This window comes from Acipenser ruthenus, chromosome 6, assembly GCF_902713425.1.
Source record: "Acipenser ruthenus chromosome 6, fAciRut3.2 maternal haplotype, whole genome shotgun sequence".
Lineage (NCBI taxonomy): Eukaryota > Metazoa > Chordata > Actinopteri > Acipenseriformes > Acipenseridae > Acipenser > Acipenser ruthenus.
This window is the reverse complement of record NC_081194.1, coordinates 76156393-76207339: the sequence shown is the minus strand read 5'-3', so window position 1 is coordinate 76207339 and position 50947 is coordinate 76156393. Positions and strand designations below refer to the sequence as shown.

Below are 50947 nucleotides of genomic sequence, written 5' to 3'. Positions count from 1 at the left end.
CATCAACAATTGCTGCTGCTGCAGAGTCACTTGCAATAGGACCTCGGTTTTACGTCTCATCCACAGGACTGACCACAAGGAGGTTAAGTGACTTACTCAGGGTCACACACAGTGAAACACAGAAGCCCTAGGTATATTTAATTAGGTATTTTTAAGATAAGAAAACCTTAACTGGGGAAAATCTACCACCTGAAACTGAATTACAAGAAAATCGAAATCAATATACAGTACATGTCAGTTTCAAAGCAGAATTCTGGAGCCCTTCTTGCATCACTGGATTCATGCCATGTACTTGTATAACTAAATGAACATTGTAATTATATACTTTAAATTACTTAGCTCTTTATGTGACCCTACAGCCAATTCTATATTGCAGCATTACTTTTAAGATGGCCCTGGTAATGGAACATCTGTTTCACATGGAACAGGCACTCTAATGTATCAGAGACTGTGAGTACTGTCTCTGTTTTATTTGCAGATTTAGAATTGGTATTTGGAGTGTACTGGCCTTCCTGTAACACAAACTCAAACCATGAACACATTTGCATGCAGCATGGATATTGTATTGTTTTGTTTTTTCAAGATTCAGTCAAAACCTATTACCAGTAAGGGTGCGGGCTCTTCAATTCCTTTACATACACTACTAGTTTCAGTGAAGATCATCTTGTTTATTATTGGTGACTGCAAAGTTCATGATGCATACCTCAGTTCCATGTGTTTTTATTGTTATGATCCAGTGGTCCAAGGGTTATTGCAATGTATTGTTTCTTTGCATAGCTTTTTCTGTAAAGTCTTACCCCCCCCCCCCACCACCCCAAAGTAGGGCAAGAGAACCTCACTAAATTATCTCTTAATGGAAGATCTGCAATAGCATGGTTTGTAAAAACACAGTCCTCGTTTAGTAATACTAGTTTGTGGTTCCTGAGAAGAGAGAGACAAGAGGGCTACTCTGAACAAGATTGCTGGCCTGTACAGTATGTCTCCATTCATGTAACTGTCATACAGAAACCATCATGGGCATGTGCGCCCCTTGATTCAGTTGAGGAAAATTAACGCTGTCCCATCCTGGGACAGAGACACTGACCCCCAATTTCAGGACAGTCCCATCCAAAGCGGGACAGATGGTCACCCTAAATGTACTTGAGAATATTGACAATGTGAATACCAAACAAGTAGGCTATAAATTATTAACATATATGCTCTTTCCGGGTGATTTGAGCTCAGCTGTGTCTTCTGGGTCAAGCTTCTTACTGGCTGCAAAGCATGACAGTCATTGGGGGAATCAGCTGATTGGTTACTGACAGGAGAAATGGTGAAATGACCATGAAAGTACAAGGCTATCACAAAACAAGACCTGACCTAGTGTACTACCAGATAGCATGTTTTAAAATGAAAGTACATGCATGTTAAAACATCTGTTTCAAAACTACACATTTGTCATGGGAAATGTATGGAATTACAATCCATTGGGTTCAGGCTAACTCCTATCTATTAGCATTATTTGAATATAAACCTGTTTCTGTGAGATTATCACAGCTTTGAACTCAGGGTGATAAAAGCAACTCTTGTAGAAAATCTTGCTCAGTTTGCAGAGCAGGTAAAAGGATTATGGAACTAGAGTGTAATCCAGCCTCTGCATGTCGTTTATTCAGTGCTGTATGTTAAACAAACCAGACCTGTGTAGTAAGCAACAGCCTGCATTGACAGTCAGAGACAGGGAGTCTATTACAATGAGGAGATGTGTGCTTGTATCGAATCTGTCTGTCCGACAGACTGTCACACTTTTAATATCCAGAGAACCTGTTATTCACGTGTGATGATGCAGCTTCCAAAGGACATTGTTTTGCGATAGGTTTTTCATTGTATCAGATAAACTAGTATTCCATAGATGGGACTGTCCTCTAAATGCAGTGTGTTTGGGTGATTATAGCATTTCTTTATAAGAAACTTGCAAACTTGCTAGGAAGTGTTTAAACTTGGTTTGGACATTCTTAGCACAAGTTATTGAGTGCATGAGAATATATACAGTATATGGAGGCATCTGTATCTCAAACTCCATCCTGTATGTCATTCTTACATGGTCATACAGTGGTCATAGTCATGTACTTTTTCATGTTACTGATATTGTTGATCTAATTTTGTATTTATTTCATTTGATGTTGTCATCTTTTGTAATGTATCTCTGTGTTTGCAACTTTTTTTATATATATATATATATATATGCGCCTAACCCATGGGGAAGAAGGAGCACGTATATAGTTTGCCCCTCCACTCCCTTATTTGACTATGTTTGGCTTTGGGTTTGTCTTTTAAAAGATTTAAAATAAAATACAAAAATGGAAACGTACTTAGAGGATGGGATGGACCACATATAAATTCTCCATACATTAACATATTGGTTTGACCCAAGGTCTGCACCGTGGCTAACGTTAAAACTTTGTTAAGTGAATGTGAATTTGGCAGGTGATCAGGAGAGACGACTCTACACAGTATTAATTCTAACTACGGGCACATATTTGTTATTACTCCCAAAAATATCTTAAGGAAGAGACAGTATCAGACCTTTATTAAACATGAAATAAGAAGTTAGCAGGTTTAGGGGTTCTGAACAAGCTCAAGCTCAATTCCCACCTATATCTTTTATTTTTAACTTAGATTAAGTAGTAGTAAATACTTGCCAATGATTGAAAAGGTGATCCAACAAGCGGAGCAGTTAGACATTGCAGCTTTGAAATTGAAGAGACCAGCACTAAACATTGCTGCTGAGGATAAGATGCTTCTGAAAGAAGTGAGTGAGATGCTGAAGCCATTTCAGGAAGCAACCACAACTCTTTCTGGGGCAAAGTATCCTACAGCATCTCTCATTGTGCCCACAGTCTGAACCTGGATCGGAGACGAATGACTACCTTTTGAGTAAGAGCTCAACAAGGTTATCAAGCTTCGAGAATGACCATCATTTTCAGATGTCAACATTCCTGGATTCGGGGTTTAAAAGCCGTCTCTTCAACAGTCAGCAAAAAGAAGCTATTTATTCAAAAAGGTTTGTTTGTTGCATGTGAACCTCCTGAAAGGGATCCAGTTCCAGCCCAGAGAGCTCATCCATGTGGTAGTAAGAGCATCTACCAGCTAGTAGCACACAAGATGAGGATGACTTTGCAGGATCTGCATTAGACAATGAGTTGAAGGTGTGTGCAGCTGAAAAGAGACGGCCTTTGGACTCAAGCCCTTTGGATTACTGGAGGAATCGCAAAGATTCCTTGCCTTTGTTAGCACAACTGTCTGCTAAGAAATAAAATAACTGTTGCATCGTTTCTTTAGTCTGCCTGCAACATCAGTGGGAAGTGAAAGACTGTTCTCCAAAGGAGGGGGTTTACTTACTGACCGAAGAACATGGCTAAGTTCCACAAATGTTGAACAAATAATATTTCTGAATCGAAATTTATCTTTGAGACAGGACTCAAAATAAATTAGATGTTGCAGGAATTTCCTTGGCATAATGCAAAATAAAAAAGGGCAAAACTCAACAAAACCTGTTAAAAAAAAAAAAAAGAAAATGTATGGTCCAGTGGATAAAAAAAAGGGCTTGTAACCAGGAGGTCCCCGGCTCAAATCCCACCTCAGCCACTGATTCATTGTGTGTGAGCAAGTCACTTAAGCTCCTTGTGCTTCATCTTTCGGGTGAGACGTAATTGTAAGTGACTCTGCAGCTGATGCATAGTTCACACACCCTAGTCTCTGTAAGTCGCCTTGGATAAAGGCGTCTGCTAAATAAACAAATAATAATAATATAGGGCACGGGTTTTCAAATGGTCCTGAAGTACCCATGTGTGTTTTTTTTTACTTTATTGAACCCTGAATTGAACTAATTTATCTAACAAATTGCTAATCAAGGCTTTTATATTGTTTTCGGCTCTTAAACATGACAAGTTAGAACAAAAGTTACAAAAATATAGTAAAACAAAATACAGCTGCAACTTCAGTCCTCACCATGTCATATGCGACTTACACCTAACCCTAAAATTAACCCCATACATCTAAACCTTACCCATACCCCTAAACCTAACCTCTACCCCTACCCCTACCCCTAAACCTAACTGTCACTATCAAGCTCTGTTACTATTATTTGAACACCGTTTCTTTTGCACCCTCTAGCGGCCTCTAGTGGCTACTAAATCATATGAAGGGTAATACGCAGTAACGTTTTAACCTATATTTCATTAATAAATTCATAATTTCTGTATTTTCCTCACTTTATTTGTCTTACATTGACCTATTAAGCTTAAGGAGCAAAAATACGGCAGAATGTTCTATTTTTGACTGTGTGGGTTAGTATACCGTAACCCTTTTTTTAAAAAAAATCACACCATGTCCCTCTAGCGGTTCCGTACTAGGTGTGTGTGTGTTTTTTGCAATCTAATGTTCTTGGACGCTGCTGCAGCCAAAGTTCCGCTGCTCTCATCGACGTGTTCCGTTCTGACTCACGCAAGGCGTCTTCTTTCTACTCTGCTGTACTGTCTCGAGTGAAGTTCACAAGTGCAGAATTAGTCACCATGGCGACAACCAGCACAAGCCGAGTTTATGAACTGGTGATCTTCGGAGCTTCTGGTTTCACTGGTCAGTTTGTGGTTGAAGAGGTGGCTCGGAACTCAGCCGAGGGGCCAAAAGGAACTCTAAAATGGGCCGTAGCAGGGAGAAGCCGTCAGAAGCTCCAACAAGTTCTGGATCAGGCCGCAGGAAACCTCGGTAATATCCTAGGTCAAGGGATTCACGCTTTGGGAGTGAGGTGCCGAATCGTGCAAAAAACAGTATTGTTGTGAAATGCAGCATTGTTTAAGCTATTGGGATAGTTAATATGCTGGCGTTTTATTTTTTCTTATTATTAGTAAGCGAGAAACGTATGAAATGTTCTAAATATGCAAACCTACGTTGCAATGTTATTTGCCTTTAACTAATAAGCGAGTCCAATTTCTCAGGTGTGTTGTGCGGGTTGGGTTGTGCAGAACTGTACTGCGTACGCTGTGCGGTCATCTTGGCTCTACTCGCCTCTCTTGCAATGATCCCTACCTCACAAATGATGAACTCAATATTATTACCAACACAGGTCATGCAAGCTAGTGAAAATTATAACGACATATTGGCGGTTACAATACTATATTTTGTTAAATATGTGTGTGTTTATTTATTTATTTGTTTTTATTTATTTATCTATTTTTAAATTAACTATACAGTTACGACAAACGTTGACATCACCAGGGTCAAGATGATTGTGTGATAGATAACTGCGCACAGCACATTAGGGTTGGAAGATATGTGGGTCAAAGTTTAGTGAGATACCAGCTTCTTTTTTTAGCTGAATTAATGTAATACGTTTTGTATATTCTTGTATATTTTGTTTTTAATCAACAATTATTGTGCTGTTATTCCTTGCCAAGTAGCAAAAAAATTGGCGACTCAACCCTCCCTAACCCATATTTCCTAACCCATGAAGTCTGAAGTGGTCTAGCAATAGATGCCATTTATTTTGGTTAAAACCCAGTATACTACATTTGTGTTTTTGTTTTGTTTCCAGGTAAGCCAGAGTTAAAGTCAGAAGTAGATATTATAATTGCTGATGTTGAGGATCCTGACTCCTTGGCCTCCATGAGCAAACAGGCAGCTATTGTTCTCAACTGCGTTGGGCCAGTAAGTACACAATAAGGGATTCTTTGTAGTGAATGTCACTGAAAGAATACATTCCTGCTAATGAATATATGTTTTGCATTTTGAATGGGTGTGAGAGTGTTACGTTTGCCATACTGTACAGTAGTGTGTGTATGAAGCTATTGCAAATGTAAAATATCTCTGCAGGCTATGAATGGCATCGTCATCCCTGATGGAGTCACTTCATGCAGAGTTTAACAGTACAGCAAACAGTAGCGTGTCATCCAGCTATCGCGTGCAGTCATTATTTGTCTTCTCAGATTATAGAGAGTAGTAATGTACTGGGTTATGAAGTGTATAGTAGGTTTGTTTGGGCGTTGTAGAAAGGTTAGATATGTATTTCTTTATTTGTCTTCTCAGATTATAGAGAGTAGTAATGTACTGGGTTATGAAGTGTATAGTAGGTTTGTTTGGGCGCTGTAGAAAGGTTAGATATGTATTTCTTTTGGAGGCTGACAGGTTTACTCTTTGCTGAAACAAAAATGATCATCCTCTATTAAACGCTCATTAATGCTACATTTAGAAATAGTAAAAAACGCAATAAATTAAGTTTCCAGATAAAACTGTATCATTAGAAGATCATTTATTTTGGAATAAACCCAGTTAAGAAATGGAATGCAAACTTGCTTCCCTTGTGTAAAACAGCAACAGATGAACAGACCTGCATGCAACACATTTTCCATTTTCAGTTACAGGCTGTAGTTCAAAATGTGTGAAACAATATATTTTGTTGTGTTGATTATTAGTACAGGTTTTTTGGAGAGCCTGTGGTTAAGGCCTGTGTTGAAAATGGAGCCCACTGCATCGACATAAGTGGTGAGCCCCAGGTACGTATAAGAACATTTTCCTTTTTCTTTTTGGGTTCATGTATATTGGATGACAGTCTTTTTTTTCTTTTTTTATAAATTTAGTCGTTGCCAATTATTTTTTTATTATTTTCTCCCAATTTGGAATGGCCAATTATTTTATTATGCTCAGCTCACCGCTACCACCCCTGCGCTGACTCGGGAGGGCGAAGACGAACACACACTGTCCTCCGGACTCACCATGCAGCCACCCAAGAGCAACAACGTCGGAGGACAACGCAGCTCTCGGGCAGCTTACAGGCAAGCCCGCAGGCGCCCGGCCCGACTACAGGGGTCGCTGGTGCGCGGTGAGCCGAGGACACCCTGGCCGACCTAACCGTCCACCCCCCCGGGCGATGCTCGGCCAATTGAGCGCCGCCCTCTGGGAGCTCCCATCCTCGGTTGGCAAAGGAATAGCCTCGACTCGGACTCGCAACGTCCAGACTATAGGGCGCATCCTGCACTCTACGCAAGTGCTTTTACTGGATGCGCCACTCGGGAGCCCCAGATGACAGTCTTGTCACGAGTGCCAACTGCTTTATCAGTGTTTCTTTCAGGCTTCATTGTGAACAAAGGTTTTAAATTACGAAGCAGGGGAAACATGTTCAAGCTACAATGACGTCATCAGAATAATGTTTCGTGAAAGCACACATGAACATCATTTCAGTGTTAGTGAAAGATATGTACAGTACAGTGTACGTTCACAGCGCATGGGCAGCTGCAGTGAGAACTGTAATCTGTTTGTTTTCCAGAGTGCCTTATGCCTGCTCTGGAGAGACCACAGTACAGTTTCTGTTCTATTTTTTGTGACGGTGACGATGATTCACTGTGATTTGATTACAATGGTTCTGTTTTCAATAATGAACATGTCATGTTGCAACAGCAAAGAACATACAGTTTTTGTCTTCACTTGCAAAAGTGATCTGTCATTATAAACAACACTCTTGTTATGAGTTCCACTTTCTCTTGGTATACACATAAATATATAGTATTGCACTGTTTCTGTTCAGTTTCTAGAGGGAATGCAGCTGAACTACAACAGCCAGGCTGCCACAAGTGGGGTTTATGTGATTGGAAGCTGTGGCTTTGACTCCATTCCAGCAGACATGGGTGTGCTTTACACCAAAGACCAATTCAAAGGTAATTTATTTCTCTAAAAAAATAATTGATCCCATAGCAAAACTTGATCAAATTGACCGCCACACAAATATATATAAAAGCTAGTGTTCCACAATCCCTTTCACGTTTGTGCTACAATACATTGTATTTTGTTGTCAGTTTGTTCCATCATTTTGCTTTCTGTGGAGTCAATTTCAATTTCTTGATAGACAAGTTTATTATCTTAAATAACAAATGGCTAATCCGCAGTAATCCTGAATAAAGAAAATGCAGTGGAGCACAGATCTGCCAAGGTGCTGAACTAATCATTTAAACTGCATGCTTGTATTAGTGTGTGGGTTTTTGTGTTTTTTGTGTGATTTCATAAATTATTTTTCACATTTGTGATTTCTTAACTTTTGGCCTGATTTATGCTGTGAATACAAGTTTAGATCATTAAAAAGACCCAACTTTAATTCTCTGCTGCCTTTATAGAAAACTCTTTTACCCTTTACTGAAAATAAGAATACAGGTTGTATTCTTTTGAAGCTGTCAAATGCGTTTTAAGCTTTAATTTCACTTGGAAGCTTGATACAAAACCCACAAAGCCTAAATTCAGTGTATTGTCTGTTTTTCAGGGACATTGACTGCAATTGAAAGTTTCTTGTCAGTAAATACTGGACCTGAGGTAGGTTCTTCGTTTGATGATACTGTATGTAATTGAAATTCACCACCATCTGTATGTTCTTAATTTGAATGTTTCTGTATGCAACAAGTAGGAATTGTAAGTTTCTGCATTTACTTTTTATGTGAGTTTAATCTAGTCGTTTTTATTTGTGATCCTATAAATGTGTATAGCACATGTGTATTCAGGATTGCATTCTGTTATTGAAAGGGTGGCTCCATTCATGATGGAACCTGGCAGTCGGCTGTCTATGGTTTTGCAGACCAAGATAAACTAAGGAGTTTGAGAAAGAAATTAGGTCACAAACCCCTTCCAGTTGTTGGAGCAAAACTGAAACGAAGGTACACAGTGATCTTTCTTACAATTAATATAATATACATTTTTAATAAAAGTACACTTTGCTAGCTGGTAACAAGAAGTCAATTGCAAATGTATGTTTACTGACCGACCAAAACATTTGTGGTGCTGGGGATATTCCCACCTCTAAGTAGGTTGGTATCCCTGAATAGAAATATCTGCTCTTCAAATATGTGCAATTTACTGTCTTCAATAGTTTCTGATATATACACACCATGTGCTGATGTGGTAAACTTATTTTTTAATCATCATTTGAAACTGAAATGAATCATTGTAACAATTCTAATCTGCAGGAATAAATATCTGATGTATGTGATGGCTTTTGTTTTGTCTACAGAGGTGCTGTATTCTACAGTGATGAGGTTAAACAATATGCAGTTCCTTTCATGGGATCTGATCCCTCAGTAGTGAAAAGGACACAGCGTTACCTGTGTGAGGAGCTCAAGGAATCTCCTGTAAGTAAGAATGCAGTGCTCTACGGACCTTGGATGAAAATATATAGCACATTATTATTATTTATTATTATTATTTATTTCTTAGCAGACGCCCTTATCCAGGGCGACTTACAATCGCAAGCAAATACAAATACATTCAAGTGTTACAATATAAGTCATTAAATATATCAAATAAATTGGCCTTGTTTGGTGAATGTCACGTGAGCAGAGGATATAACAAAACCCAAAAAAAAGAATTGCTATGATTTTATCAGAATGCTATCTTTCCCCTACAATGCCAGAAAGCCTCACTGTTTGGTTATTGATGCAGTAATTGACACGTACCAAATCAAAGCAGCCCTGGAAACAGTCATACTTCAGGTTGGATTGCGCTACTGTTGTAATACAGTGTGAACTGCAGCTTGTTATAATGATTATTTGAAGATATGCATGCTGTATAGATCAATTGAAATGCAACAGCTTGTTTCTGCCCCTGTTTTACGGGGCTAGGGAAATTGAAGTCCTGTTTGACAATTAGCCTGAAAATAGTTTAGTTTAGTTTAGTTCTGTCTGAATTTTTGCCTATACTGGAAATTAGCAAAGATGCCAAGATTAATTCCCTTTCATTTCAGGGTACTTAATGTCCACAGAGAACTTGTGTAAGGAAGAGTCCTATGTGTAATAGCATTTACACAATTAAACATGTATTCCTGTTCTGTGTATGATGTGTTGCATACAGGTCAGGAATAAGAGGTTCAAGGAGAGTTTAACCAATACATGCATGAAAACTTTTATTTGTGTCCCACAGGTCCAGTACAGTGCTTTTGCAGCTGTTGGTGGAGTCTGCTCTGTTATTAAGTTAATGTTTGCTGGCATGCTGTTTTGGCTTTTTGTTATGACTAGCTTTGGAAGAAATCTTCTAATTAAGGTAAGTTCCGAACTACATTTTTATGAACAAGATTGAAATAGTTTCTACTAGCCAAGATACAAACGACAATGAATCTAAATTAAATTTATTATTTTGTAATTAATTTTACAATTAAGTTAAACAAAAAAAAATCAAAGATTGTCACTTTTTCTTTCTTAAAGTATCCTGAGTGGTTCTCATTTGGATATTTCACTAAAGACGGTCCCACTAGAAAGCAGGTAGGATTGTCTTTTTATACTTTTAAAGAAAGAAGGTCTTTACCAACAGTAAATACTTCAGGGGGGTTTAAACATGAATGGTTGAATTTGTTGGTCTCTGTTTTAAATAATTTAAAAATGCAAGGGTATGATGGTCTTGTAACAAATGGAACCCTTTGTTGTATGCTATTACTATTAAAATCTGTTGTAAAAAAGTTGTTTTTTGTTGTTACTCTGCTACATTTTTTACCTTAGTTCTGTCATTTTCCTCTTTTATCTGAAGCAGTCACCAAATCAAGTTTCAAATTGAAAAGTTAAGCAAATAAACATTTTCTTAGTACTGGCAAATGTTACATATATAGTTTAGCAGATGGTTTATACTGTAGTTTTGTGACCAGCATATTGTGAGGCTCATCGTATACACGCCTTAGTGTATGGTTAACAACCTAAATAACATGCCACAAAACACACTCAAAATTGTAAACCTGTTTGCTTTAGATGTACAGTATGTGTGTGTGTACAAAAACTTGAATCGGTCAGAAGCACTGTTAACTACCCAGATCTTTGGTTCCTACATGCAAATTTAATTTGAAACTGAGAAAAACATGTTTGATGTTAAGAAGTTCACACTGTTTAGAGAGGGTTGATACCTTGATGCAGTTCAGTTCTACACCTAGCATTTATTATGCCGCCTAGTGGCATGTCTCATACCTAGATGGCATGTACTTTTACTGAAGCCTTCAAATGTGTCCAAGTAGTGTTACACCCCAAATAACTCCATTAAAAACATGTTTGAGATGAGCTGAACGTTGTTTCTGAACTGGCACTTAGTACTGACATGAGAGAGTGAGAGTTAGTGTTAAGGTTAGACTGGCCTGATTATTAGTCAAATACACATTGATGAATGGCTTAGATGAGTGACATTTTACAAAAGTTTGATTTAAAGAAAAACAGAAATGGTCAATTGTGTATGCTTCTAATTTACAGATGGAAGGCTGTTCATTTAGCATGACCTTTTTTGGTCAAGGGTATAGCCAGGGCCAAGACCCACAGGAAGGTAAACCCAACCTCAAGATATGCACTCAAGTCAAAGGACCAGGTACGAATTCTGTTCTTTTTTTGAATCTGTGTCACGCAAGTGTCTCAGGTTATTATGGGATGTCATGATGGCAGCTTGCTTTGGGAAGGTCCATTTTGATTAAAAAAACAAAAACAAAAACAAAAAAAACATTCAAGTATAATTCAAATGAAAACATTGGTTTCCTATTACTGTGGCATAAGGATTGTTAATTTCTTTCAATAATTTATGGTCTGTATTTGTGCTCACAATTTATGTTCTGGAGTCTATATTTTTAAATTCTGGGCTGCATGCGGGCCACTTATTTGAATCCCCTGTCATTATTAATACACAATTAAACATATTTTTATACATTTCGATTTTATTCGATATAAACATGGAATACTGTACATAAAAAAAATAAATAAAAAAAACTCACATTTTATTAATCTGTCAGACTTTTACAACTCAATTAAAGATGGGTTATCTACCAAAGACCTAAATAAAGAATCGAGTTGAAATACGTATGACATGGCTTTACCCCTTAAACCATTCTTCAGCCCAGTATCCATTTACTGTGGAAAGCACTGAAGGGTATACCCAATTTTATTGTAGACGATAATTAAGACACCTACGTTATATCCATGTTAAAGTACAAACACAAAAGACATTTTACTAATTATTACTTGACTGTTATTTATTTACCATTGCAGAGGCTGGTTATGTTGCTACGCCAATTGTTATGGTACAGGCAGCCATAACACTATTGAATGAATCCAAGTCTCTACCCAAAGAGTAAGTGGTTTTACTTGTATTGAACTGAAACCAGGGACTACAGTGTGACTGCTTTAAATGTATCCTCAGTTAATAATAAACATAGGGTTCAGTTCAATAAATGTGAAGAATGTGTAAATCAGATAACTATAATATATATATATATATATATATATATGTATATGTGTGTGTATATATATATGTATATGTAAACCTGTACTGCCTTGGTGTTGGCAATCTTGACTGGGGATCCCACAGGGAGTGTTGGGTTGGCCCTGGCACCCCTGTGGGTTGGGGAGGTAAAATCATCATGGAATGCTTCACCTCGCCATGCTACAGCAATCCCTGCTGGTCAGGCACCCCGTGTGCTCAAGCAGACACCTGCAGGGCTGGCACTTGCTTTCCAGGGGCTGGTACCCTGCTGTCGAGTTCCTTGGTTTAAAGAGGTGATTTGCTAGACTGTAGGATCAGAGGACACCCACAGACCTTGGGATTCCCTAAGCTGTTATGGTTAAAGAAACCTTATTGAAGCATCTAAATATGGGGAGAAAAAGCAGGGGCACAGTAATTGGACATTTCAGATTTGTTGTACACATTCCTATAGTAGTCGCCTGTATATCATACTTTAATGGCTGGTTTCACAGACCCTGAGCACTAATCTTGGAATACTTTCCCTAAGGTACTACTTAGGGTCTGTCAAACCAGCTGTAGAGAACTGATTAAACTTGTTGAGGAAATTCTTTAGCATGAGTTAGTGAGTGTATTTTAAAAATAAATAAATAAAAAGTACTCTTTTGGCACAATCTAATGATACAGTATTACTGATCCTGATCACATGACTTTTCACACGTTTTAGCTCCTGTTTACAAACCGTTCAATCACGGATACATTTCTCTTGCATTGTGCCGGTTTTAATTATATAGTACAGTATTACAATTGATCTATCGTTTTGTTTATAGCAAAAACCCTTTGTCATCTTTCAAAGATGACAAAGGGTTATAGAGACCTGCTTTTAAATTGTCAAAGGCAAGCATGAACTGCATCCAAAGCTACACATTTTGACATTGTGTAATGTTGTTTGTGTTAATTGTGTAATGTTGTTTGTGTTAAATTCCACAGGGGGGGAGTGTATACTCCTGGGGCCGCCTTTTGCAAGACCAGTCTGATTGAACGACTGAACAAGCATGGTGTTGTGTTTTCTGTCATCAGCAAGCCTGAGGCGTGAGAATATGTGCAGAAATAGCCTTCCTTATTTCATAATGTCACAAGATGAAATGCAGTTAATAATGGAGAAAAAAAAGCACTTCAGTAAAATGCTTTGTATGCCTAGTCTGCTTACAAGTTACTTTGCATGTTTGCTTGTGTTTAATGCACTTCTGATGCCTGTGAAGCAACCCAGGTTTATTGCTTTACGTGTAACATTGTACTTCTGAATAGGAGCCTCTTCTAATGGAATACTATTGCCATCAAATAAATATAAAACACGCAATTGTATTTTTGTGTTGTTATTAACACAAAAACCCTGAGCATCCACTTTATAAACACATAATAAATGCAAATGTCAGCCTTATTAAACACCTTGAATTGGATTCAAAATTATTAATGAATGTACTGAAACTAGTGTTTGACCTGGTATTTAAAGAGCTTCAAATTAATGTAAGTTTTTATTTACTAAATGTTTTGGGGTAGACTGTTTCTGCAACTCTGACTTCGAAAATATGTGATTGTACTGACACCCCCTCCCCTGCAAATGTTGAGAGATTACATTCTGCAAATAAGATGTTCTTCCCACCAAGTATATCATTATTAAACCTTTCAAACATTAGACTACCGCAGCATAACAGGCCTTTCAGCAAGTGTCTCCATGCCAAGGAATTTAATACGATTGTCATTCCTGCCTTTGCTCATTCCATTGCTGTTGGTTCAGTAAAAACAGTTTTTTTTTATTCTTTATTTTTATTTCTGGGTGTGCTCTACAAATTAAACAGCCTAGCCTGTTCCATTTTTAATCAAAAGCAGAGGAACGCCCTGACATTGCCGTCTACACACTTTCCCACAATCCAAAGCTATGGATGGAGTCTGGCTGGAAGCCTGCCATGCATTGAGTTGTACAACAGACTGGCCATGGGTTTTTATTGTTTTAGCACGGTCACAGTTTGGAGCAAGTGTAATAAGTGTAATTACACAGGTAGAAATGACCATATTCCAGTCTCTTCACGTTTTTTCTTCACAGATGGGACACGCCCATGGAAACTCCAAGCAGCAGCATACAAACCCGGTGGCCATATTGCCTAGGCAAGGAAGTTCATTCTGAATAAGGCAACAGATAAAAACCCAGAATGAAGGGTGGCAATATATAGAGAAGGGCAGACTGCTAATGAACAGCTTAGGAGACTGACTTTTTTTTCTGCAGGCTTTTTGATATTGTCATACTAATAAATAAAATAAATACTTACTATACATACATAAATACACCTGATTATTTCAACACTACCCTCATGATTGATGTTTTTTTTTTTTTTTTTTTTTTAAATAGACATGAATACCAATAATAATTTGTAATGAAGTATAACTACCATAGCTATAAAAAGGTTCTATAGCTATAACTACTAATATTGTGTTTTTCCAAAAAGTAAGAAGTTATATAATAATAATAATAATAATAATAATAATAATAATAATAACTAGAGTTGCTAGCAACTATAAAGGCTTCCAAGCAGTTATTGCGAAATGTAAGCGCATTGGTTATTACAGATGAAACGTTATCATCACAACTGTGCTAACTGTGTCAATTTTGGCACAAATATGAGAAGACTTGAAAATTCCCCAAAATTGTCATTAAATCTAAGATGGCTGCCACACCATGTGACCAAAGGCCGCCATATTGACCATGGCACAACATCCCATAGTCCTCTATATCCGTGTCAAATTTCGTGCATTTTGGTGCAGCTGATAAATAGTTATAGGCAGTTTTATAACCAGTTGCATATGTTGATGATGTCATACATCACCGTTTGACCTTTAGGAGAGGTCAGAGTTCACGGGCGATGACATTTTTTCATAGAGCACATATGACTTCCTATACGTGTTCCATTATAACTTTGACCCTGTCAGCACGCCCTAGGAGTTAAAATTTCAACGTAAATTCCAATATGGCCGCCACACTGTGTGAGCAACAGGTTTCAATCTTCAGCAGTTATTACTTTCCAATGGTCTGTACAATTGTGTTGACATTGAAGAGCATAAGTGCAATGGTGTTCTTGTTATGTGTTGTAAATGTTTTTTACAATTCTCAATATGGCCGCCAAACCATGTGACCAAAATGTGTCATTTTCATATCACCAGTACTTTACGTGAGTCTCTATGGTCATATAAAGTTTCATGACTGTAGTGTATTGCACCTTGGATTTATGCACGAATGTATGAAAATAGAGCCGTCGTGAAACGGTTATTTGCGTGCTGCGGCCATGTTTTTTAGCGAAAAAGCGTGGATTTTACAAATGGTAGAAAGGACCTGGTCATGGACATGCGTGCCAATTTAGGTGTTGATTGACGTTGCGGTTTAAGACAAGAAGATTGTTGAATATTTGGTGCCTATCCAGCGTAGCGGGCAAAGTAATTGTTCAATCGACCTCGATTGAACACATGTTTTTTACAGGCCATTGCTGCACTATCTGCTGCCATTGTCATAGTTCCACCTTAAGTTGTTTTTAACGGCAAGAGTTTTGAAAAATTCCCCAAATTTCCACGAGATCCAATATGGCGGTCGAACCATGTGACTTTTTCATTTGGGGACGCTAATGTTCAGCACTTGGAAATGTTTACAGTTTTAAAGGTTCAGTCCCTATAGATAGTGGTGGTGTTTGAATTCATGGAAATAATACACCGCCTGCTGGAATCCTTTCCCCTCTAAAGAAAAAAAAATCAAATGCTTACAAAGCATTGTGTTTTTGTAACAAACAAATTATATATTGTTACTTCCTTGTGCCATCTGGTTAAATATTCAGATTTTGTTTAAAATAACATGTAGGTGGGTTTTTATATGCTAGACTGTACCCAGCAGAGGTCCTAGCTTTAATAAGGGGTTATCATGCCTGCTCAGGGCTTGCGTGCAGTTCCCCTGACAGACTGCTTGCATGAGGGCATACCCAAACAAGGTACCTTGTGTCTATCCTTAACCCTTTGCGGTCCATTTATTAAATGCGCGTCAGGCACGCCAGGTCTAATTAATTTTCACACGCGCAGTTAATTTTAGACGCGCTGTTTAAAAGTATTTTTTTTCACAGTCAAACGGGTTTAAAAGGCCCTGCATATCAACAAAGCACTCACTAGGCATCTCCAGCCCCTCCCCAGCCTTTTGTTTGCTATAGCGTTCACCATGTAAGAAATAAATAATAATAATAATAATAGTTGTACATACCGATCGATCAACTCCGGATCACTCGTTTTATCACCAAACTCCTCAATAATGCGATCCAAGTCATTATTTTATTACTATAACATCTGAAAAAAGCTCTGCAAATGTCCATGATACTCTCTGTGCGCTGACGCACTCAGCCAGCTTGTTTACTATGAACGCCCCGTTATCTGATACCTGATACCATGTATGATTATTCATGAGATACGCCTTTTTTTTTTTTTTTTTTTTTTTCGACTTGTCTCGGCTCCTGCCGCTCCCACTCGGCAATTGAATGGTTTTCTCGGCTTTTTCCGGAGAAAAAACGACTAAACACCCGTTTATTGCGTTGCTATAATGATGTCGGACCCAGTCCGACAAAGGACCTGTGAGGAATAATTGCAATGTCGGACCCAGTCCGACAATGGACCGCCAAACATGTTGGCAAGATAAACTCTTCTTCTGGGCTGTCACCGATCACAAGCACAGGTATGTCATCTGGTTCTGTATTTTTTTCAGTAGTATAAAGAGATGTTTGCAATGAAATGAGTTGAGTGAGATCGTGTCACCTCAATTTCCACTTAAAGTACTGTAGTGGCAGTGTATTGCTCTATTCGTTTAAAAACAAAAGAGCAACCAGAATTATCCCGGGTTTAAAAGGCATGTCATATGCAGACAGGCTAAAAAGAATTTAATCTATTCAGTCTCGAACAAAGAAGACTACGCGGCGATCTGATTCAAACATTCAAAATCGTAAAAGGTATAGACAATGTCGACGCAGGGGACTTTTTTGACCTGAAAAAAGAAACAAGGACCAGGGGTCACAAATGGGGATTAGATAAAGGGGCATTCAAAACAGAAAATAGGAGACACTTTTTTACATAGAGAATTGTGAGGGTCTGGAACCAACTCCCCAGTAATGTTGAAGCCGACACCCTGGGATCCTTCAAGAAGCTGCTTGATGAGATTCTGGGATCAATAAGGTACTAAACAACCAAACAAGCAAGATGGGCTGAATGGTCTCCTCTCGTTTGTAAACTTCTTTATTAAAAAAACCAAAAAAACAAAACACACCAGTAAACCTGACATGGGCATCAACGTGTTTCTCCTTATTGGTACAATATACAGTAAGAGTCACTGTAATTATTTTCCCTTGTTAGTATTTCACAGGATGCAATATAATGTTTAAATGGTTCATACACCCCCCCCAATATTACAGTGCATCTTAGACTTACCAACAAGTGGAAACACATTAGAGATGTTGCTAACTGCAAGGTTCGATTTCTTCATAAAAACTAAACCAGTTTTCTTCAGGTGATTTCAATCAAAAGAGCTTTATTCAGCCAATTAACGGTAATACAACAGTGATCACAGGCACTGGCCTCATTTGATGGAATTCTGAGCTGCTCTGGTACAGAGGTGGTATATCTGAGCTGGCATCAGTGTAGATGTTAGTTTGAGCTGAGCTTTCATGGCATCAGAGATGTTCGTTCCCCCCCCCCCCCCAAGCCAAGCCAAGCCAAGCCAAGCAATTACTTTGTACAGCAGATATACCCCTAGCTTACGTACTTTCCTTGATCAAATTTGGTCATATTTCCGTGTGTGTTCTTCACTTCAAGATTAGCAGAAACCCAGGTAACAAGAAGTTACATTTAAGAACAAGGATATGAGTTTTGCTCAACCTTTGCTTAAAAGTGGTTTTAGAACCAGTTTTAACTGGTGTAATTATGGTTTGTATATAGGTTCAAAACAGCTTATTAAGCAGAAACAAAGGTTTATCATCCCGCCGAGGTCACAGCTGCACTCTGAGTTATGAAAAGCCAGTTACTCCTTACAAGGCCAGGGCAATACTTAAGCAAGATTTTCAAAAGCCTTACATAATAATCAGATCACTTCTTGTGAGTCTCACTCCATATTTATTTATATTTTAGTTCTGCGGATAACCTTCATTAGCTTTACCAATTAAAAAAGGGCCAGATCACCAAGACTAGATTCAAATAAACAAAAGTACTTAAGGAATGTCAATACCCACATCCAAACTTTACATGTGTGCTTTCTGTTAAACCCAAGACAGTCTCACTGTATATCAAATTATAAAAGCAGAACATGGTTGTAATTTAACTTGAAAACAAAACACGCATAGAGGTGTACATTTTTATTTAAACATTGCTAAAATAAGACAATATTTACATTTGCATCATTTTATATAAATGTATGAAGTCTTATAAAATAAAGAACAAAAAAGTCCAATACTCCTTTATAGATCTTATGAAATGTTATAATTTATATAAATTATTTCCCCACAAATTAGATGTTCACCAATTCAAACATTTCCAATGGTTCTATAATTAATCTTTACTTTTATTACAAAAACAGCAGGGAGGTGTTAAATGTTATAAAACTTTTCAGATTCAAAGCATCTTCCTGCGTGTAACTGGCTTTGGAAAAATAGTATCCATCAGTCTCTTTCTAGTTCTCCTTGTGGTTTTCCTCTCTGAATCTGCACCATCTCCTGATATTTGTTTTCCTGCTAATGCAGCAATTGGGCTGGCAATAGGCGAGATTAGGTTTACTTCCACTGGTGGAGGAGACCATGGGACATCTTTTTTTACTCTGTCGAGAGAAGAAAAAAAAAAAAAAAACAGCATCATACCCATCTGTTCCACTGTCAAATATACTTCTCACTATGCGCTTTTCCTGGAGGTTGCCAGGGTCAACCTTTTTTTCTTGGGACTCTGGACAATCATGGTAGAAAATTATGCATTCTTTTTTAATCATGATTAAATGGATCGCATATTAGAAGATGGTATTTAACATGAGTTATAGGCATACCCATAACCGTCATGAGCCGTCAATTTGACGGCCTTATTAAAAACATATTGTTATAATAAAAGGGCAAACAATCAGATTTAAGTCATAGTTTTATCCAGCCAAGTCACAAAGCATCTGCACAACCGAAATATAAATCAATGGGCATTAGAACAGAAAACAGTTTATATAAAAGACATATTACATGAAGCGCAACTGCAAAAAAAAGGTTTAAAACAAACATTTGAACAGAAATGACTGTATATACTGGTATATTATATACTATTACAACCGAAACTAAATAAGTAATGCAATTGAAAATAAATGAGTTTATATACCTGTACAGACCTAAAACGTGCATAGGCTATATGAAGCTGAGTGTATAATAAAAATAAAAAAAAACAAGCATTAACAGAAATGCGTCTCCATACAGGTATATTATGATTGTACAAAACCATAAACGAAATAAGGAACTGAATTTAAGTGTTTAATGTAGCCTATAGACATAAAAAAAATCATGTATATGCAAACCAACTGTAAAAAAAAAAAAAAAAAAAGTCATTTGGACAAAACTGCTTTCATTACAGACTTATTTCAAATATTTTAACAAAAATAAAAGGAATGGGGTTTACAATCACAACGTTATTAAAGCAGCCAAAGTGCCCAAATCACATTCCTGCATGCATGTCTTCTTAGGATTTGGCCACAGCTAAAGTGTGTTGTTACCATTGCATTTGTCAGCTGGCATGGGAGTCGATACAATACCTTTAGCGCGTACCTACTTTGCATTTTACTTCTGTACAAAATGTTTCTGAAGACGTTATACTATACAACCAAATCTCTGTAAATAAGTAACACAAAATTGAAAATAAAATGGGTTTATATACCTGTACAGACCTACAAAGCGCATACAGCATAGGTTACGCAGCAGAGATGCATAGAAAAAAAATAAGTCATCGATACAGTACCTTCAGCGTGTACATGCTTTGCACTTTTCTGTACAAAATTATTCTTTGGCTAGCTGCAATAGGCTACACAGTATAGTTTCTCCTAGTTATTGCCTGTGCATTTCTTGAAAAGAATCAAAGCATGAAATACCCCATGCCACCTGGTCTAAAATGTCAACTCCAAACTTCGTTGTATTCACAGTTTAATTTATGTAAGGGCTGCAGATTGATCTAATCAGTTCAATACAATCGCCAGGATAGTGGTGCTGACTGATACAAAAAAATATAATACTATACTGTAGAAGCGAAATACTATTGTTTTCTATGTAGCCATCAATTTGACGGTTCTAGGTAAGAGGGGATTATAACTTTCATTTTTGTGATCCTGCCTTTCAAATGCTGTCAGGGTATTTAATACATGTATTTAGGAAATGTCGGACAACCACATCTCTTTCACACACGCAGAGTAATTTACATTTTAAAAGTGAAAATCGTCAAATTGACGGCCTTTGCGGTTCTAGTTAAGCAGATGTGCTTGAAATTTTAAAATACAACAATTTCTGTTACCCATGGAGCCAACATAAATTATACAATCCTCTAATGTAGCAGTTATTTGTGCAATAGGTATTAAATGAACATATCAAACTTCTTACTTGCTGGCTTTCTTTTTTGTTGGTTTTGAAGCTTTTTTAGTATCTTCCTTTTCTTTATTCACTTTTGGAACTTCATTATCTACTTCATGTATATCCTGTTGTGATGAAGTAATTTAAGAGAAAACAAACAATTAGACAAATCTAAAACATCTGCTTTTCTGCTGGTAAAGTAAAAATGCATTTAAACATCTGCAGTGTTTATCCTTATCCATTAACATTAAAGAGTATAGCAATAAACATTTAATTTATAAAAAAAAAAAAAATTAAAAAAGGCATTAAAAAAAAACAAAAAAAAAAAAAACCACCACAACAGCAGCAGTCTTAATTTCAGAGTGAATGTATTGTTTGTGCTATCCAATGATACAGCACCCACTGTTGTATGGTAGAGCAAAGAAACACAAATACACCAAAGAAATCTGTATAAAGTTTACCATCTCCTCCACAGTCCTGGATATTGTGGTGCCAACGTTCCGTCTTGTCCGTGTTGCGGGAGGGGAAAAGACAAACTGCGGTTCAACAGTTGAAAGGGCTTCAGAAGAATATGGCATTTTAGCTAAAACAAATTAAATTAAAAAATTGTTACAAACAAATACAAACCTTGCACAACAATTACCTTATTCCCATCTTCTCACAAAATGCTTACGTTATAAATGCGACTTTCCAACAGACATAGGGAAACTTTACAATCCTGGTCAGTACCTACAAAATATTTAGATAGTCACCCTTATCAAATGTATGAGGTAAATTATGAATAAGTCACAATTCACACCTAGCAATGCAATAAATGAAACAACGATACACCAATGGTGCTCAGACTAATCAACAGATTATCTGACCCATTCATCAGAAAGATTCAGAGCAAATATATTGTATTAGTCTATTAAGGCACAGTTAAGGAAGATAGTACTGTTTCACATACATATATACTAATTTCGTTTCTGACAAAGTGTGGCTGAGCTAGAGTCAGAAACTAAATGTTTAGATCATATTACAGTATCATTATAATTATTATATGCCAAGACAGTATTGCCTGAAAATAGCTTTTGTCAATAAAATGTACTACTTACTCCTATACCTAAACATACTTTCTTTACCTTTCATTGACCTTGTGCGCGGAGGAGCGAATACAAAGGGTTCTGGAGCTGGTAAATCTGGAACTTTACTGGGGCGGCCCTTTCTTGCTTTCTTAGGAGTTGCCTTTTCAGGATCCATCTTCTCACTGTCCCTAGTAGAGGTTTTTATATTCTGGTCTTCAGCATGCAGTTCGTCACTGCTGCAGAGTTCTGCCAAACCCCCGGTCTCCTCAGCCTCATCAGGGGAGGGGTACTGGGTTTCCAGGGCCTGATCTGCAGCGGTTTTAGTGGTCCTCCTGCTTTTAGCTCCAGTTCCATGTACCTCTTTGATAACTTCATGGTGAGACTGGTGAGACACAATCCCTTCAACCATCATAATTCCAGACTCGCTTGTTTCTGTTGTTTCCACACGCCTTGTGCTTTTCTTAGAAGCGTCAGGGGCTTGCAGCTGCAATTTATTTCCACAGGCATTTTCTAAAATGGACAATGCATTTTCTGGAACTTCTGTTAGGCTTGCCAGTCTGCTCCTGGTAACTCTCCGAGGAGTAGCACTTTTAAGCTGTTCCAAACTGCTCTTGGACTTTCTGCCTCTTTTGGGGGTGAGGGGCATCTGGTCATGATGCTCAGTGGAAATTTCCTTTTGTTGGGCCACTTGCGGAATCTCCAGCGTGACCCCTCTGGATTTCCTGGTAGACCTACTGGGACTGGCTGGCACTTTTACTGGCTGGTCCACCTGGGCACTTTCAGAAACAGCCAAGATATTGCTTTTTTGCCTGGTTCTCCTTGTAGGAGTAGCCGTCATCGCTACCTCTTGTTCACTGACTTCATCTGTAGCTTTGATGCTTTCCAAAGGCTCAGCGACGCTACTCCTGGTTCTGCGTCCTCCTCTCCATGGTGTGGTTGGCTGTGTAGTTTGGTGCTGGTCTGCATCAGTTTCTAACTTGACATCTTTAGTTTTCCTCAGGGTCCTCCTTGGCGTATCAGACATGTTTGTTTGGGGCTGGTGCTTTGCACTTCTTGTAGCTCTTCTGGGAGTGGTAGGCACCTGTAAGTCTAGTTGATCCAAAGGCTCGCTATCTATCGGCTGCAACATCTGCTTAACACTTTCTGAAGTAACCTCTTTGGTTTTTCTGGCACCCCTCTTTGGAGTAGCAGGTGCTGGAGGTTCTTTGACGCTAGCTTCTGTCAAAACGTGAAAGGGTTCCTTCAAGGGTTTGGAGGTTGAGCTTCTTAGTGTTTTTCCAGTCACCAGCATTTCTTCCTGCATAGAGCCGTCAACCAACTCGGTAACAAACTCCTTAGTTCTAGTGTCTTTGACAACATCAAGCAGGTTCTCTGCAATAGACATTTTAATCGGCTCAGGCACATATGGAAGAGACTCTGCAATATCAATTTGGGTTTCCTGACTCTTCTCTGCAGCCTTTACCAAAGCTACGGCCTCTGGATTACCAGTTTGTTCTTCTGACTCTTTAGAAACATTATGACCCTCCTCAGCATGGTCTTCACTTTCTCTCGCTTTAGGCAGCCCTACAATCAGGTGGTGTGCAGTAGGTTCAGTAGATGAATTTTCTATTTCATTTTCTCCATCCTCAGCTTCAAGTATTAAAGAAAAACCGCTAGGAGCTGATTCCTGGTCATCATGAATCTTAGGAACTTCACTTTCACTGGTTTCCCTAATTTCCAACAGTTCTCCTTCCAAGTGCTGCGTGTTGGAGAGCTGGACAGGAAAGAGAACAGGGACAGCCGGCTGCAACTCTGTGTAAGAAACTAGTTCAGGATCTTCCACAACAGAGTGATCTACAACCTGAAATGAAAATAAAAATACATAAAACAAACAAAAAGAAAAAACAAAAACAAGCTTCTTAAGTGTACCCCCCCCCCCTCCCAAAAAATAAAACCCCACTAATCCTAATTTTACTGTTTAGTCTGGACTGTGCAGTACACAACTGAGACATTATTTTCATACATTTCAACAATTAAAATAAACCAGGAAAAAAGGCAGCTTTCACTCAGAGTAAAATTTAGTTCACCTATAGAAAAAACAAACAAAACAAACTTAAATAGAAAGTCCCCACTGAATTAGGAATGTTCTGGTGACAATTTTTATATTACCGTGACCTGTATTACCTCAGAGATTACAGGAAGTCCAGCAACAGTGGGCTCTTCCAAGCAGACACCAGATTCTTCAGCAGGGGTCTCCTCTTCCAAGCAAACATGTTCCTCAATTTTACCATTCTCTGCAATGTCCTCAGGTTTGTTTTCTGAAGATGCCACATCTTCACTGGCACGTACCACGGCTACAGGAGAAGGGTATATAAAATAATAACATTTGTTTTATAGTTGATAGCATAGAAGACTACAGTGCTCCATTTATCCACTAAGCAGTTGGTAGCTACAGGTGCAAAGTCCTGCTACAAAACATATGTAAAACAGTAATTTGCAAGTATTGTTAAATAGTCCATCAATTATTGACATAGGTGTTAGGGGTGGGAATTGAGTAATTTAGTGCTCGCGTACTTGAGAATTAAAAATGGAGTACTCAAACCTAATGCCAGACAATATTATTCTACATATGTGAAAATTACTGCTTTGTTGCTAGGTGGGCGGATTTCTAACTTCCTTATTTCCGTGATCCTGCCTTTCAAACGCCGTTGGGGTATTTATTTAGTTAAAGTCATAAACTGACAACCACGTAACTTTCAGACACGCAAAGTAATTTCAATTCGAAAACCTCAACCCGTCAAAATGACTTCCGTGGCTAGTGTTAAGGTGGTATATGTAAATAAAATTGTAACGACCCCTGGTCTTGAGGCTCAAAGCAGGAGACAGAGACGGGATTCAGGCGCTAATAAAACTACTTTATTAATTAAGCAGGGTCTGTGTTTGGGTCAGGACCACAACACAAAAACAATAAATCCTTCCTCCTGTCTCTCGCCTAAAACTCGCTCACTTTCTCGCTTGCTCTATTCCACAAACAAACTCTGGCTCGATCAGTCCCTTCACACACAGAGAAGAGAGCAGACCACTACTCTCATGGGGGGGGGGGTAGGCAGAGCAAGAGAGTCTAGATGACATGGTCTGCACCCAACAGCGGCTCACACACACAGCCACAGCCACACCCACACTACCGAAACTGGTGATATGGTCCCACCCCGGAACAATACAGATAACGTGAATGCACATGACCAGATGAAACAAAAGTCTGCCAACCTGAACTGACCGGGTTGCTACAATATATTGAACTTACATTAATGAAGAGATATTATTTAAATTTTTGAGTACTCGAGTAATTATAACCCACACCTAATAGGTATAATAATAAAAAAAAAAAAAAAAAAATTACTTACACTGAGCATCAGCCTCTACAGGTACCGAAACATCTGAAGCATCGTCAGTCCCAAAAACCACCTCAAACAGTGGGTAAGACTGCTTTTGCTCTTCACCACTAAAAACAATTAAATGGCAATTACCACACATATACCGAACAATGACAAATAGGTAATGGTTACTGTGTGTTTCAATATTTGCCATAAAGGAATTTGATACACAAAGGTGGGAAACTACAGCCTAACCAAGACAGGCAAGATGTATATAAACCGAAGGAGAAAACCTCATGCCCATATTAGTGTCAAATGATTTCTGTGTTACCTCTTAGATGCTGCCAAGTCTGTCACGAAGGCTTCCCTAATACTAGCACGTGTCAATGTTGAGGAGACATCCACATTATCCAAATCTAAGGAAAAAATAAAAAACAAAAACAAGGTAATACAGGTACAGATGTATACAGAGCTTGACTCCGATAGTAGAGGAACATCAAGTTACCTTTGTACTCCATGAGTGGCTCTACCACTTCATTTGCATCCTCTGAGGGAAGTCTTTCCTCCTGCTTCTCTAAGTCTACCTCATACACCTCTTCCTCCTCCAGCACCACCACCTGCGGCTCTTCCACCTGCGCTGGTTTACAGTCCACAGAGACTGCTGGCTTTGCATTTGTAATCACTACATCATCCTCAAACTCCTCGGGGGTGGGTGCATCATGAAATTCCAACGTGGAGTCTCCGGATCTTGCAGAAATGTGGCTCATCTCCTTGACAACCTCCATGTCTTCTGAAGCATCTCTGTCTGGAATCTTCTCTGCCATTCCCTCATCCTCATCCTGCTGTTGCAAGACCAATGGCTTGCTTGGGGCAAATGAAACACGTTCTTCTGCAGAAGTAGACCAAGGGCTAGCTGACTGAGATCTTGATTTGAGTACAGAGAGCAAGTTTACTTGGTTATCAGCTGCAACCTGTTTTAAAAATAAAAACATGTTACATGCTGCACAGTCATCCCACAGTGCAATCCAAACATTCTGAATGGATAAGGTGGTTGAGAGAAATAAATCAGTCAAAGAAACAGCAGAAAAAAAGCCATGTATGATGTAAACATAGGCCACCATAACCTATATTTTCACAACATAGAAAAATGTTGTTTTGACATGCGTACAGGCACCTTTATATGTATTCTCACCCCTCCACTGGCTACCTATCTCTGCTCGCGTACAAATCAAGACACTTATTCTTGCCTACCGCTTTCTTCACCACACTGCCCTCTCCTGCCTCCAATCCTTTGTCTCCCTAAACCCATCTATGCGCTTCCACTACTGGCCGACTGATTATGCCTTCTCTCCACTCTCCGTCCTTCTGTGTCCGCTCCTCTTCCCTAGCCAGAGAACCTCAGGACTGCTCCATTACTCACTGCCTTCCGCCGCCACCTCCTCAAGATCTACCTGTTTAGACTGTACACCACTCTACCTACCCCTCCTACTATGCACTGGATTTGCCTGACCTAAGAACAAATGTTCCAGACCCTCACCTAATGCACTATCCTTGCACTACTATTATGGCATTGTAGATATAAATTGTTGCTTCCTAGTTCATGTTGTATTTTAGTCGTACTATTACACTTACTGTAAACTACACTATTTAAATATTAAGCTTGCAATGTAACCCTTGTAAGTCGCCCTGGATAAAGGCGCCTGCCAAATAAATAGAAAATACAACAACCACACTGTTAAATTTCCTCTCTGCTTACCCCATTGCTCCATTGTGTAGTTTTGGTTGTTGCCTCCTCTATGAAGGTGATACGACTTTCTTTCAGACGCAGAGGTGGGGTGAGGGACCTGCCCGGAGAAGCAGAAGGAGACCCTACAGGCGTTGGGCGCTGGCTGGACCTCAGGATGGACTGGGGGGTGAAGCCGGGGAAGCTAGAGGCAGCAGATGTCAAAGCTCTTGCTTTCTATTATATAGGGGGGGGAAAAAGCTAAATCAAAAAAGGCAACACTGATCTATTTGTCAAGCAGCTGATGTAATATTATTGTCTTCACTGTGCAAGGACCCTTTTAACTGAAAGCTTCCCTGAAATGTATTTATTGCTTATTCAAAATGATAATATTAAAAAAAATTATATATAACACCTCACCTTTACTACTGGAGGAGTTTGCAGCAAGGTTAGCTCGGAGGGCTTAAAAACATTTTTGAGGTAGCTGGGCTTGACAGCACTTGGTCGTAATGGACTGGATGTAGTCCATGATGGGATAACCTTGGGTGGAGTTTGCTGAATGCTCACAGAATCAAGAGTAGGCAGAACCACCAAATCAAGTAACCTGGGGGAAAGAAAAAGAAGCAATTAGTAGAAAAAGTGGAAAGGCTATTCAAATCAGATATTTGCACTCTACTGGGAGAAGAGAATGCAGAAGGCATAGCTGCGCAGATTTCTGTCACTGTTGAGATCAACAGTTTACCAGTATTTTAGCTTTTGCAGATCATTTTGTGCAAAAACCACCACATAGGGGTCTTGTTTTTTTTACCTGGAAATCCTCTTTGTGGTTTTGGTAATGGGTGTGCCCACAAATGCATCAGTTTGATCTAATGAGGGTGGGGGTGATTTAACAAGTGGTAGTTCTGGAATTTTCGGACTACAAAAAAAGAAAAAGGAAAAAGATGAGTGACTTTTACTTTGTTTCTGTATATTGGTTACATATTTACACAACTGAAAAACATACAGAAGCAAGACAACCTCAAAAAATGAATCAAACAAATTCAAAATGTACCTTTTGAATGGTGACAGAGCCGGTTTAGTATTCTCTCCAACCCACACCTCCCCAATTTTAGACAGCACATTGTTAATAAAGGTTGCTCTTGTGAGGATATTCCCTGAAGCAGCTGGTTTTGCCATGGTGGACAACGGCTTTGGCCTTGAAACTGCAAATAAGACAGATTCAAAGCATAAATTTGTGTTCGGACAAAAACAAAAAGCATGATACTTGTTTACTGGATTAACTAACTGCACCACCAATATAGAATATATATAAAGTTTAAAAAATGTACCAACTCTACTGATCAGATTCAATAAGTATCTACTGAAATACTGTGCATTGCAATTTCAGGTTTCCATTTAGCCCTCCGAGTGCAAATCCTGTCAAAAGAGAAGGAGCTGTGTTAACTTATAAGCGCATGTGTGCTTTCCTGCTTTGGAATAAAGGGCAACAACAATGACCTTACTGCTAAAGTTGCACTGAGATGGCCTTACTACAATACCCAATTAACTTTGCACTGTAAACTTTTACTTAATTCCGAGTGTACCTTCCCGCAGAATTGTGGATGGATGGTGGTAAGGTTTTGCTCTTTCTGTGGCAAGTCTCCGCTGCACTCTAGGAAGAACCTTTCCATACTGGTCTAAAATAGAATTTCTGGCAATTGTCCTTTCTTTCAGTTGAGGATCTCGGTCATTCTAAGGAGAAAAAAATAAATATAAAGGACTAAACATTTGTTGCCAACATGGTTAATATTACACTGCAGAAAGGCTGGGTACTTTTGAGACCACCACAGTGGTGTAGGTCTGCGGTTCTCAAGCGGGGGGTGGGGGTGGGGGCTGAACATTGGAAATTGGTGTGGTGGTGTTCTATGTTTATTTTATATATATATATATATATATATATATATATATATATATATATATATAATCTGCATACACAGCATGATCCAATACAATTCTTTAAAAAAAAAAAAAAAATTAAAAAAGAGGGAGTCCTACTGAACAGAATGCTTTGACCATAATTCAAGACTACAATTTTACAGCAGTTTGCTCTATTTCAGGTTTTGCTGGGAGTCATTCATTTTAACAAAAGATATATGATGTGTAAATACACAAACTTCTATGCAACAGGCTTGTATACCATAAGTCGTTACATACCATTAAGTTCATCTTCAGGGTCTGATTGAGTTGCAATGCTGGCACATAGTTGGCTCGCTGGAGATAATAAACCATGAGAAACTCATGGTTTTGAAGGTCACCATTGCTTTGCAGGAACTTCTCCAAACACTCCTGCAAGGCAATAAAAAAAAAAAAAAAAACACACCACTAAGTGAACGTATTCAGTACATGTAAATTTAATACTGGCATCAAGACCGAAATTTAAAAATCTGAACTTAAATGCTTTTGCTGCACTGTGTATTTTGATGAAGTTGTACAATACACTGGTGAGACCGCATATAAAAAAGTACTGTGTTCAATCGGGACATTCTGGCCCAGGGGGATCTCCAACAAAGGGCAACCAGACTAATCCCAGGTCTTAAAAGGAATGAGCCATGAAGATAGGCTGACCCTAAACCTATTTAGCCAAGAACAAAGAAGAATTGGGGGGGGGCGGACCTGGAGGGATATGAAGTCTTTAAAATCTTAAGGAGTTGACAGTTAATCCAAACCAATACCTTAACACAGTACAGAAACCAGTACCAGAGGACAAAGCTGGAAATTAAGTGGAGATTGTGAAAATTGTGATGTCGGACCAGGTCCAACATAGGACTGCAAAAGGTTAAAAAGTATACATATTCCCATTCTTGACATTGTTACCTGAAGTAAGTTGCACCTACTCGTTAAGACCATGAGAGACCTTAGTCTGTTTTATCTTATTCAAAGAATCCTACTCAACTTCCCAAACTGAAATTTAATGGCACCTACCTGCTCAGTTACTGTGAACGGCAGCTTTAGAAGGTCTTCCATTAGCCCCATCTCCCGACACATTTCATACATGTGTTTTAGCAACTCTTCCACATTCAGCCTATTGGAATGTTGCCTTAGCAAACCCCAGGCCTCCACCATACACCTTAAAATAACAAATACATCAAAATAAATAAACGTGCAATGGAAGTCAACTGAAGGCATTAATGTCAGCAGATGTTTTAGTTTAACAGTACCTGTTAAACAGCAACACAGTGAGGTACAGTTTTATTTCACTGCTAGTCGACATTGATGGCTTCATCATCTGTATGTATCTAAGGGCTTGTCTGTGCTCCCCTTGGCACATCAAGGCCTGGATTATCCGTGCATGTTGCCAAGACTGCATTGATCGGCTAGTGGCTGGGTGAAGGATGAGATCCAAAGCGGTCTGTGTCACAAACAGATAAGTGCATTACAAACCATTTCCAGAACTCCAATCTTAGCCAAAATTAAGGACTGCCATTCAGTTACCTCATGATCATTATGATCCAGGAGCCAAAATCCTTGGATAAGCTTCATCAATCCCAAAGGGATCGCAAAGGCAGTTGGGAACGACTCAACAGAGGACTCCGGTTTATTGGGAAAAGAATACAGGACATCCAATAACAAATAGATAACCTGAATGGCATTTGTTAAGGAAATCTTCAGTATATATTCACTCAACTAAGCATCTTTAGGAATGCAGTGGTGTGCAATTCGTATCACCAGACGGCCGGGACAACAAGTTTTGCCGTTATACTTTGCCCATCTGACAAGTAGTTTCCATTTATTTATTTTTCGTTCTGTTGCTAGAAAGACAGTGTATAGTTCTAGAGAGCCACGCGTTTCTGAAAACTGAATTGCTGAAGTCTAGCACTGAAGCACAAACATTTTAAAAAGTGTTTACATCCCAACCCTATCGCTTCTGAATGGCTAGTTGTGGAAGAAAGAAGCTGATCTTCTATTGGTTACAAAGAAACCCAGAAATGGCTGCCTGCGAGCCTCTGGCAAGGCAGACTAATCTTTTAAAAATTTAAGGTATTATTTACGTTTTTTATTTTTTTAAATGAGCAAAGTGATAATGCCCGACATTTAAATGCAGCAATCTTGTATAGTTTTATAAAAAAAAAAATGCAAGAGAGCTTTGATGAGATGTGCAGAGTAACACAAGCAGTTAAGCAAACAAAGCATGTCATATAGAAATGTTCAAATAAAAGGATACAATTGCATGCTTTGCTGATTCTTCAACACTGTCCAACAGGTAAACATCAAGCAATGCCTGGGGGGGGGGGGAGGAAAAAATATATTAAATTACCAAACTACAAAATCCTCATAACTTGTGGTCCTATTTAAACCACCCCCACAAAACAAATCTGAATAAATTAAATTATGCCACTAATGGTACTCTAACTGCCATTTTGCAAACCACAAAAGCAAGGAAAATGCCACAGCCCACAAATCAGCAAAATATATATTATATACACACATATACATACACACACACACACACACACACACACACACAGTCAACCCTCTATACTTGAATTATTTTTTTTTTATTATTATTATTATTTTTTTTACTGTTGGTCATTTGAACGTTTGTAGCACAACTATAAGCCTGCTGAATACTATCCCCCCATTCAATGATGCCATCTATTTATTTCACAAAGCAATTTAAGCTTAACAGCATTCTGCTGTTTACAAAAACTGATGCTTTAGTTTAAGTCAGCCTTCATGTGTGCAAAACTTGCACGTAAACAAACCTCTTAACGTTTTCTTTAACTTTATTTATTTATTTTTACACTGTGGTTTTTAAAAGTCACTTATTTTTAGACTTTAAGGTTAAACAAATCGACCCGTTCCATCAAGGTAAGCAAATTGTTTTTATCCATTACAACGTCTCCAATTGTCCTTCGATTAACAGTATGCCTCACTTAGGCGAAAAAAGATTTGCAATGTCATGCTTTCTTATTTTCAGATGCATACATGCAGATTTCTTTTCTTTTGCTCTGGTGTAAATGTAGGGTCAACTCACCATTTTGTACTTTGTTTTGCTTTGGGAGCAGAATAGCTGGCGGTATGCGAGGGTGGCGTTATAAAGGGGGGCGGTATAACGCGGGACAACTGTGTGTATATATTTCAAGATGTGATAGCATTAGAGCTCTAAAAATGGCTCAGCCAATGTCCCTTTCAGAACATCCCCACATGTTTTGTACAATTAGTTTCCTGTAAAAGTTAGACTAACCCCTCCCCCCCTCCCCAAAAAAATAACCTTTAGACTTACATGCAGTGTTGGAGGGGGGTATCTTCCAGTTCCGCCTTCATCGCGCTTCCACACCTTCTCAAGTTGATCCCCAAACTGGGACACCATTCCATCAATCATAAGGCAATTTGAAGACCATTTACCTCTAAAAGAAAAAGCTACACTATTTAGCAGCTGAATACCAAAGTAAATAAGTATACACTATTCAAATCAAAGCAAAAAGCTACACCGTACCTAGATGAGCGTTCAAGCTTCTGCCGTCGTCCATTATAATAGTTCTGTATTTCTGGATAGTTATAGCAGGGCTTAGATATCTGCAGATCTACAAAAACAAATAAAATAAAACAAACAAACAAAAAAAACATTGAAAAGCATGGTGGTGGAGGACAATCCATGCTTTACTACCAATCATGTTAAAGCATGTGGTCTCACAGAAGTAATAAACCCTGGCTAAATTGATATGCTTTAATAAAACAAGTACAAACTTAATTGAAAAGTTACGTATATCTAGACAGTGTATATGAATACAAAGTGATGAAGTAACTTACAGGTGGTCCGTCTTCCGACAGCAACATTGATTTACAAAATACAAGTACAAACAGCAATTGGGACAGCAGACAGGACAATGTTAATTGGGAGTGAGACTTTGCTCTTGAAGCAGCATCAACGACACTCTTAGAATAGAAATAATTAAATCCTTGGACGTAGGTTTGTCATCATCCTTAAATTCCTTTTTCAGTTGCTACAGACTTACCGGCACCTTCTGGCAGGAGACCAGAACGACAGAACCACAGCACCATCTGGGCATATTGAAAAATAAGGTTGGCAACCACATGTTTGTTCGTTAAATCCACTAGACCTGTGAAATACATAACAGTTAAGAATTTCACCCCACCGAAAAAAAGCTAATCAAATGTCTGTGCACCCCTCCCCCACTTGGGCATTCTTTTCACAAAAACAGGAAAATTAGCGTCAACTCACCTTTCTCTGTGAGTTCTTGTGCCTCACTGAGGAAGCAGTTAAAAATGATGCGGAGGTTGCCAAGTAGCAACTGACAGTGCTGCATAACCTGGAGTGTTTGTGGATCAATGAAGTTACAGGAGCTGTCAAAGAGTGGAGCACCTAATAAAAGAAACAAGCAAATAAAACGTAACATTTTCACTTCTTACTGCTGAGATCGATGTACTATGCTTTTATCATAATTATTTAATATTCTTTCGTTCACATGTCCTTGATTAATAAATAAATGAAAGGTATTACTGCCAAAGCAATTCCAATGTTGATTTAGAAGAAAAATGTCCAGCTTCCCTTTAAAATGTCAATCTGTTTTGTTAGAGTGGCGTTTGGAAAGGAAACTGAAGTGCACATGGAATGGATGGCAATAAAGTGGCCACTTGTTACTGCAGAGTAATACCACAGAGACCCTCATGAACAGGGTCCCTCAAAAGGGTGCTGTTGGATTATGGAGCGATTTTCAAATTGATGTTATAGATCACTTAAAAAGAATCAATTTCATCTTCAGCAAATACAAAGCTTAAGAAGCTTTGACATTATTGCACTAATACACCTAAAAAAAGCATAATTTATAAGCAAGAACATGTATACTCACAAATGTTGTCAAGTTCATCTTTTGTATGAACCAACTTATTCCATGCCCACTCAAGTACGAAGCGTAGGTTAGCTCCAGACCTTGGTTGTTCTTTAAAATGTAAAAAAAATAAATAAATATTATAATAATAATAATAATAATAATAATAATAATAAATTGAGTTGATGAAAGGCTAAACAGCAAGTTTTAATCTTACATTAGTAAACCTGTCAAAACAAATATTGGAGATCCAAACAGCAATAACCTCAAAAATTAAGTATGAACAAGGACATTAAAACCACCTCTACCTTCTCCGGTCCATTGTTTGATGCACCCAGTTATCAGAGAAAGAGAACTTGTTTCAACGACGGTTGATAATATGGCTTCCAACTGTTCCTCCTATAGAGTACGACATAACAGATATTTGCCTTAACAATCCATTTTCTGGAGCTTAAGATACCAGAAAATATTCCCCAGATAGATTATGCATTCTTAAAACAAGGATAGGTTTTGGTGTCAAGGATCTGAAAGCATCTTAACTCCTTCAGCACTTTACAGAAAGACTAAATAGTTTGTGTTTAAAATAAATAAAATAAACTTAGGGCTACTGATTTTCTGCGATTGTGGAATCAGGCATTGGGAATGGAATTTTGCAGTGTTCTCTCTTTGTTGGAACTCCAGCTTGATATAGATATATAGATTTTATATATATATATATATATATATATATATATATATATATATATTTTTATTTGTTTATTTAGCAGATGCCTTTATCCAAGGCGACTTACAGAGACTAGGGTGTGTGAACTATGCATCAGCTGCAGAGTCACTTACAATTACGTCTCACCCGAAAGACAAAGCACAAGGAGATTAAGTGACTTGCTCAGGGTCACACAATGAGTCAGTGGCTGAGGTGTGATTTGAACTGGGGACCTCCTGGTTACAAGCCCTTTTCTTTAACCACTGGACCACACAGCCTCCTATATCTATGGAAGACTGTAAATATGATTCTCACAACAGCATTGGACATTTTCTGAACTATTGTAATATATATTAGGGCTTCTGATTTTGGTTTTAAAACACCCCCCCGATGCAAAAAAAAAAATGAAATCGGTGGATAACCAATAAACACCGGAAAAACTGTGGAAATGTTAATCAATTCACGTTGACTTCACCCTATTCCCATTAAAAAAAATAAAACCTACTACAAATCTAATAATAAACACATTTCACAGTGCTGCTGGGCAATGTCCCGCCTTCCTGACTTGCATCTACCATTCTATTTGTTCGATACTTTAAACCCGCCTCAATTACTGAATGACAGCACAGTCCTACATTTCTATTGGAGACTACGCTCGAGAGATTGAAAACGAGATTACAATCAGGATGGAGGCTTGTTAGAGGGATTGCAAGCTGTATTATAGTTAAGATACGGAGGATTTAAAACAGAATTGTGACGAAATGTAGAAAAATGCCTACGCACAAAAACCCCAGAAGAATGTGCCCGTGACCATAGGGATTTCGTTGTGGAAGACAGCAAAGTAAAGAAGGTACAACTTAAGTCTGCAAGTATTGTCGAGTTACTACTATACATATTTTTGACAGAAAAAAAAAAAAAAAAAATGCTCAAGCATTTTTCAGAAATAACCGAAAACACTAATTTCATCCAGTATATCAAAGACGAAAGACCCGAAAAAATCTGATTTACATAAAACTCGAAAATAGCTAAAAATAATAAAACCCGAAAAACAGAAGCTCTAAATATAATTACGTTTTCCTGCTTATTTTAATGCCAAAGAGCCAAGTGATGTTTATAAACATTGGCATGCAAGTGTCTTCAGGTGCTTTACTTACTATTACAGCAACAAGTCTGATTAAAAATCTTGGCTTTAATAAAAAGTGGTAATATTTATTACATTTACTTATTTTAACTATCAACATTATATTTATGTTCCAGAATGGAAAATCAGTAGCCCTATAAAGTATATTAGGTTAGTTTACTGATCAGCTGTTTGCTCTTATGTGTAAAATCTTTTAGACCTGTATACAGGTCGGCAGAGTCAAGTTAAAACCTATATTAAACTGAAACTAGAATCAAACAGATCCTTGGAAAACAAGGCATAATAGTAACAGACAGCAGCGACAGCGACAGTTGTTGATGAATGCTACTGTAAGCTTACCTCAGTAAGACTGGAAGGCTGCACATCAACAAGTCGGGGAGACAACAGGCCAGCCATTAGACACCTGCTGTAACCATCAGGAATAACTTCACTTAGACAAGGACCAGATTTCTTTAGGAAACTTAATGTCTGAAAAGTTAATAAAAAAAAAACACATAAAAATATCCACATTAGTTAAACACAAAAAGATCACATAGCAACTGGATATCGAAACAGACTTAACGAAGATAATTAGACGCTGTATCCCAAATGAGAAATGTGACCCAATGTATGAATACCTTTTAATGGATGATATGTATATTTAATATGCAAATGGGGAAGTGTAAGTAGGTTTTATTCAGCTTTTATTTAAACATTGGTTTTTAATGACAGATTTCTGTTTTTGTGTTCATTTTCCAATTGAAAAAATTCAAAACACTAACCTCCTTCTGAAAACCAGAACATGTTAGGTGTACAATCCCCAAGTCTAATAAGCAAGTTGCATCTGCAAAAGGAAAGAACAGATTATATTGAATTATTCTCTGCCTAGAAAGAACACAACAATAAACAATGCACTACCCAAGTTTCATTACAATTGAATAACTCGATTAAATAAATATAAATTAGGGATGCACCAAATCCAGGATTCGGTTTCGGATTCAGCCTGAATACCTACTTTTTGAATAGGGTTCGGATTTGGCCAAATACTCAGGATTCGGTGAACCGAATCCAAATCCTATATCTGCCCAGATGCACATCCATTTTAACCCTTTACGGTCCTATTTCGGACCTGGTCCGACATTGCAATTATTCCTATCCGGTCCAATGTCGGACCCTGTCCGACATCAAAAAGACGCAAAAAACAGGTTTCTAGTCATTTTTTCTCCTGAAAAAGCCGAGAAAACCATTCAATGGCCAAGTGGGAGCGACAGGAGCCGAGACAAGCCAAAAAAAAAAAAAAAAAGGGCGTATCTCATGAAGAGTCATACTTGCCCCTGGCACCAGATAACAGCGGCCATAAGGAAACAAGCTGCCTGCTAATGCAGAATATCACGGACATTTGCAGAGCTTTTTTCAGATGTTGTAGTAATAAAATAATGACTTGGATCGCATTATTGAGGCGTTTGGTGATAAAACGAGTGATCAGGAGATGATTGATCGGCATGTACAACTATTATTATTATTATTATTTATTTCTTAGCATATGTGAAAGCTATAGCGAACGAAAGGGTGGGGTGGGGCTGGGGATGCCTAGTGAGTGCTTTGTTGATATGCAGGGCCTTTTAAACCCATTTGACTGTGGAAAAAAAATACTTTTAAAACAGCGCGTCTAAATTTAACTGCGCTAAAAAACAGCGTGTCTAAAATTGGATCTGACGCGTCTGACACGCACTTAATAAATGGACTGCAAAGGGTTAAAGTGTCCAGAGATTCTGGAGCCTGTTGGTAACCCTACTCTCACATCAGGTGACACAGGCTGAAACGTCATGAAAGAAAATAGTGACTTATGGAAAAGATGCAGCTCTCCTTTCTTGTAAAGGTAAAGTAAACAGTTCTGTATTTTGACGTTTCTATTGTGGGGGAAGGGGGCTAGCGGTAAATTGTGTAAGTTTCAAACTGAAATCTTATTTATATATTTCCATTCGGTAATAAAAATACTATGAACTAAAAGGCTCAAAACAATAGATTGTGCACATCCCTTGTTTGTAGCCAGTCTGTTTTTCATTCAACAGTTTCCTTCAGTTTTTCTTGACAGTTTTTGTAGATTCGATATTCGGCCGAATCTCAAAAACTTGGATTCAGTACATTCCTAAATATAATACAGCACTCACCATGTAAAGGCATTACCAATGACATAAATCAGACTCTTGCTGTTTAAAAACAAGAATTTAAAACATAAATATGTTCTATGATCAGCCAGCAACTTAAATTAAAGGTGAGAGAAGGAAAAAAAAAAAAGAAGGGTTAATACATACCAAAATTATAAGTGCTGGGATAAAAAAATTGCTCTGGAGGTGGAGTTGTAGGAGGCAGTCCTCGACTTAAACTGCGTTCATGTACCAAGATGTCCAGGAGGGGATTTGGGGAGGTTACTGTCACAGCATCCAGCGACCACAGAGCAAAATAGGAGCAATTGTGAAGGAACTCGCCAGTTCTAGAAAAAAAACACAGCTACATAAACAAAAAGCAACTACAATACAGTTGGTTCAGTCACTCTCAAGCACAGTTCAAATGTTTTGTTTAGTTGGGTTTACATGGCATGGTAGCAAAGACAAACCAGTTTAAAAATACTTAGTTATGGAACATTAAAAGTGTACAGTTTTTACCTTAAAGAATCAGGCATCTGTGCATGGTACCAGCGATTAATATCAAAGACACCCAGGTAAGTAGAGGGTTTGCCCTGCCCATAGGATTTCACTTGCCAACTGAAGATGGCCACGCTTGTGTCAGGAGAAGAGACTGCAGAAAAACAGAAATTAGACAGACATGAAACACTGCAATAAAAAAAGTCTTGTGTTAAGTGTAAGAACAACTGTCTTGAATGAATAACTATTTGATATAAAATGTATATATGGACTAATCTGTTGGATTAATTTGAGAACCCAGCACACAAGAAAGAGTGCTGAACTTTTGACTGAGGCAATTTCTGTGCACACAGCACAAAGGAAAAAGTATTGAGCTCTTGCCTAGAGCAACTTTAAGTCAACCCAGCACAAAGGGGCATCCACATTATTGCAAATGGATCAAAGCAATCCAACCAGGATTTATGGAGAAAAAGGAAGCTGGGGACAGCAGAAAAACAGATAATTAGACAATCCCAGGCAAGAGGAGGAAATCCATTGTCCAACACATTGTAGACAGTTTTAGGGTAACAAATAGATGTTTCTTCGAAATTCCTATATAAACTGGTAACTGGCAATCAGAATTTGAATTGGATCGAGCCTACTTGGCTCAATAACAGTTGGCTTGAAGCTTTATACCTGCAAGAAGATTCAGTACCCTGCAATAAACGAACGTCAATGAAGGTTTCGTGTGAAGACTCCCGTTTATAGGAAAAAGACGCCTGCGAGTCAGTTTATCTACGTGCCAAAAGAAGAACTATTCCCAGCTTTGAACCAAGCTTCTGTTTCCAGTCGTGAAACCGCAGCATATTGAAAGACTGTGTTGGCCTTCGGGTGAAGCATTCAAATAAATAAGAAACACATGGGAAGTTGTAACTAAGTGGAAGACAATGGAAGATCTCTTCTACAGACTTTTGGGTCTCTACTTCAAGGAACAGTTGAGTATATTTTCAGTACCTTTCCCTTGTGGAACTAAAGTAATTATAGTTGAAAACACATAAAGTTGATAAAAATGTTAATTTGTGCTTTTAATGCATGTAAGAAAAACCTCACAGTTTGAACCTTGTTAAAAAGTAACTATAAACTGCTTAACGCATTATTATATGAAATACTTATTTTGAAAGTATACTTGGCAATTGTTATTAAACACTTGTAGTCCAGCATTATCTGTGGCCTATTACTAAAGAAATTGTATTTGAACAAGGGTTATTTTGCATGTAAGTGATAGGTGCAGAGAAACTGCCTGTGTAGCTAAGTGAGGGAGCTTCTAGCAGAGCGACGTCATTAAATGCGAAAAAGTCTGCCGAGACAGATTTATACAAAAGAGTTGATGTATACTGTGTTGGAATGAAATGTTGAACCTATACTTAATGCTAGTAAGACAAGAAGAATTATTTATTTATTTTTTTTAGTTCAGTGGTCACCGATTATTTTTTATTGTTTTCTCCCCAATTTAGTAATGTCCAATTATTTTTAGGCTCAGCCCACTGCTACCACCCCTGCGCTGACTCAGAAGGGGCGAAGACAAACACACGTTGTTCTCCGAAGCGTGTGCCGTCAGCCGCCCACTTCTTTACACACTGCAGACTCACCATGCAGCCACCCAGAACTACAGTGTCGGAGGACAACGCAGCCCTGGGCAGCTTACAGGCAAGCCCGCAGGTGCCTGGCCAGATCACAGGCGTCGTTGGTGCGCGGTGAGCCGAGGACACCCTGACTGACCTAGCCCTCCCTCCTCCCGGGCGGCACTCGGCCAATTGAGCGCCGCCACCTGGGAGCTCCCGTCCTCGGTCGGCAAAGGAATACCCTGGACTCGAACCAGTGACGTCCAGACTATAGGGCGCATCTGCACTCCACATGGAGCACTTTTACTGGTTGCGCCACTCGGGAGCCCAGACAATAGAATTTCATTTATACTGTACTTTAATGCCTTTTTGGGGAACTATATCCATCCAATCAAGTAGTATTTACTCGTGCTGTATTGGGCTGTGTTGAACTGCTACCTCAGATGATTTCCTATGTTTTTCTTTTCTATACAATAAACTGCTACTACATTTTAACCTACCTTGTTTGGTTGAGGGCGTTCTGTGTGTTCATTGGAATTCCTCGATCTTATACACGTCATTAAATAAATTATGATGAGGTTTTAATTAACATCAATTAATGGATAACTCATAGATTGTCTATTTAGTCGGTGATGTAAAATGGTAATTGTCATATAGTATTCATTCGGGTTAATTAACACTGAAATTTAGACTATTTAACTAGTCAAATTAATTAATTATTTAAATTGATTAAAAAAACAAACTAATGTGATTAGCCCCACAAGACAGTATAATGTATGGGAAAGAAAGTAAAAACATTAATATATCATTGAATGTCAAGTAATAAAACAGAAAAGGGAAAAGAAAGAAAAAGAAACCAACCTTCATTCATGCTTTCATCTCTATCAGGGTGGGTCCTAAACTTTTCAATAGTTTGGCAGCCAAGCAGTCGGGTGTTGGTGGCCTGTGCCCTTAATGAGAATACACCCCCAGTCAGGTCCTGACTGTAACGTTCCTCGCAGTATTCCAAACCCTGCAAACAAAAAACTATTTGTCAAAACCCATGACCTATAGACTTTCTGGGAGAACTTATACTGTGTATCCATTATATTCTTGTGTAAATCAAGCAATAAATAAAATAAACAGACCTGCAGGATCAATGGAACCTTTTTTTTTTTTTTTTTTTTAAATAAATGCAGTTCTCACAACTACAGTAAACACATTGATGCTTTGAAATACACAATGGCCACAGAATTTTATTTCTCACCCCAGAAAAAGAATGAGGGCACTAACTCACTATATACGAAGTAAGCCTATTGGTACAATATGTTAAAGCTTTTATTACCTCATAGAGGATCTGTCCAGAAGCCAGACACTTCCTGTCCCCAAATGCCAACTGCAACAGGTGCAAGCTGACAACATCCCCTTCACTGAAAGGAGATCATTGAAATATGAATGGAAAATGGTTCATTATCTATGATTTTGAAGTAACTCTATACATTTCTTGGTTGAATACATTTTTAATTTGGTTGAAGCAAGGGCAAAAGCATATTTTCAATTTATAATTGATAATTTAAGCTCTTACATTTTTTTTCTAATCAATGTCAGCAATGCTTTAGTCCAGCATGTAGCAAAACTTTACTACAAGTGAAACTATACTGCAAATTTAAATTCAACTAACCGTTTATAAATAATACAGCTATGTGGTTTCTTTGGAAATGCTACAGAAGATGCAACACAAATTACATGAATTCATTTTATATTCAGTTGCCTCAATTGTATATTTTGATAAAGCAATGGGGTGGTTACTCACCTGTCCTGGGCAGACTGTACAGCCCAAAGATAGCAGCAGTTACGAGGATCATTCTCTGGTTCCTGGAACGTCAAAGCGTGAACAGGCACTCTGCCACCTTCTAACTGTGAGTGATACCTTGTGGGGGAAATACTAGTTTAATACTAGTTCATGAATGGCTCCTGCATGCCCTCTTGTAAACTGCAGCCAAGTTAAACTACCAGATTAAAATAAAAATGCCACCTTGCCATTGATTGACTTTAAACTTATTCTTTTGTTCACAAAATAAACAGAAGTGTAGGATAGTTGTAGTGCAGAGCAACATACCATTTTAACACATATTTTACATAATTAAAGAAGCTTGCTACATTAACATCAGTTGCATATTAGCTAAACAGACGACGGTAATATAGCCATACAGACACTACCTGTAAAAATCCTATTTGTAATTCTCTTTGACTGTGCTTGAGACTTACTCTTTCTTTAACGTCTTCATGTTCCACAGCTGGAGGTAGCCATCTGAAAACCCAACTGCTAACTGGTTTGTTCTTGTGAAGTACTGAACTGCTGTAGCTGTAGTGCCCGACGGGCTCTGTAACTGAAGGCATAGATGTCTCCCTTCCCTGGTCACAGTCTCACGGATACGTGGGATCTCTGCCGGAGACTTGTTGACCACTTCAAGATCTAGACATGAATACGATTATATACAAATATATGAATACATGATCCACGACTAGCGTTAACAGCAGGAACACAAAACAGACTTTCCAGCTAACAAAAGTCTTGCTGAAGTGATTTCCATGTACAGTACTAAGGCTTAAGAAAAAAGTCAAACTCTCAAGTATGACAGTCAGTCCATGTTTATATCTATTGGTCTTAAAAAAAGCAAAAGCGTACATTAAAAATTGTCCCAATTTACCTGAAGCTTCGAGCTCACTCTGACTGCATGATAAGTCATCCAAACACAGATCAATCAGCAGAACATGCCCAACGTCTGTTACTACTGCTGCAGCCCCAAAGAACCAGCGGAGACTCTGGTGTAAATGCTGAGTGCTGGCACTGGCACCACCGTGATTTATTAATGGTTCAATAGCAGTTACCTAGATAAAGGCAAGGTAAAAAATATATTTAACAGTTGTTTTACTTTTAATGTCTACTGCTTTAAAAAATATTTTCTAAAGCTTGACCCTCCACTGTTCATTGAAGTAATAAAATATTTAATTGCCAAATTATCTACACGTCTTATTAGTAGGGCTTTTACGATGGGTACATTATCGTACAGGTAATCCAAAAATGGAATAAAACATTAACATGTAGTTTAAAAATACGTTATATAGAACAGTAATCATGTTTTTATCATTTAAATAAATACACGGTTTATGTACACGCAATTGATGCTGCTTGCGATACTCATATAACATATACAGTAGTGTTAGACGATAATGCAATTCTGTTATTGATTTATTAGCTGTAAATGATCATGATCATCACTGAATAAAATATATAACATTTCTTGTAACGTGTCTAGTTATTGCTAATTTGTTTACAAAATAAAAAAAAAGTGTTTCAAAAATGCTTTGCAGTTCTCAGCTGTAAAATAGTTTCACATTCCAAACACAGACCGTATGTTACTGTAACACCCGACTGGGATATACAGCTCTTCCCAATTTATTTAACCCAAAAAGTAGGGTTGCAACATTTATAAAATTATTAATTAATACTTATACTATTACTTGCAAATGCACAATGCACAGTACCCCGCTATATCTTTATAGCATATTTAATCCCCTAGTCCCATCCTAGCCTGTTGAACATAAATGCTAATTTTCTGCAAAACGTAACATAGCTCAACTAAATATTTCAGACTGGGAGAACATTTTCTTTGTAAACTGCAGACAGAACAAGGTTTATCTATTTGTTTTCTTTCTGAAACCCGTTTCTTGGACACCGTCTGACTCTGTGCTGTGACCTTTCAACTGTGGTTTGTTTATTTTTTTAAAGGGGCGGTGCTTTGGCACACTCAGTTTTAAAAAATTAGCAAATATTTTATGTTTCATACTTCTACCATAACACTTCTTACATCTAGTACACTAGGTATTTGTGCAGTTATTGAAGCAATATTGCCACTAGGTACTCCCCTAGTGCACGGCGGCGGCATCATTGATAGAGGTGCTACCTATAACTATCTGGTACTGGATTTTAATACCACTTGTTTAAGTAATAGGTATTATACAAATCAAAACATCACACTTTGCAGTGACACTTAATGTGTGATTTACAGTATTCACACATTGTCAAAGTTTCTGTTAAGAGGAAGAATAAAAAAAAAAATCAAAAAAAAAAATCAGACAATGCATAAATGCCGCCTGACGAACCTTCGAAGGTTCAGCACTAGCTTCAAATTCCTGGCTAGCGAACGAACCTTCGAACACAGCCCTACGTAATAGTGACGTGTACTTCATTTATTTTACTGCACAAAGGCTGTGCTTTTCACCAAGTACCAGTAGAGGAATTTCATTTTACATTTAACAAAATTTTTCCATGTAATAAATTGCAGATGAAACAGGAATGCGAAATGTCTATTTGAATCATTTAGTTAAATCTTGGACAAAAAAAAATAAACAAAGCATCACCAATTCCAGTGGCATGATGTAAAACAGATGTGAAAAAGCATGTGATGGATATGGCCAGAGACAGAAGTACATTATTTTTTGCTGGACAACAACTGTAATGGCATGGACTGAGAAACATGATAGAACACAGTTGCGTATCAAATGTGAAGACCCCATTTCAAAGCCTGTGGTCTGTATGACATGATCATCACTCGGGCATTTATTAACACACAAAACCAAACACATACCCTTCCAGGTAAAACCACAGCTTTCACGACCCGCGATATGCCCAGGTCATAGAGACAGAGCATGCTCCCTTCCGTTTCCTCCAGTCCCACAAGAAGTCCTGTCCTTTTCAGCCAGCAGAACTCCTTTGCTGCCAGGATATTGGGAGGGTTCTCCCCAACGCTGCTGAACCGATATGCTGAAAGACGCTCCCCTGTGGCAGAGCTGACCACTTCCAGCTGAGGACCACACGCCAGCCAGGCCAGCCCATTCTTGCCTAAATATTAGAAATATTACGTTTTCCAACAAGACCTTAATACAAGAGAGAAGGTCTAACCATGTTTTTTGCCCTCAGTTTTCTAGGTTTAATCTAAAGCAGGTTTTTTTGTATAGTGAATTTAATAAGGTACCCATAAAAGAAAATCATACCTGTAGCAAACTTTCCATGTAGCACAGAGTCCAATTTGATCTCATCCTCCCCAAGCGCTTCTACAGTCACCTCTGGAAATTGTAGCAAACTGCTGATTACCTGTGCTGTGAGGTCACACATGCTTTACTCTGTCAAACAAAGAGAAAAACACTCTCAAGTTATTATAGAAATATGTGAAGCAGCCTTTTCTTCTTTGTTTAATATTATATACAAATGCGATTCGTAATATACTAATAAGACACATCTCATTGCCAAGGTAGCCTAACACTAACTTAATCGAAAAATACTCTTCTGGCATTAGAAAGTAATGTATTCGTTTTGTCCCACAATCTTGGTATGCTGGGGTGGTGGTAGTGGTTTTCCTCTTGCTCTCTTCTCCAGATTGTACTAAAATCAGTAGCATTCCCAATTCTAGGTGCTGAATGTTGCATTCCACCACAAGAAACATTTACACATCAAGTCCCAGAACAGATTCAGGGTTCTCCCCAGGAATTCTGTACAGCTAGGCGGCAGGACATTATAGCCGGGAGCACTTTTAACAGAAAATTAAACTTGCCTTACCTTAAATATATAATACGACAAAGAATTTGAATAATGGGTTGCTTTTCGTTGACTATATCTGGTTGCTCTTTTTTAATGTTCTACATTCTTTTCTATTACTGTTTTTTATTATGTTAAATTACTGTGCTTATTTAGGCACTCTACGATTTGACTGGGGAAAGATAACATAGGTTTATTGAAGTTCATAACAAAAATAAAATGGCAACCTTTTCACTTCCTTTTTAGCTTGATTAATTATTGAGCTTATTGCTTCATTTAAATTGTTTTCTTTATGTTAAGTTTTCAGGGCATTTTGTTAACACACATCCATTTTTGTTTTTCGCTGTTCTACATTTTTTGAATGCAACTGTTCATTTTAACCGTTCTCTTGACAGGCTGGTTTGACAGTTCTTTCCCAGGGTTCAAGGGAAGTCGGACAACCTGGAAGGGGGCGAGACTCCGTTGCAATAACGCATTGACCCGGAAGGGAAACGACGTGGCAGCCACAGATTGGAGAGGTGGTTACACTCGTTTCCCAAGGGGTCATGTATGACGGCATAAAAGGGGACGGAGAATCGCAATCTGTTCCCTCGCTTTGTTTTTGTGCATTAAACTGAGTAGGACTGAGAGAGACCCCATAAACAAAGAAAACAGCATTGTGACTGTTTTTTTGTTTGTTTGTCTGTTTGGGTCTGCAAACCCGGTATTGTTTATTATTATTGTTGTTGGTCACCAGACCTGGATACATTACCGCACTGCATCACCCCTACACCTGTTTCCACTCAGCCACAATCATTCACATTGAGTTTAAAGGAATGCAGAAGTAAACTGGAAAGATAACCAAAGGAGGTCAGTTTCATGGGCAACCACACGTTAAGAATGAAGGGTTTATAAAACCCTAAAAATATGAAGTCATGAAGTCACTACCTCAAATGGTCTCAGATAATAGGCTTTTGACACAGTGACGATGGCATCTTTGGAAAAAAAACTGGCAGGCAAGTTAATTTCTCTTGTACTACATCCATGATTGGATCTAAGCAGGGTTAGAAACTAACAATATTGTACTACTAGTCATTAAGGACTAGTACCTTTTGAAACTTGTTAGTCCTTATGTGAAGTGCCTAAGTTGGAATCAACAACAACAGTTGGGGTCCCTAAAAATAGTTTTAGATTTTATTTTGCTAAAAACAAACGCCATTATAAATTTAGATTTGCATTTATTTATTTTTTTTCAACAAAGCACCTTCGTAAACACTCATACAAATCGATCAATCACTGTTTGGACCTCGTTACTGAGCGACTACTGTACTGTGTGCTGAGAAACTGACACTGACAGCACCAGACGGGATGACAGAGGAAAAAAAAGAAACAAATAAAATGTTTTTTATTGTACATTACGTGTGTTGCTATTTACAAAAATGCTGGCTGGCTATGAATTACTATCTACAATAACTAATGTACTCACGTACACATGCGGTCTTCACTAAAGTCCCAATTTAAAGACAGTACATTTCAGTGTAGCCCTCGGGATGAAATTGTTAGCTAGGTGACTTTTTTGTTTTTAATTAGCAGTGGGAGAAAACCGCTACAGCAAGTACAGTAGAATCTGCCAGAACTGACGTACGCTGTACTAGGTTAAGATACTAATGCGAGCATAACAAATACAAAAGAAAAACAAGGGAAATGCAGATCTTTTCAAGAAAGCTGAGAGACTTTGTATAAATGGATTTTACATTTTTAAACACTGCAATAACAGTTCTGCTTGTGAAGCATCCACACTATAATATGACAGATCAGGTGATTTATTTGCACTATGCAGACCTTATTTTCGCCCATTGGTGCTTGAGCCCCGGAGCATTCACAGAATCACCGCCTGTGCACCTATTATCACTGATTAAAGCCTGGTTTTCAAACAAACTGATTATTGCTTACCAGTACTGTATTGGTATAAGAAAAGTGTGTTTTAAAGTAATTTCAGCTTCCAATCACTTAAAATATGCTGACGATAATGTAAACAACATCAAGCTACAGACAGTCCCAAGCTTTAAATGTGTTACTGTTCATAGATAAGAACTCAAGTTTATTATGAATATATTGTGTTATTATGTTTTAAGCAACATACTACAATAATGTTCATTATGTTAATTGTTTGATATTCATTGTAAAATGTTTAGTAAAACGTGGTCTGTTTGACCTTGTTAGTACAACCGGCCCCCTTTGCTAATGACATCTTCATTCAGAGTCGTAACCCAGTATAAATCTCCACATTTTTGTAAAATGACTTTACACATACTTCAAAAGATGCAACGTGTTTCAGTAAATTCAAAGCAATAAACATCACATCCTGTGCAGAGGGAGAACACAAACGTAAACGTCATTAAGTGGGGTTGGCATTGCAGGGGAGATGAAAGCAGGTTTCAGTTCTGAGTGACTGTTTTCTAAGCATTATTTATGAATGTGTATTCACCACTGCTACGCCCTGTTAGAAAATAGACTTCCCTGCATTTAACGTAAGACTGAACGCGAGAGTATATGTGTACATTTGTTTTAAGTACTCGCCCAGAGGACTACCGAGACACAGGCATCAACTAGTCCTCATCAGATTTAATTTGCCTTGGACGAGCGGGAGTTTCAAACCCTGATCTAAGGTATCACAGACATGTGTACAGAGAAGGAAGCCAATATCTCTAAGAGTCAGGCGTTCATCATTTGGAAACCAAAGTCACGGGACTTCAATATGGCTGTTATCTTAGGTGGTCAAAGGCAAAGGTGAAAAGGTGCTGGCAGAGGGCTGACAAACTCATACAAGCTCCCCTTATGGGATGCTTAACAATGCCACCGTGCTATGCATCCCAGTTCACATTCTTACTTTTGTTATTACTATAATCAGTAATTGCCCTGTTTAAAACTGCTGTGTAAACTGGTAATAGGTAAGCATGTATATGCCATATTATTACTATTATTATTATTATTATTTATTTATTAGCAGACGCCCTTATCCAGGGCGACTTACAATTCTTACAAGATATCACATTATTTTTTTACATTCAATTACCCATTTATACAGTTGGGTTTTTACTGGAGCAATCTAGGTAAAGTACCTTGCTCAAGGGTACAGCAGCAGTGTCCTCCACCAGGGATTGAACCCACGACCCTCCGGTCAAGAGTCCAGAGCCCTAACCACTACTACACACTGCACTTAACTGCATGTGGATGAAACAGGAACCTATAAGGAATTGGTCTTCTTGTACTTTGTCTTTAGTAGAAACAAGCACTTATATTATGTAGTACAATTTCTATTGACGTGCAAAAGGATATCTCAAAGCTACAATATCTCAACTCATGTAGTCAACTGATGATCCTTGCGTTAACTAGTAAAAGGCTAGTATTGTGCATGATTTAATATTCATTTTTACTTTCATGTTTGGGATATTATAGGATTGGGGAAATCGGACAACATTAAGGCTAATGTATGCAAACAATTAAGCTAGATTTCTGAACAAAGTTAATTGAATTTTAGAGAGGTACAATTTGTGTAAAAGCCTGGCTGTGATCTAAATAAAATAAACCGCTTCAATACTAGAACACACAACAAAGACTGCACATAAAAATCACGGCTTGCAATCTAAAGCAAAATAACTTCACAACATAAATCTAGTGTGGTGTCTAATATTTTCTAAGCATTCTGACACACGTTAACAACGATTGCTGTCATGTATTTTCTATGCAATAGGATACTACAACTTAAGTGAGTACTGTTTCTAAAATACATGTACAAAAGGGCATTACCCCCTAAGCACTTATATTATACCATTCCTTCTGTACGAGGTTACTTTTTTTTAACATTCAGTGTAGTCGCGTTGTTGAGCCCTACGTAACTATGGTAAATGCGGCCTAGTCACAGGCTGCATTCACAACCTGTAGCATAACCATGTGTTGTCAAATTGTATACTGTGTATCTGGCACAGTCGACTCCCATAATCATTATATCACACTGAATTTGACATCAAGACACTTAAGACTGCCCTCGGATCAAATGAGAGGGTCACTTGACACCAAATTTCGGCCTAGAGAATGTGCAATCCTTGCTGCTCGTAACCAGTAGCACAAGCAGATATGAAAACATACATGTTGCCCTAGAATTGTGCAAGTATACTATGACAAAGGGGTGACTCACATGTAGATAAGGTTGCATATTTTTGCGGTAAAAGTCTAGGAATTTTTTTTTTTTGGGGGGGGGGGGGGCTTATTTCCGTACATTATGTGTTGATGGTATATTTAATGTATTAAAACCCAACACACTGATTAATTGAAAGACAACTGTATTTATATACTTGTGGCAATGTCTGTGCATTTAAACATACCCGATTAAGAAGTATAGCTAGCTACATCAACATCATGCAGCAATGTCTTCTCAACACAGACAAGAAACAAGTCTTTCCCAAAATCTCCTGACTGCGCCAACACAATTTTCGCACACCATGATTAAAATAATAATAATAATAATAATAATAATAATAATAATAATAATAATAATAATAATAAATAACTTAAGTGAACCGGTTACGTTTCATGAGTTCGAAACAGTAACAGCATTTTCTTACGTACCTGTCGGTCTTATAATATCGCTAACTGTGTCTCCCAGCGCAGATCCCCGTCTGTCATAATCCGCTCTATCGCAAACTCACCCTTTGTGTGCTTTTGCCTCCGCTAAAACAATAACAACAGTTTTAAAAAATTTAAAAACAGAATTCCCCCCTCTGTATTTACTGTTTTCAGTCGCTCACTCTATAACGAGTTGAACACGAGCGCCATTTCTTTCCCTCACGCTGCGCATAAATTTACTTCTCTAAATCCCGTGGCACCCCTTGCACCGAAAACAAATCTCGTGAGATCTCTCCTCCTCCGTTGCAGGCGAAACGAGGCAGCAACAGCATGAGTGAGAGCGGGAATTTCAAAAAGCATTGCCTGCAGAGGATGAAAGACACGGGGCGGGCCGTACTTGAATGGTGAAAACAGTTATATTTTGTATCGGAACATTTAAGGAAAGGTCTATCATTCATAGTAGTTTAATTAAAGTTTTCCAGAAAGCTGCAAAATTCTTTCTTTCTGCAAAATTCATATATATATATATATATATATATATATATATATATATATATATATATACAGCTCTGGAAAAAATTAAGAGAACACTGCAAAATTATCAGTTTCTCTGGTTTAACTATTTATAGGTATGTGTTTGGGTAAAATGAACATTTTTGTTTTATTCTATAAACTACTGACAACATTTCTCCCAAATTCCAAATAAAAATATTGTCCTTTAGAGCATTTATTTGCAGAAAATGACAACTGGTCAAAATAACAAAAAAAGATGCAGTGTTGTCAGACCTTGAATAATGCAAAGCAAATAAGTTCAGATTCATTTTTAAACAACACAATACTAATGTTTTAACTTAGGAAGAGTTCAGAAATCAA

General features: G+C 38.1%; 2 protein-coding genes across 2 annotated transcripts; one reads left to right on the top strand and one right to left on the bottom strand.

Moving 5' to 3' along the window:
* The first annotated feature begins 4391 nt into the window (after window positions 1-4391).
* On the top strand, window positions 4392-13652 carry LOC117411539 (saccharopine dehydrogenase-like oxidoreductase). Its single transcript, XM_034019175.3, has 12 exons — window positions 4392-4743; window positions 5570-5682; window positions 6447-6527; window positions 7556-7685; window positions 8282-8331; window positions 8539-8669; window positions 9023-9140; window positions 9928-10047; window positions 10209-10265; window positions 11232-11343; window positions 12015-12096; window positions 13195-13652. The coding sequence occupies exons 1-12, from the start codon at window positions 4551-4553 to the stop codon at window positions 13298-13300; spliced, it is 1293 nt and encodes a 430-aa protein (XP_033875066.1). The 5' UTR covers window positions 4392-4550; the 3' UTR covers window positions 13301-13652.
* A 4959-nt stretch (window positions 13653-18611) lies between these two features.
* Window positions 18612-50434, bottom strand: LOC117411147 (protein ELYS-like). Its single transcript, XM_034018345.3, has 36 exons — window positions 50078-50434; window positions 44929-45057; window positions 44523-44776; window positions 42582-42762; window positions 42139-42346; window positions 41684-41800; window positions 41216-41300; window positions 40753-40903; window positions 38312-38444; window positions 37961-38139; window positions 36428-36489; window positions 36006-36134; window positions 34131-34221; window positions 33844-33933; window positions 33216-33356; window positions 32989-33093; window positions 32469-32556; window positions 32256-32379; window positions 31194-31250; window positions 30464-30610; window positions 30190-30380; window positions 29954-30098; window positions 29186-29317; window positions 28576-28723; window positions 28044-28194; window positions 27801-27908; window positions 27413-27596; window positions 27026-27229; window positions 25775-26240; window positions 25601-25685; window positions 25300-25397; window positions 24080-24249; window positions 21974-23756; window positions 21311-21432; window positions 20880-20974; window positions 18612-19084 (listed from the first exon to the last, which is right to left on the bottom strand). The coding sequence occupies exons 2-36, from the start codon at window positions 45047-45049 to the stop codon at window positions 18883-18885; spliced, it is 6747 nt and encodes a 2248-aa protein (XP_033874236.3). The 5' UTR covers window positions 45050-45057; window positions 50078-50434; the 3' UTR covers window positions 18612-18882.
* Between the last annotated feature and the right edge of the window lie 513 nt (window positions 50435-50947).

What these genes read in the sequence shown, in the direction of transcription:
- LOC117411539 (XM_034019175.3), top strand. Translation starts at nt 4,551, where the DNA reads ATGGCGACAACCAGCACAAGCCGAGTTTATGAACTGGTGATCTTCGGA. An exon ending in GAAGAAATCTTCTAATTAAG is followed by an intron (nt 10,048 to 10,208) that starts GTAAGTTCCGAA and finishes TCTTTCTTAAAG; the next exon opens with TATCCTGAGTGGTTCTCATT. An exon ending in CACTCAAGTCAAAGGACCAG is followed by an intron (nt 11,344 to 12,014) that starts GTACGAATTCTG and finishes TTACCATTGCAG; the next exon opens with AGGCTGGTTATGTTGCTACG.
- LOC117411147 (XM_034018345.3), bottom strand. Translation starts at nt 45,049, where the DNA reads ATGTGTGACCTCACAGCACAGGTAATCAGCAGTTTGCTACAATTTCCA. An exon ending in AGCCTTCCAGTCTTACTGAG is followed by an intron (nt 34,222 to 36,005) that starts GTAAGCTTACAG and finishes CGTACTCTATAG; the next exon opens with GAGGAACAGTTGGAAGCCAT. An exon ending in ACCCCCCTCCAACACTGCAT is followed by an intron (nt 31,251 to 32,255) that starts GTAAGTCTAAAG and finishes CCCCCCCCCCAG; the next exon opens with GCATTGCTTGATGTTTACCT.